Raw genomic sequence first — 50,798 nt, forward strand, 5'->3', positions numbered from 1 at the left:
TCTTCGTTTCTCAGTTGTCAGCTTATTCACCCGAATTTGGCGTGAATATACATATTTTATAGAATTAAAGATCTGTTGATGATGTTGTCAAGCTTCTAGTTTGCAATTGCAACATGATTTTTAATGATCATCTTTTTAGCACTTGATTGTCGTTCACCTGCTGTGTTAAGTCTCTGCTCAGCTGTCGGACTCATTTAAATAGATTTGTAATTAATGCAGTAACTATCCGACTCGACCTGTTCACACTCACACACACTTAGATTAAAGTATTCATATGTTATAATGATCACAGATCACACGAGAACCTCACACTTGATGCTTTTCCACGGTTTTTATTTATTTTTTTTATTATTTTATTTTCTGTTTTAGTTTAAGTTTTGAGTTTTAGGTCTTGGATCTTCTGCGGTTGCTATGAATAAATTTGTGAATATGTGAGTACAACTATGAGTGCACATATTGTTGTTGTTGCCATGTTGTATGTTAATCAACTTTGATTGCAATTTTTTTTTTATTTTATTAATAACGCAAACTTTAAATATTTTCAACTTGTTTTTGTAATTATTGTTATTATTATTTAATATTGCAGCTACACAAAAAATGTGCTGTTGTTGTTGTTAGTTGTAGTACGTTAATTGCAAAAGTCATAATTTGCATAAAAGGTTGAGTTGAGTTGAGTTGAGTTTGGCAAGCAAACTATGAGATACAAGCAGCGCACTTGCAGATACATTTGTATCTGCAGCTGTAGCTGTATCTGCTGCTGGTGTCAATACCATTTGTCTTTGTCAATATTTATGCACTTTAAACCATTGAACTATTGATCTTTTGATCAACTTTGCACACTTGAAAACCATTTTAATTTTTTGAATTTTCAATTTCTTAACTCACGCATACGCACTTGTTGTAACTAAACTCGTTGTTGTTGTAGTTAATTGTGGGTAAAATGCGAGAGTAAGTTGGCCAAAAGCACCGCACGTTTGGCTGCCAAAATAACGACTGAAACCTTTGGTTGTTGTTCGATTTGCTTGAAGACGCCAAAATAAAACTGAGCATGCGCAGCGGCGCCAACGCAAGCAGCGACGGCGACGTCGACTGCGACTGCGACAGCGTTGTTGTCTCTCTTTGATTTTTTTTTTTTTTTGTGGTATTTGTTGTTATTCTTTCTTTCTTTAACACGAAGAGACGTCTTTGTAGCTTTTTTGAGTTCAGCTCCGTCTGACTTTCGGTTTCAATTTGATTTCGTTTTCAACTTGGCTCGTTCAACTGGCCCAGACAGTGGCCGGCTTAAGTGCAACTGAATCTGGTAACGTAACTCTCCAGATTGGCTTTCAACTTTGTCTCAGTCTCTTTGTCAGTCTCTGTGTCTGTCTCTTTATCTCTCTCTTTTGTCTCTTAGCCGACTTTGCATGCGCACTTGTTGTGCTCTTAACTTGGCTTTAATTTTATCTAGCCACTTGGTTGCTGGCTCAGTGTGTTAGCCATCTCAAAGGCAACTGACTGCATTTTGTGCCCAGTTAAAGTCGCTTTTGGCCATTGTCACAAATGCCTTAATGCCGACATTTATGTTTAACTTATGATGCCATCTTTTGTGTCATGTCTTGTTGTTTGACTTATGTGTGTGTTGTGGTGTGTGTTGTTGTGAGTGTTGTTGTGTGTGCTGTGGTGTGCTTGGGATTGCCTTTTGCTGAGTGGGTCATTAAAGCATAGTTGCGACTGGTTGATGATGCTCAAAGCGTGCCTCTATCGAAGAAGAGAACATTTTGTGCCTCGCTATTTATACCCGCTACTTGTATTGTTAAAGGGGTATATTCGACTCGTTGCCATCTTTCCATAAAACAACAAAATTAATTTTATAATTTATAAGTAAATATCTTGCTTATTGAATGCATTTTTTTCAATAAATTATTATGTTTTTAAAATATAATTGTTGAAAAAAACTATAAGCAGCATAAATGGTAATGATTTAACATTCTTATGGGAAAATCTGCATTATATATTTGATTCGATTATAAAATTTGTGAATACCTGACGAACTAAGAACTTTAATTTTGTTGAACAAAAGTGTTTTAACTACAAAGACAGCCAAAATTGTTTGTATAATTTTATCAAGCTTTAGTTAGAAGGTATTTTTAGGTGGTAACAGTTTCTTTTTATTATAATCAATCATTCTACATAATTGCATCGGATTTATGATATTATTTGTAAAATGTTCAAATTTAGAATTCATAGACACAATTTATATATGTATGCATTTATAATTTAAATATTTAACGGGTATCTCTAAGTCGGTGACTATCGTTCTAACTTGTTATTTTTAATTTTCACCTAAATAAAATATATTTTTTGTTGCGAAAAATATTTCGCATGTTTTGCTATGGGAGTTGGGGTGGACAAAGATTAAATTACTTATTACGTTTTTTACCTAAAGAGAAAGGGAGAGGAAGTGAGGGAGAAAATGGAGACAGAGATGAGGAAGTTAATATAGACTTTGAAAAAGTTTAAATAAATACGAGTACATTTCATTCTTTGTCTTCTCTTTGTCGTCCTTTTTCTCTCTATTACTCTCTCTACTGCTTCTTTCCTTCCGCTCTCTCTTTCTCTCTTTAAATCTCTGTTAAAGATTAAACAATTTCAAAAGACATACAATTGGGCTGATATTTTAAATAGAGATCTCGAGTTTTTTTCTGGAACGGTATCATCATTTTGGCTCGTTTAAGGGAATAACTCGAATTCCGAAAACGAATTTAACCACAAAGTATCGACCACTAAAATTCAATTTATTAATTTAGAGTAACTTTGTAGTGTAATATTTTTTTTGTTTAAGATCAAAATTGACTTAAGTGTGGCCTTAAGTTGCTTCTTTTGAGGATAAAGTGAATTAATTAAAATGAGACATTATTCAAGTATTTATGTGCAACATTTAGAGTTTGTGCCTCAGCATTAAATCACTGCCTCCATTTAGTTTTTAGATACTCCCACCCAGGTCTGATTTCATTTTTGCGGTCGTGGTCGGCATCTTGGCCCACTCCAGGGGCATGTGGCAAGTGCACTGTAATTGGCCTGGGCACGACTTAGACTTGAATATCGATTGAAAAGACCAGAGAGAGGGGGAAAGAGAGGGAGATAGAGAGACGACGGAATCAATACGCAATATTTTTATGGTCGGGGGCACAAGGTTAGTGGATTTGTAGATTTGTAGATTTGCCCACTTTCAGCTCGTTTCTTGACTTCGCAGTGCGTTCGATTTATCGATTTTCTTGATTTTTGTCAGAATTCTTGATTTTCTTGATTTTTCCGACACCAAATTATGAATGGGTTCGTGCCTAACTGCATTCTAAATGTCAATGTTATAGCACACATACCAAAGGCGACTCACTGAGTATCTATGTAACTGTGAGATACATTTGTATCTATAATTGTTGCAGGCGGCTGACTTTTTTATGGTTGTCTGTGTGTGTGTGTGTGTGCTCATGTGGAATTTCCGCTATTCAAAACACGAACACGAGCACGACGCACCTTAAAAGCCACCGACTCCAGCGAAAGATCACCGCACCACAGCACCACCACACTTCACAGGCAGGTGGAGTGAGTCTGTGCAAAGATATTGAAAAATGCCTGTGTTGGATTTGGAATAAAATACAATTTCATGCGCTTGGAACGCCATAAATAATCCCAGTAAATGTGTATATACAGTTGGTCAACAAAGTGTTTTATCAAAATAAACAACAAAATAAAAATTCAAGTTTTTTTTTTTTAATAATTCAAATTGATGCAATTTATTTTTAGTTATCATTATTAATATTTTATTTCTTATTATTATTTTATTTATTTATGTTTATATATTTATTTTAATTTATCATTATTATTTTATTTATTTATTTTTATATATTTATTTTTTATCTATCGTTATTATTTTATTTATTTATTTTTATAAGCATACTACATTTCATAATTTTCAGTATCAGAAAAGGATTTTTAACAACTCGTTTATATAACAGACTTTTTAACTTGGGTGTTTAGAAACCGAACCCAGTTATATAACAAGCTGAAGCTCTAATTATGTAAGAGGTCGGCAATTTAGCTAGAGAGCTGCAGGATCTCAGCAATAAAATTTATTTAAATTTTTTTTATATTTATTTTAACTTGTTCTTAGACCCTCAGAAACAAAATAAAACTCCATTAAATATTTATATTTTTTTTTGGCAAAACAAATTGTGTAAATTTTTAATATTGTCAAGACATTTTTTTGAGTAACTGTATATACAGATATACATATATTGCCATTGTGCGTTGGTTGTTTACCAGTAGTTGTAGTTGTTGTTGTTGTTAAATTGTTGCTTCGTTTCTTGACTTGGCGACTGAGCTGAGAAATCAAATCAATCATTTTGCACGGAACGACACTAAAAAATGCAATTGCTTATGTTCATGTGGGTGTGTATTGGTGTGTGTGTGTGTGTGTATATGTGTGATTGTACTGTTATGACAGCGTCAACAAAGCGCAGCGAGATATTAAAGCGTTTAATTAACACAAAAGAGTTCAACAACAAGACAGAGACACAGCAAAAATCGCTCATACGCTCCGTTGAACTTGGAAGTAAAGAAACACGCACAAGGAAAATCCAAAAAATTGTATGCTATGTATGTGAAAGAGGGTGTGTATTTGTGTGTGTGTGTGTGCCAAGGTGTACCAAGCGCATGATTAATTGTGCAATTGCAATTGAATTAAAAGCGTGAAAAAAACGCGAAAAGCCAAAAAGGAAGAAATCAAGAAAACGTCACAGAGATGCTAAAAGAGGAAGAGACGGAGCTAAAAGCTGAAAGTAAAGCAGAAATGAAAAAAAAAACTATTGCAAAACACTTTAAGCGAGCGAACACGACTCTAAAAGAACCTGTATAACAAAATAAATAATTAGAAAATATTAATTTCAATATTTCATCTTTAACCTTAACAATGGTTTTTTTTTTGAATTATGAATTCAAATTGATTATAATATAATTTAATTGTACACTTGACCGTTTTTATTGAAACTCATATTATTTGTTGTTTCTCTGTCAACTGTTTTTTTCAGTCGACTTTAAATAAAAAAACACATTTTTTTAATCGGAAATACTTGCATTCAAATGTTTTTTAAAGTACATTTTGAGTTGATTGTTATATTAGTGCATAAAGTTCAAGATGTAGTTCTAAGGCTAAAAACGGTTAGTTTTTATTTTTCAATGTCGTAAATATTGAATTCAGTTTTAAAGTTAATATTATATTAAATTTATTTTAGCTGCTCAGTCAAAATTATGGCTCTTAAAAATATTTAAGTTTTAAATATTATTATACTTTTGTATAATATTTTTAAAAAGTAAATCAAAGTGTTCTTTGCCACTCCCGCAAGCCCAATATACCTTTTGCACTATTTAGTTACAGGGTCTAAAAAGAAAGAGTTTTCGGCGGACAGTTTAATTGAATTTATGGTAAATGCAAATGAGTGGGAAACTGAAATAAAAATCAACATCAACAGTGAAATTGATTGAGGCGAGCGAGAAATACTTGTGAGATACATTTATATGCAAAAAGCCAGAAAACAGCAGCAGCAACAACAACAACAGCAACAACAATTAAAGCAACAACGTTGCTCACATTGTGCACACAAGCGAGTTGCTCTGACTTCGACTTCGACTGTGGCGATTACGATTAAACACGCTTGTAAATACTGGATCATAAAAGCGGACGGGGGAATACGATAAAATGATACGTATTCGAACGAGAAAAAAGACATATGCATAATAATAAAAAGTCAACAGAAATCGAAGAAGCAGAAACTGAAGCTTTAACTCCAAAGGCAACGTGTGGCATGAGGTATGAGGCACGAGCTGTCACTGAGATCAGAGTTAAGACGACCCGGGAAGGCGCTACAGAGCATCGATCGATTAGATTTAATTAAAATAGATATGAGACGGAAGAAACTATTAGAGATTGCAAGTATAACAGAGGAAACAGGAAGAAATCATATAAAAAAGTTGATATATAATTAAAAGAAAAAGAGAGGTATCAGAGATTAAAAGAAAGTGATAAGTTTTGGGATGCACGAAGAAACTAAAGGTTAACAACTGTTATATGAAGACAACAGCTGCGCTCTAGAAAATTAATTGTAGGTTTTAGAAAATATTTTTAGACTGTTATACATTTATTTTTGTATTTTCTCATAAGGAATGGCACAATTGGATTTCTGATTATTGGGGCGTTTAAAATTGAGTGTTTTTTTTTTGGGTGTATCAATTTATTACTTTAAACTGGAATGTTTAATTCTTGAGATCTAATACATTAGACTGTTATACGTTTATTTATGTATTGAAATGAGAAGGCGACTTTCTGATTTTTGGAGCGCTTAAAATTGAATGAGTGTATCAATTTATTACTTTAAACTGAAGTGTTTAATTCTTGAGAACTAATATACCCCATACATGATATTGTAGCGCATTTCGTGCTTGCTGTGTGCGATTACAACTTAACGCTTGCCTTTTTGCGTTCAATTGAATTTGCGAGCTGCTCAGTTGAATGAGTAATGTCCACATGCTTGAGATGATTACCAGGAGTGGGAAGTGGGTTGGGGTAGGGGTAAGGGGTGAGGGAGAGGGTGGTGTCGGTGTCGGTACAACAATTACATTACAACACGACAACTGGCCGAGTTTAATGCATTGCCAAAGCCAAAGTTAATGCCAGACTCAGAAACAGAGCCAATCATGCAAGGCACACACACTACACACTCATGCACAACACACACTCCTCTCTTTATATATAGTACACTCGATAAGCCACGAAGGCAGTTGAGTGCCTTCGATTTTTTTTATATTATTTGTATCCCACTTGAAGACGGCGAATCTGAATCCATGGCGCACATATCTTTATTTATTTTTGTTTGTTTTCATTTTCATTTTCAGTTTAATTTTTTTTTTTTTTGCCCCGCATTCGCATTAAAGTTGCACGTTTTTTACATACCAATCTGTAGTTTATTTAAGTATAAATATCTCGGTCTGTTGTTGTTATTTGTATCTTTGTAACTTGTAGTTGGTGGTCAAACGAGTTTAAGTTTATTTATGATTGCTTTTGATTTCATTTAATAATAAAAACGAGACACAAAATCAGCGGGTGATTCGCGTAATTGCACGACGCCCGCAACGTAGAGTACACCCGATGAGAGGGGCGACTGAAGATTGCGGGGAATTGACCCACCTATGTGGTCCTAATACAGTTGTAAAACAAAGAAATCGTTTGGCCAGCAACTTCCGCATTTTGCCGCGATCGCCACAAAAATTCACCTCGACAGTTGCCTCAAGGGGGCAACAACAATAAAATTAAAATCCAAAACCAAATGAAAAAAAGACCACAATACAAATTGAGCATTGTGAGATGTGGGCCATCATCATGTTGGCTTGGATCTTGGCTTTCTGGCCTAATCACATGGCTTTTAGGTTGCCTCTTTCTGTGGCAAGTGATCGCACGGCATTTCTGACTTTTCGTAATGCAACTTTGTAATTGGCCGCCAATGACTGCGTCGGAGTTGGAATCGCACACGGAATTGTATCTTAAGTAAGCCTTTAAGTGATAGTCTGTCTTAGGGATGGACTTGGTAATTAAATTCATTGCGTCACTAGCGTGAGTTAGCTTTCGTATAACGTATATGCTGAGTCTCAGCTGTAGTACGTATTCTTAAACTAGGTCATTGTAATTAAATTAATTGGTTTTTTCGTCACTAGCGTGGGTTACAGCCGTCGATGAGTCATGTTTATTCCTTAAGCTGGTTTTCATTTGATTTTGATCGTCACTAGCGTAAATTGGCTAAAATATCTAAATTAAGAGAATTTAAATTAATTTGTAATACAGTTTTAGTCTGTATTCTTAGTCTTGGTCTCAGTCTGGCTCAATTTAAATAATTCCGTCACTAGCATAAAGTAAGGAATATATATAAAAGCAGACAGTTCATGATCATTAATAATTTAGATTTTTAGTCTTAGAACAAATTGCAGTCTAGCATAGAAACTGACAATTTTCGTTACAGTTCAAATTCTTCGTCACTAGCGTAAGTAATTGAATATGAATGGCGCAATTAAGCTGAAACTTGAGTATTGTCTTGAGAATCAGTAATTTAATAGACTTATTGAAATGCACAGCTACTTTCGTAACTAACGTAAATTTTACTAGCTTTATCACTAACTTTATCTTGAGTTTAGCTTTCATTATATTTATTTACTGAAGCTCGATATTTAAGTTGATTATAAGTTCCTATCTGAGTTACTGAGTTACAATCGTCACTAGCGTGAGCTTTTCTTTTGATTTATTTCGACAAATATTCGCCAGCTTTATCACTAATTCAATACTGAATTAAGCATCAATATTATTACATATAATTTGTTTTTCTAAACCTCATTTAGAGTCAAAATGTGAGGTACATTTGTAATAATATGTTACTAGCGTGTAAAATCATTCTTTATGTTTCGTATAACGACTTAAGTGTCATCTCTAGCGTTCAGTTTCACTTTCAGTCTCTGTCTGGAGTCGCTTCGCCTGCATTTTGTCAGCCAAAGTATTTGCACAATGTTCACGTAGCCCGAACTCGTACTCGTATTCGTACTCGTATCTACTATAATTTGACGGGCTATTTTTGTGTAGTTGCTGCTGCTCCACAGCATTGTGTGAATCCAACTTATGTAGTCCCTCCTCCACATTCTCCTCTTCTATCTGCAACTTCTTGAGCTCAGTCAAAGCTGTTCGCTTTGTTTGGCAATTACAAAATTTGTAATTTTTTTTCGCGATGCGCCGCGGGATTCTGTCGACGTCGCATTGTCGCTTGCGCAAAGTCACTACACCACCTCCTCCTTCTCCTACACCTCTCTCTACAACCTACTCTTAAAGTAGAAACTAGTTAGAGCTGCATATGGTAATCGGGGAATAATCAAAGTGATCTACTAAAGAATGTAGACGGCGATAATTGAAAGCCTTTTGGCGTAGAATGTCAAACAGACAGACACTTTCCCAATTTTGATGGCAACAATTTATCGTATATCGATTACCGATTCGGGTAAAACAATTTTCTGTGGGAGTGCCCCATTCAAATGTGGTAGCATATCATTTACTCGATCCGCTTGAAAACCCTTTTGTTGTTGCCTTTTTTTTTTGTAAAGACAAGTATCTATTTTTGGGATTTTAAGTTGAGCTTTGCCTCTGATCTGCATACAATGCTCATTCCAAAATGATATGAAATCCATTGTTAACTCACTTGAAATGTGTAGCATTGAGGCATAATCCGGCCTGGGGGCAAGTGGTATATTGAATGGGGTAGAGCCCTCTAGTCGAGTGCTTTAATAATACTAAACAACATGATATTGCGGTTTTCCAACCACAGCGTCATCGTCATCATAGTCAACGGCCTCTTCGGCGAATTTTAAATGGGTTTTCAATGGGTTAGATCTAAGGGAAATGTTGACAGCGAGGGCGGAGAGCGAAAAGGAAGGGGAATTAGGAGCTTTTGGGCAGGTAGACATTGAATGGCGCTTCAATCGACTCAATCGATTCAATTGCCCGATGAGTTTCGTCTTCCTATTGTTGTTGTTGTTTTTTTGGTAGCCATGAAATTTGCATAGTTTAGCAATGGAACCTATCCTAGTAATGGCTAAAAGGGGTGAGTGGAGTGGAAGGAGGGGAAGGAAGGGCAACGCGATTTGGCGGCAGTTGAAATCGGCTGCTAAAAGGTTAAACTTAAATGGCATTTGTGCAGCGCAAAATCAGCAAGCGAACAATTGAACTCAACTGAACAAACAATCAACAGGGGCCATAAAAATGCCAAAAATGATTTGACAGCCAAAAAAGCTGAGGTGAAAAAAATTAAGCAAAGGCATAGCCTACTTAAAATACACCCTGTAATGAGCTGAACTTTGTTAAATTCTCATTGAAATCGAAACAAAGCTTTAGACAAGAAATTTTTTTTTAACAAAATGCAATAAATTTGAATGCAGAACGAATTAAGAGGCCAAAACATGATTGAAATAACATTCTGCTTGAAAATCGGTTCAGTTTTGCCAGAGTTATATAGGTTAGAAGCTGGTCAGATCCTGAACTTTACTAGTCAAAATTTTTGTCCGATATGACATGATTTTTTACAAGATAATAAAAGGTCTTAGAATCAAGTTTAAAGTGTTGTTTTATACTAATTATGATATAAGGAGTTGATTAAAAGTGAAAACTTAAGATTTAAAATTTTTAATTTTCAAAATTTCAAAGGGGGGACCCTTAGCATCAATATCGAGACTTAGAGGAAAATATTTTTTTTCACGAATTCAATAAAATTTAAATGCAGAATGCATAAGAAGGCCAAACCATGATCAAAAAGACTTTCTGTTTGAAAATCGGTTCAGTTTTGACAAAGTTATGAATGTTGAAAATTGGTCAGACTTTGGTTTTACTTTACATTTTTTAAATGTGATTTTCTTATTTTCCAACTATTAGAAACACCCATTCACTTATTTGTATAGGGTATTTGAGACTATTTGAGTAACGATTCGGGTAACAATCTGTTGGCACATTTGCACATGACTGATAATCCTAATGTTGAGATTAAATTAAAACATTTTCGTTCTGCTTTGACTGCTTCGTGAGAGTTCTTATATGTCACAATGTTTTTTTTTTGAGCCTTGACTTTTGACTGAAATACAAGATTATTTTATTGTCACTTTTAATTGTATTTCCTGAAGAAAATCAAAGCGAGCAATGTTTTTCTGTCGCTGAGTCATAAGAAACCTGTGCAGAAATCTCCAGAGTGTTGTTCAAACTTAACCTTGACTGGCCCGGCTTTGGCACATGCCCTGATTAGCTCCACAATCATTTCTCAATAGCCCAAATTCACACCGAATTCCCCCTCTGTCCGATCGACAGTATCAACGCCCAGCCCAACCCGAGTTTCATGTGGGTTTTGTTGCGACTATCTTCGGGTCTCCACCTTTTTTTTCCCTCCCTCTCTCTCTGGGCCTCTAAGTAAGATTAATGAAAACATATGCCAAACAAATGCGAATGCGTAGATCGCTGCGAGTTACGATCACACAAACATATAGACACATAGTTAGAGTGGCGTAATTGAACATAACTCGTTGTCGTTGTTGTTGTCGTTGTTCCTCGCTGATTACAGCCACTTGGAGATGGACGCGTGACACGAAGAATTTCTGATAATGCAAATACTGCTTAGAATTAAGTAAATGTTCATGATAATACTAAAATGCACATCATTATTTATGGGCTGATGATAGTTAAATATTTATGCTAATGCTAATAATAATGCAAAGCAAATGATGATGTTATATATTATATATAATACTAATATGCTAATGCAAAGTATAGATCTAATGTTAATATTCATAAAAACGTTGATAAAACATATAATGTTTATGCAAGCTTAAGAACTAATGTTCATTTAATTACCTATGCCAATGTATCATTGCTATTGGTATTTTTGAATGAAAATTCAAATAACAGAACTTATTATAATGCTAATGAAATAAATTATGCCAATTTTAATGCAAACTATAGATCTAAAATTTAAAATAATACAAGTGCATTCACAATCAATTATATGTATAATGGTTATTTTAATGCTAATAATAAAGCATCTGTTAATTTTAATGCTAATGATTATAATATATGTTATGCTGATACTAATGCCAATAATGGGGAAAATGCTTGAGCTTTCGTTGTTGCTAATGAATGATGTTATGCTAATGCTTTTGATAGATAAATAAAATAAAACTTTTGCTAATGCTGAAGTCGACTCTAGTGCTTATTCTGATACTAATGAAATATCTTATGCTGAATGTATTGCTAATGAAGAGATCTAATATTATATCTACATATGATGCTTATTCGAGATCTAATGCGAATTTCAATGACAAAGCTTATAATAGATCTTTTGATAATGTTAAATATTATACCTATGATGAAGCTGTTGTTAATGATAATTTTAATGCCATTGGTATTATTTATTTTTAAGTCAATGACAATGATTATGGTGATGAAATTGATATCCAGTTGATTACTGTTGATTCAAGCAAATACAAATACCTAATCGATACTTCCGTTAACCACTATAAATCGTGCCACGCTGTCAGCTTTAGCTACAAATCAAAAGGCAAATAGCGAGGAGTGTACGAACAGTTGTTGGCCCCCGGGATTTGCTCTTAAATTAGCATAAATTCAACGACTTGTAATTGCCAATATATTTGTGTGTGTGTGTATGTGCGAGTGTGTGTGTCAGCTAGACGCCGGCAATGCGACTAATGAATACATTCGTCTGGGCATGACGGTTACAAGGTGCCTCCAGTGTAGATTTGTTGTCTTTGTTGTTGTTGTTGTTGATTATTTAGTGGGGTTGCGGAGGGATCGCTGGCTTCATGGGCTTGTCAATTGGTATGCAGATTATAGCTGTAACTATGTGTGTTCATAAATATATGTGTGTGTGAGACAGCTGATCATTGCAAGACAGTGAAAACGAGAGAGAGAGAGAGAGAGAGAGAGAGAGAGCAAGAAGGGAGCATATAAAAAATGTAAAGAAAAACAAGCGAGTCAGTGTTGGCAGAATTTCAAAGACTAAAATAGCTAAGTTGATAAAATAAGTAGCTAAAAATAGCTAAGAAAAGCGTCATTTTCTTGTAAGCTTTGTATAAATGCACAAATATTCTAACAAAGTTTTGATATCTGTGTTTTTAATATGCTATGGAATAAACGATTTTAAAAAAATAAAGAACAAAATTTTCTAAATTCATCAAGAACTGCAGCTAGTAAAAAATAAAAATATAACTAGAACATTAGAATATCGTCGACAGAATCTTTATATATGTGGGATTCGGAACGTGTTTTATAAATTTTTTAGCAATTTGTAGTTGCTCTTACAAATGGTTCTTTACAAAATTATGAATCCATAAAATAAAAGGAAAGCATTTATGTATAGTGCTTGCATACGTGTATAATAATTTTATATGTATTTCCTAGTTAACAAAACAGATTTCGACATTACACATTATTTATTCTTCACTATATATATTATATTAAAATATTCCGATGCTGCACTATTTTTTGTTTGCACTTAACATATTTTTTATAAAGAATATCTGATTTTCTTCAGTATTTTGAAGGTATCTGATAGACAAGCATTTTTAAAAATATCTGCTTTTCTATTTAAATTTTCTAGCTTATGCAGTTAATGAAAAAACTGATTAGGCTATAAAATAGCTAAGATAGCAACACTGCTGCAGTGCTGAGGCGCTACCAAAAGCTGTGACAGAGTTGCCAAAGTGCCTGCAATAAAAATGCACTTATGCATGCGTATATTGTCGTCGTTGTTGTTGTTGTTATTGTTGTTGTCTCGCTTGCACAATTAGCTCTAATTGTTTTGTAGTCGCATTTGTAATGCTCCCATTGATGTTGTTTTGATTGTTATTGTTGTTGTTGCTGTTGCTGCTGAGTCACGCAAAATGCATTCAAAGCAATTGCAATTATTTTGTCTCTTTTTTTTTCGAAATAAACGCAACATTTTTATAGTTTTCTTCCTTTTTTCGGTGTTTTTCGTAGCATGTTGATAACTTCTTCCGTATCATTATCTCAAGAGAGTGCTGGAGTGTTGAAGAGAGAGAGAGAGAGAGCGGGTAAGGGAGGGAAAGGAGTTGAGCTGCAAGAGCATCCTTCGTTTGCCATTAAGCTGACAAATTGTTATCGTGGTCGCCAGAGTCGTAAATTAAGACAGAGACACAAAAAAAAGAAAAGAAAACAGACAGAGTTGATTTGGTGGTGCAAGCAACGTGAAGCCTTTCACCCACTTTGTGCCACTGGGGCAATGCATCATGCAGTTGTCAAAAAAAAAGTAGATAGCACACGGACAGAGAGAGAGAGAGAGAGAAAGACAGGGAGGGAGAATGAAGAGGGGGCAAAAGAAAGCAGCAACAACAAAGATTGCTCCACTTTCAGCTGCGTTACGCAATGCAAACCCGATGTCTGCAACGTTGTTACCACTTGCCCCTTTGCCACTTGGCCACTTGCCACGGCAGACAAAAAAGAGCTGAGAAAGACACAAGACTGTAGACTGAAGTCTGCAGACAGTGGCAGTTGCTGGCCAACACGTTGATTGGAGTTTCATTACCAGAGACCCAAAAACCAAAGCAGACAACTTTGAGAAATGCGTTACCAGCCTCCCCCATGCCGCTTCCTCTCTCACTCTCTCTCTTTCTCTCTCTCTCCCACTTCTCGTCCCTTCTTGAGCAGCAGTGATATAAATCAAATGTCTTGAAACAATACATCAACTGAAAGCGCTTGCGTTGACGTTGCAACGTTGCACAGTGGAATAACATGCTAAAAACTTTTGAAAAAATTTTAACAATGCAATTTTTATTTATAAGTGATTTAATTATTTTTGACAGTCTATTCTAAGCAGATTGATAGTTAGAAATTATCTCATACCAGTTTTTAAATTTTTACAAATATATTTCTAAAAATTTTTTTTAATTTTATGAAATTTTTAAAATTTTTATATGTTAATATGTTTATATGTTTAAATAAAGAATCTGAAAATTACGGAAAAGTGTCGAAAGAGTGACTGAGAGAAGAGGACGTAGTTAAAATGAGAACGAAATAAAAAAGTACATTGGTCTTATTAACATTTTTAAGATATATACATGTTAGAATATAAATTAAAATATCTTACAAGACATTAAATTGGTTTGTTGAACAACATAGAAATCATATCGTAAATAAATAAATAAATAAAGTTCAGTTAGGCTTAGTGTTCATTTCTTTGGCCGTATCATCATCATGGCCTTTTTCAAAGAGTACCTCGGACCTCGAAAAGCATCCCAATTGACGCCAATGCCAAAGCTATTGTCATTATATTTGCCGGCCAAGTGGCTGTAAAAAATTCATGTTAATAAACGAAGCTTTAAAAAACAATTAATATTCCATTATACCTGTTGTGACACTTTTGGTACCACCAGGCACCAGTGAACTTCTTGGCGCAGCTTTCATCATGAATATCATTGTCCTGATCATATGTGGAAAATTTTTGGCCCTCTTGTCTTCTGAGGGAATCACCTGCAGTTCCACTGGCTTTTCCTAGAGTGTGTAATTTATATTTTTGATCCTCGTTGCCAATTGCAAAATCATCATATCTCTCAAATGCTTCAATTCCCTTGAAATCCTCGACAACAACAAGTAGCTCCTGTTCCCTCTCATTAGTAAGTGCGTGTATTTTTTCTAATCCTAAAAAGAACTCTCCACCCAGATCTCCGAATCCATTTTTGTACTCAGTCCAGTTTCTATAAAAGTTCTCACTTCCATCCATCCGTCTCAGTATAATAGTCCATCCTCCTCCTTGAGTTTCCGCATCGCAGGCAACTTTAAAAGGTTCATCACTAAAGTTGGAGATGACTATATCGTAGATCCCACTCGAATTGGCATCGGTACAATGGGGCTTATCCAATCCTTTAAGAACTCCATCTAATGTCTCTCCCAAATGCTCCATCACCGTTTGTAAAACATTATATACCGCTCCTTTATCAATTCTTTCTGTTGAATTTCTCTGAACTAAATTCACGGGTGGTTCGATATTTATTAAAACATCTACATTGATCTGATCAAATTGAGAATGTGGTATTCCATCAGAGAACGAATTAAATGTATTTATTATAAAGAATATATAAATTATTTGCAACAACATTTTGTGACCGAACTTTACTGAGTGCCCGAGAAGACTGACTGAGTAAAAATTTGATTTGAGAGAAGATATGAATTCGAAATCAAATATTATAACCACATACATAATTCTAGTACATAATAATATAATTTTATATACATTTTATATTCACTCATTTTTAGCATTTGGCATAGTGCCCATAGCATTTAGCCACTGTTCCCCGAACTTTTCCAAGAATTGATGTATTAACACATTCTATATACTTAGCATAAACTACACAGTGATTAATTTCGAAATATTTTTTTCATGCGAGATAAAGAATTTTAGGGAATTTGAATTGAATGGAAATAAAATATAAATGTTTATCGCATCAAAAATATTATAATTTAATTTTTTTTTCAATACATTTTTTTTTAGATTTTATTTATTTTTTCTTTAAAATAAGTCTGGAAATCCCACTGTGCAGCATCGTCATCTGTTGTTAGTGCATCTGATTCGCTAATGGCCTTTGGGTCTGTACTGTTGTTATTGTTATGGGCATTGTTGTTGTCGATGTTGCTGTTGTTGTTGTTGCTTACATTTTAGGAGTACTGAAACAAATGTCAATGGTATTGACATTTTCGTTACGTTTTCTCAACCGATTCCAAATCTCAAATTGACATGAGAAACTTTGAAATCATGTTACATTTGGGATTCCAGATTCAGTTGCGGTTACCTCCATTTAACTCTTCCTCTTCTCTTTCACTTCTTTTCTTTATTTTCTTAAGTTTTTTCACTGTGCCATTTATGGAGAAGGGCACACTTTTTTCTTTTGTTTTTGTATTTTTTCAAAGCTTTTATTTGACATTTGTAAAGACTTCCGCATGCTCTCTTTATTTTTTTACATGCTTATATTTATATCTGTTGTCGTTGTTGTTTTCTTTGAAGTAATTGATGGTTTCGTTTTGCGATTGCAGCTCTGATTTGTGTGCGTGTTTTTGGTCGCATTTAATGAGAGCTATTAGCGGTTTAGTTTCTGTCATTTCCCCAATCGTAATTTGTTGTCTGAGCCAATTAAACATCTGCCTCACCAGATTATCTCAGACAACATCTGTGTTTATTTTGATATTTGAACAATAATTTGATTATTATATAACTAATTTTAAAGTTCATTCTGTTTTAATGATTCAACAGCGATTTAAATACATTTGTAATATTAACATATACTTATTGTGTACATTTTTGTCAAACAGGCAAATTATTTTCATTACAGATACTTTTGAGTCTCACAGATACTTATCAATCCAATTTATAAATTTTTGTGCTTCGTTTAAGAAAAACTTATCAGTCTAAAATGTTATTTATGTATAGATACATTTATGTTTTATAGATACTTTAGTAGCTCACTGATTCTATTGTATTTATTTAAGTATTTGACAAACCATAACTGCAGATTCTTTATATTTATTTTAGCTATAATATATATTTCTTATACAATTCACAGTGCAATATTTATATATTCTTAAGATATATACATAAATTGCTTAATAAATAAATAAATAAATTTGTCTCTTTTCCATCGTTTTTAAAGTTTGAGTCCATTCACTTGATTTACATGACGACAAGATTCAGTTGAGTGAGTATTATCCACTCCATTTAAGCAACAACCTAGGACAACGGTAATTACATTAATCCTCTGGCACGCATCATTCACCTCTCAATTCTCCTGACTCTCCCTAACTGTCTATCTTCCTCTCTCTTTATTCCTCCACTCCGGCTGTGCTATGAATATCAAATAACCAATCAACGCATAAAAATTCGCACTAATCCAAATGCAAAAAGAGGCAAATCAATCAATAGGCCAAACCGAGGACAAGAAACGCAGGGTATCAAAATAAGGAAGCGACAACCCAAATCAATCAAACTTTTTGTATGCTCAGCGAAAATATTTTAAACTTTTTTAGCTGCTGTTGACTTAAGCCACGTGTAAGTTGCGTTGTTTGTCGTGACACACAATGAAGCACGCACCCAAAAAAAAAAAAAAAAAAAATAGCAAGCAGATTAGTAGAGCGAACTCGACAGTGTGCTACCCTGTGCCAATGATTTGATGCCTTTGCAGAGCGCTATCACCAAACATAACAACAATTTTTATACTAATCTATAATTGTCCATCAGTTCTTCCTATGACAGCTATATAATAGTGAGCCCATCTGAACGGAATTTGTTAGGGATGTATAAAGCAAACTTAAATGCATATTTTATCAGTTTAGTTAAGATATCTAAAAAAGAAATTTTTTGGCTCACTAAAACTTGGTTTGCAATCCATTTTTTCCTATGGCAGCTTTATGTTTTAGTGATCTGGTTCAAAAATAAAAATGTGTTTGATATATGTATGCATCCAGGAACCTATACACCAAATTTCAAGTCTCTAGCTCTTATAATCGCTGAGATTGACGCTGTCAAGTAGACGGCCTGAAAAAAAGTGATTTATCAACTCGCCTAATGACACTGATCAATAATATATATAGCTGATAAGGATGGACTGCCTTTTTCTGCCTGTTGTATAAATTCCAACAAAACGAATATACCTTTTTGGCAATTTTTACTGAGCACAGGGTACAAAAATAGGTGACAACAACATCAACAATGGAAGCATATTTATAAATCTGTATAAAATGTACTCAACACACCCTTCACTCCTCTGCGGCGTATTCGCAAATTCTGCCTGACAGTTGCTCGCTCTTTCTCTCTGTCTGTCTTTCCCTCTCTCCCTCTTTCTCTCTTTTTGTCTGCTTGATAATATTTCATAAAATGTATGCAAATGTGTTGGGAGGCTGCTCAGCTTTCTTATCAGCAAATTAGCAACAGTCGGCAGTCAACGATTGATTATCCCAAATGCAAATTGAAACTGAAATCTAAAATCTGAAATTTTGTTAGCGTATCATTTGTCAACTTGCAACATTTGCAGAGTCCAAAAAATTATGATTATTTTGCACATGATTTAAGCTGGAAACAGCAGGATTAGAGTTTGATTCCACTGTCCACTGTCCCCTGTCCCCTGTCCATTGTCCAGTTGCCCACTGTGCATTGGCTAGTGTCTGTTTGCATAAATGTTTAAGTTGTTGAGTCAACATAGAGGAGGGAAAGCGTTAAAGTAAGAGAGAGAGAGAGGGATGAAAGTAGTGAAAGTGAGGGAGAATGGGACAGAGATTGGGTTGGCAGACAGCACGACATAATAATTGATGATGATATGAAGGTACAAGCAGAGCTTTGACACATTAGCATGATAAATGGACAGTCAACCAGTTGACCAGTTGACCAATTGAACAACTGACCAGGTGACCAACTACTACTAATCTATTTACTTACTCGGGTGTTTTATAACGTGCAACATTAACCTTCGACAGCTTCAAAAAAAAAGTCGAGATTTCGGTTTCAGAAATAAAATAAAGAACATAAAAAAAAGAATACGTAGCTAAAATATATAATGAATAGGTATACCATAAATAATTTCATTTTTATTTAAATAAAAAATTTTTGAGTTAATGATGTAGAAATATATTTAATGTCCAGTTCTATATTGTTTTCATTTGGGTTATGATAGTCTTGAAGTAATAGAACTATACGTTATTCTCGAATCTTGTGAATGATGCATTTATATATTCATTTATTTATTCCTATATTTAACGTGGACTTAAATCAGCCGTCATAATTTCCCAAAAATCGAAACTGTTCGCATTTTTGACATAATCTGTAATCACACACAGAGTGTGTGGCGCGTGTTGTGCGTGTGTATTGGTGAGTTCAAGTTACTGATATGACGTGTTCCTTGCCTTGACCATCACTGAACTAGATGTGAAAAAAAAACAAACAAAAATACACCGTATCCGTAAATTTTATTCTATCCCGCTAGCAACCAATAAAAAACATGAAATCTTGTGGGTCAACCACAAAAACAGCGACACTGATAAGTATACATGTACATGGATTGCATAATCGCAAATAGCTTTAGAATTGTTTTCTTCTACCCAAGTCAAATTTGGACTCAGTCAGTCTTTAAATTTATTCTGTATTGATCAGTCTGAAAATGTTGTCAAAAATACTTTGTGTAATCCTTGTGATGAATCCATTCTTATCGTTCTCTAACGCAACTCTAATTCCCAAACGTAATGAAACAAACTTACTTCAATCAACAATAAATAATCAACTGTCCGAATTGAGGTAAGTTCCGAAATAAAGTAAATTTCTCAAACTAACCGATTTGTTAGAGCGAACCTAGAACGACAAATAAAAGATGCACTTGATATGAAGCCGGACATTGGATTTCTAAAAACGGATACTCAATTTCTAAAAGGGGACATTGAATCTCTACGAGCTGAACTGGAGAAGCAGAAGATTGATGGAGCTAATAAGGAATCTGCTAGTCAACAACTTAGAGCCGATTTTCAGTCTCTAAGTGCCGAACTAGAGAAGCAGAAGGCTGATGGAGTTAATAAGGAATCTGTTATTCAACAACTTAGAGCCGATTTTCAGTCTCTAAGTGCCGAACTGGAGAAGCAGAAACCGGAGTTAGTTCAATTGAAACAAGACGGCACTAACAGGCAGGTGGAAATTCAACTTCTAAAGGCGATGATGGAACAACAGCAGAAATTCGAAGTGGACAACCAATCTCTCCGCGCGGAAATCGAACGGCAAAGAGAGATATTGGATAAACACAATACGTGGCTTATTATATCCACTTGCTCCGAGGCTAAATTTAGTGGGATCTACGAAACAAAAGTATCCGAATTTAGTAGTCAACCCTTTAAAGTAGCCTGCGATGCCTTAACTCATGGAGGAGGATGGACTGTTATCCTTAAAAGGATGGATGGCAGTGTCAACTTTTATCGAAATTGGACTGAGTACAAAACTGGATTTGGGGATCTGGATGGAGAATTCTTCTTAGGTTTGGATAAAATACACGCACTAACTGTAGCGAGAAAACAGGAGCTTCTTGTAGTGCTTGAGGATTTCGAGGGAGTTGAAGCATTCGAGTCGTATGATGCCTTCGCAATTGGCAACGAGGATCAACAATATGTATTACACACCCTGGGAAAAGCCAATGGAACTGCAGGAGATGCACTCGATGTTCATCGTGGCATGAAGTTTTCAACATTTGATCGGAAAAATGACAAGGCTAAGGCGACAGGCTGCGCTGTATTTTACGCTGGTGCCTGGTGGTACGAAAGTTGTCACAACAGGTATGATGAATGTTGATTTTTAAAGCCTCAATTATAACCTTGAATTCTTGCAGCAATTTGGCCGGGAAATATAAGGATAACACCCGTGGAAAGGGCGTCATTTGGCAGCAATTTCGGGGTAACCAGTACTCCCTGAAAAAAGCAGTGATGTTAATACGACCAGCAAAGTGAATACTCAGCCTCTACTCTATCAAGACCGATCCAGCCAACTCGTTGTCTCGTAAAAATGCATATTTGTAATTATGTTAATATTGTATGTGCTTAAATATCTTTGTTAATTAGTGCAAATAATTTTGTATGTGCTTAAATATCTTTTTTTATTAGTGCAAATAGTTTTGTTAAAATGTATTTCCATTTTTGTTTATTAGTGCAAGTTTAAAAATACAAATAATAAAGATATTATTATTATAACTTTAGCAAAACCAATTTAATAAGAATTTTAATGTTTAAAGTTTTTCAATGTCTCTTGTTTCTCGAAATCAATTTAAATCTAATATTCAAATGTTACTTTAAACTAGTGTCATTGTCAGCTTTAAACAAATATTTTTAGCTAAGGTTTCAAGGTCACTCACTGTCAACTTGACCCAATTGTTATGAAGAGGACAGGAAGAGGGGTAAGAAAGAAAGGGAAGAACATTTGTTGCATTATTGAGCAGTTGATTAAGGTTCCCACTGTGCTTTCGCACCTTAATGTGGTCGCATTTATGTTGATGGCATTCACTACACAAGCACTCAAACACTGAAACACTCACACACTCAAACACTCACTCATGCCACATTAAGATGCGACTCACGTGTCTCGCTGATCGCGACGTCATTTATTGAATTACGAAGAAACTTGTGCCCAGAACTTTTTAGAGTCCAGTCAAGTTTTTGAAATGCTGCCACATTGAAAAGTGACTGATAGCATACATTGAAGACACACGAAGGGACAGACAGACAGAGAAACAGATTGAGAGATAGACAGAGAGGAGCAGAGAAATAGAGACAGATATAGAGATACTCAACTTATAAGCTCTGCTGCAAATTGGCAACAATTCTCTAGGTACCAATTTTGAGGTTCTTCACATTTTATGACTTTTTATTGATAGGTTCACTTAGTGCACAGGTTTCTGGCTAGAGATGGGACCGTGTGCGGCACGATAATCACGATACTCATAACGACTTTAAATTTGAATATATTTTCAATTTCCATATTTTGTTCGTCTAAATACTGTAATTGATTTTAGTTAAGCTTAAATATACAATAAAAATTTTTAGACCCCGTACTTAAAAAAAGTAAAGGGGTCTATTGGGATTGCTTTACCGAATACGTGCGTAACAGGCAGAAGGAGGCGTAGCAGACCCCATAAAGTATATATATTCTTGATCAGCATCAATAGCCGAGTCGATAAATAGCGAAGATATTCAAATAATAAATTTTGCTGTTTAATTCGTTGATGGCGCGTTGGCAGTAATTAAAACTTAAGCAAATAACTTAATAAAATAAAAAATTGTATTAAAATATTATATCACAAATTGGTGACCAATCGGTCGTGGGCTTACGTGGCGCAGTGTTCTGAGTCGTGGAGTCGGACGGTGCTCGTGGGTTCGAGTCCTGCCGTGGGCGAAAGATTATTAATTTATTTATGTTCGAATTCAATTTCATTTAATATTAAAACAAACTCAGTGCTTATTTAAAATGTAATATTAACATTAAATGTTAAAATATAATTTATTTCTTTTACTTTGTAATTGAGCACTAAAACAAGCAATATGGCCATTTGGGAGGATGAACGCATAAGTGCGAGAGTGGCTCAACACGTTGAGCCTCTGTCAGTTAAAATTTTTTGCAACTTTGTTGCGGGTTCGATTCCCGGCGGGAACAACTCTTTTTTCCAGTTGATATTAAGCTTTTTTTTTAATTTTACAGTTTATTGAAATTATTATTTATGAATGTTATATTGACATTAAATATTGAATACATGTTTAATCATTTCATTGTATCATACAGCGCCCATAGGAACAATCGGTCAAAAATCAAGTTTTAGTATGAACAACTTTTTTGTTTTATGAGATATCTAAAGCAAACTGATACAATATACGACATACCACTTGGTTTTATATATCCTGTTTAAAGTTGGTTCAAATCGGACCACTATATCATATAGCAGTCATAGGACCGATCGGGCGAAAATCAAGTCTTAGTATGAACAAGGCTCCGCCCTGGCACGCTCGACAGTAGATACCCTGAGCCCATGTACTCTTTTATAAAGTTGATTGTTGCTCATTTTCAATGGGCTCAGGGTATCAAAAATTACACACGCGAAACTATGAACAACTTTCGGTTTTCTGAAGTCACTGTGCTTATCACTGCAGACTACGTTATTAATGCCTCACTGAACTAATACATCACTCGATTACGATTACGACTTGCGATTACAATTTACTAATTTATGAATTTCTAATAAATTTTAAATAAGTTTAATATAATAAACTTTAATATAATAAACTTATTTAAAATTAATTAGAAATTGATAAATTGGTAAACGCAAGTCGTAATCGTAATTGCTTGCAATCGATGTAGCGTGTGTCAAGAGTAGCCACAAACTACAACTTTGCTCAGCCAGCAATCTGGCAGCACCCATTTTCCTCTCTCACTCTCTCCCTCTTACGCAACAAATTCAAGCCTGCCAAAGGCTGCTGCAGTGCGCGCGAAATTTGAAATAAAAGGCAATGTCTAATTTTATGAGATTCTTAAAGCGGAAAATGCTAAGTTTTTTTTTACAACGATAGTAAGCAGATACTTATTATATATATGTGTAAGGAATCGAAAATATTAATAATTAAAATTATTATTTTGCAGCTTTCAGTGCTCGGCAAAGATGCAAGAGTAGTGCTGCAAAATGATCGCTATTTCTCTCATGCAATTTCATACATAGCTATCAGCATCTGCTGATTTTTGCAAAAAAAATACATATTTATATATTAACACAATTATATTTTAATCAAATTGTATATTTGTATATACATAAATTATACATTAACATTTTCATTACATGATATCGATAATATTTTTGCTTATCGCTTAATTCTTATTTGGTACCAAAAAAAAATGGGTACTAATTCGTTCTGTCTTTGTGCTCGCCTTGCATACAAACGTGAACATGCTGTCTCGCTCGCACGTTTGATTTGCCATCCAAATGTTATTATTCAACTAAATCTAAATTCCGAAATAACTTCTTTATTTATGAGTCAATCGCTTTGAAATTTTCAGGGTCGTTTAATACGCATACTTCTCAACTGATTGTTCAGTTAGGGAGTGCTATGTCAAAAATTGCGCCTGTAAATCGTTTTTTTTCAATTTGTGGGCGAAGGGGGTGTGGCATCAAAAATTGGAAACAAACTTGACCTGCGTATGGTATTCACAAACCTGCATTCCAAATTTGAAGTCTCTAGCACTTACAGTCTCTGAGATCGACGCGTTCAAACAGACGGACAGACAGACGGACAGACAGACGGACAGACAGACGGACAGACAGACGGACATAGCTCAATCGACTCGGCTGTTGATCCTGATCAAGAATATATATACTTAGGGGTCTACCATGCTCCCTTCTGCCTGTTACATACATTCTGCCAAACACATTATACCCTTTTTTGCCCATTTTCAATGGGCTCAGGGTATAAAAACTGTTTAGTTTTATGAGATATCGTAACCAAACTTATAGAATATTCAATTAAGTTAGTCTTATACATCCTTACCGAAGTTGGTTCAAGTCATATAGCTTGCGTAGGACCGATCGGGTGAAAATAAAGTCTTAGTATGAAAAAATTGTTTGTTTTATGAGATATTGTAACCAAACTGATAGAATATAAATAAAACTTGGTTTTATATAACCTGTCCAAAGTTGATCAAATCGGAGCACTATATCATGTAGCTGTCATAGGGCCGATCAAGCGAAAATCAAGTCTTAGTATGAAAAACTTTTTTTTGAAAGAGATATCGTTACCAAACTGATTAAATATGCATAACAACTGGTTTTATATATCCTGTCCACTATATCATATAGCTGTCATAGGACCCATCGGGCGAAAATCAAGTCTTAGTATAAAAATCTTTTATGTTTTATGAGACATTGTTACTAATATGATAGAACGTGCATTTAAGTTAACTAAATATTTTATAATTTTTTCCATTATTAGTTTTTGCCATAGTAAGTACGGGGTCTCCGACAGTCGAGTATGCTCGACTGTAGCACCGACCGACTAGTTATATATATGTTAGATGTCACAATTATAAAATAAATTAGTTGAAATATGTTTTAATTTAAAAATTAAATTTCTATATTTATATTTGTATCGGTCGATTGATATGTTGTATATTTATTAGTGTTACAAATAAAATTTTTGATTATAATAAATAATTGCTCTACTAATTTCCATCGTTTTACCTTTGTAAAGTTATTTAGTTTTTCCCACAGTATTAAGTTATTTAATCGTGCATTCTCTATAGATGATGTCTGCCCATTTCTAAGAACAAGCTACCAGCTCACCCACACCTGTTGAGCACTTGGCCTAGGACCTGTATCCTGTTCATGTCCTCCCCTTGATAAAAGAAGGCTCAAATTGGATTGCTGTTTGAGCTTATGTTTGAGTTTTCAGTTTGAGTAATTGCCACGTACGGCGTACGCGGCGTATGCTTAACTTTTAATTGAATTGAATATAATAGTGAACCGATCTGAACGGAATTTGTTAGGGATGTATAAAGCAAACTTAAATGCATATTTTATCAGTTTAGTTAAGATATCTAAAAAAGAAATTTTTTGGCTCACTAAAACTTGATGTGCAATCCAATTTGGGAATTTTTACTGAGCACAAGGTACAAAAATAGGTGACAACAACAGCAACAATGGAAGCATATTTATAAATCTGTATAAAATGTACTCAACACACCCTTCACTCCTCTGCGGCGTATTCGCAAATTCTGCCTGACAGTTGCTCGCTCTTTCTCATTGTCTGTGTACCCCTCTCTCCCTCTTTCTCTCTTTTTGTCTGCTTGATAATATTTCATAAAATGTATGCAAATGTGTTGGGAGGCTGCTCAGCTTTCTTATCAGCAAATTAGCAACAGCCGGCAGTCAACGATTGATTATCCCAAATGCAAATTGAAACTGAAATATAAAATCTGAAATTTTGTTAGCGTATCATTTGTCAACTTGCAACATTTGCAGAGTCCAAAAAATGATGATTATTTTGCACATGATTTAAGCTGGAAACAGCAGGATTAGAGTTTGATTCCACTGTCCCCTGTTCATTGTCCAGTTGCCCACTGCGCATTGGCTAGTGTCTGTTTGCATAAATGTTTAAGTTGTTGAGTCAACATAGAGGAGGGAAAAGCGTTAAAGTAAGAGAGAGAGAGGGATGAAAAGTAGTGAAAATGAGGGAGAATGGGACAGAGATTGGGTTGGCAGACAGCACGACATAATAATTGATGATGATTTGTAGGTACAAGCAGAGCTTTGACACATTAGCATGATAAATAGACAGTCAACCAGTTGACCAATTGAACAACTGACCAGGTGACCAACTACTACTAATCTATTTACTTACTCGGGTGTTTTATAACGTGCAACATTAACCTTCGACAGTTTCAAAAAAAAGCCGAGAGTTCGGTTTCAGAAATAAAATGAAGAACATAAAAAAAAGAATACGTTGATTAAAAATATAATGAATAGGTATACCATAAATTATTTCATTTTTATTGAAATAAACAATTCTTGAGTTAATGATGTAGAAATATATTTAATGTCCAGTTCTAAATTGTTTTCATTTGGGTTATGATAGTCTTTAAGTAATAGAACAATACGTTTTTCTCGAATCTTGTGAACGATGCATTTATATATTCATTTATTTATTCCTATATTTAACGTGGACTTAAATCAGCCGTCATAATTTCCCAAAAAACGAAACTGTTCGCATTTTTGACATAATCTGTTATCACTCTGTGTGTGTGGCGCGTGTTGTGCGTGTGTATTGGTGAGTTCAAGTTACTGATATGACGTGTTCCTTGCCTTGACCATCACTGAACTAAATGTGAAAAAAACAAGCAAAAATAGACCGTATCCGTAAATTTTATTCTATCCCGCTAGCAACCAATAAAAAACATGAAATCTTGTGGGTCAACCACAAAAACAGCGACACTGATAAGTATACATGTACATGGATTGCATAATCGCAAATAGCTTTAGAATTGTTTTCTTCAACCCAAGTTAAATTTTGACTCAGACAGTCTTCAAATTTATTCTGTATTGATCAGTCTGAAAATGTTGTCAAAAATACTTTGTGTAATCCTTGTGATGAATCAATTCTTATCGTTCTCTAACGCAATTGAAATTTCCGAACGTAATGAAACAAACTTACTTCAATCAACAATAAATAATCAACTGTCCGAATTGAGGTAAGTTCCGAAATAAAGTAAATTTCTCAAACTAACCGATTTCTTAGAGCGAACCTAGAACGACAAATAAAAGATGCACTTGATATGAAGCCGGACATTGGATTTCTAAAAACGGTTACTCAATTTCTAACAGGGAACATTGAATCTCTACGAGCTCAACTGGAGAAGCAGAAGATTGATGGAGCTAATAAGGAATCTGTTATTCAACAACTTAGAGCCGATTTTCAGTCTCTAAGTGCCGAACTAGAGAAGCAGAAGAATGATGGAGTTAATAAGGAATCTGTTATTCAACAACTTAGAGCCGATTTTCAGTCTCTAAGTGCCGAACTGGAGAAGCAGAAACCGGAGTTAGTTCAATTGAAACAAGACGGCACTAACAGGCAGGTGGAAATTCAACTTCTAAAGGCGATGATGGAACAACAGCAGAAATTCGAAGTGGACAACCAATCTCTCCGCGCGGAAATCGAACGGCAAAGAGAGATATTGGATAAATACAATACGTGGCTTAATATATCCACTTGCTCCGAGGCTAAATTTAGTGGGATCTACGAAACACAAGTATCCAACTTTAGTAGTCAACCCTTTAAAGTAGCCTGCGATGCCTTAACTCATGGAGGAGGATGGACTGTTATCCTTAAAAGGATGGATGGCAGTGTCAACTTTTATCGAAATTGGACTGAGTACAAAACTGGATTTGGGGATCTGGATGGAGAATTCTTCTTAGGTTTGGATAAAATACACGCACTAACTGAAGCGAGAAAACAGGAGCTTCTTGTAGTGCTTGAGGATTTCGAGGGAGTTGAAGCATTCGAGTCGTATGATGCCTTCGCAATTGGCAACGAGGATCAACAATATGTATTACACACCCTGGGAAAAGCCAATGGAACTGCAGGAGATGCACTCAATAATCAACGTGGCATGAAGTTTTCAACATTTGATCGGAAAAATGACGAGTCTGATTCGACAGGCTGCGCTATAGTCTTCACTGGTGCCTGGTGGTACAAAAATTGTCACGACAGGTATGATAGAATGTTGTTTTTTAAAGCCTCAATTATAACCTTGAATTCTTGCAGCAATTTGGCCGGGAAATATAAGGATAACACCCGTGGAAAGGGCGTCGTTTGGTCCCAATTTCGGGGTGCCAACTCCCTGAAAAAAGCAGTGATGTTAATACGACCAGCAAAGTGAATACTCAGCCTCTACTCTATCAAGACCGATCCAGCCAACTCGTTGTCTCGTAAAAATGCATATTTGTAATTATGTTAATATTGTATGTGCTTAAATATCTTTGTTAATTAGTGCAAATAATTTTGTATGTGCTTAAATATCTTTTTTTATTAGTGCAAATAGTTTTGTTAAAATGTATTTCCATTTTTGTTTATTAGTGCAAGTTTAAAAATACAAATAATAAAGATATTATTATTATAACTTTAGCAAAACCAATTTAATAAGAATTTTAATGTTTAAAGTTTTTCAATGTCTCTTGTTTCTCGAAATCAATTTAAATCTAATATTCAAATGTTACTTTAAACTAGTGTCATTGTCAGCTTTAAACAAATATTTTTAGCTAAGGTTTCAAGGTCACTCACTGTCAACTTGACCCAATTGTTATGAAGAGGACAGGAAGAGGGGTAAGAAAGAAAGGGAAGAACATTTGTTGCATTATTGAGCAGTTGATTAAGGTTCCCACTGTGCTTTCGCACCTTAATGTGGTCGCATTTATGTTGATGGCATTCACTACACAAGCACTCAAACACTGAAACACTCACACACTCAAACACTCACTCATGCCACATTAAGATGCGACTCACGTGTCTCGCTGATCGCGACGTCATTTATTGAATTACGAAGAAACTTGTGCCCAGAACTTTTTAGAGTCCAGTCAAGTTTTTGAAATGCTGCCACATTGAAAAGTGACTGATAGCATACATTGAAGACACACGAAGGGACAGACAGACAGAGAAACAGATTGAGAGATAGACAGAGAGGAGCAGAGAAATAGAGACAGATATAGAGATACTCAACTTATAAGCTCTGCTGCAAATTGGCAACAATTCTCTAGGTACCAATTTTGAGGTTTTTCACATTTTCTGGCATTTTATTGATAAGTTCACTTAGTGCACAGGTTTCTGGCTAGAGATGGGACCGTGTGCGGCACGATAATCACGATACTCATAACGACTTTAAATTTGAATATATTTTCAATTTCCATATTTTGTTCGTCTAAATACTGTAATTGATTTTAGTTAAGCTTAAATATACAATAAAAATTTTTAGACCCCGTACTTAAAAAAAGTAAAGGGGTCTATTGGGATTGCTTTACCGAATACGTGCGTAACAGGCAGAAGGAGGCGTAGCAGACCCCATAAAGTATATATATTCTTGATCAGCATCAATAGCCGAGTCGATAAATAGCGAAGATATTCAAATAATAAATTTTGATGTTTAATTCGTTGATGGCGCGTTGGCAGTAATTAAAACTTAAGCAAATAACTTGATAAAATAAAAAATTGTATTAAAATATTATATCACAAATTGGTGACCAATCGGTCGTGGGCTTACGTGGCGCAGTGTTCTGAGTCGCGGAGTCGGACGGTGCTCGTGGGTTCGGGTCCTGCCGTGGGCGAAAGATTATTAATTTATTTATGTTCGAATTCAATTTCATTTAATATTAAAACAAACTCAGTGCTTATTTAAAATGTAATATTAACATTAAATGTTAAAATATAATGTATTTCTTTTACTTTGTAATTGAGCACTAAAACAAGCAATATGGCCATTTGGGAGGATGAACGCATAAGTGCGAGAGCCTCTGTCAGTTAAAATTTTTAGCAACTTTGTTGCGGGTTCGATTCCCGGCGGGAACAACTTTTTTTCCAGTTGATATTAAGCTTTTTTTTTAATTTTTACAGTTTATTGAAATTATTATTTATGAATGTTATATTGACATTAAATATTGAATACATGTTTAATCATTTCATTGTATCATACAGCGCCCATAGGAACAATCGGTCAAAAATCAAGTTTTAGTATGAACAACTTTTTTGTTTTATGAGATATCTAAAGCAAACTGATACAATATACGACGTACCACTTGGTTTTATATATCCTGTTTAAAGTTGGTTCAAATCGGACCACTATATCATATAGCAGTCATAGGACCGATCGGGCGAAAATCAAGTCTTAGTATGAACAAGGGGGCTCCGCCCCCTGCTCGCTTCGCTCGCCTACCCCCGGCTCGCTTCGCTCGCGGTGAGGTGCGGCTACAGTCGAGCACGCTCGACAGTAGGATACCCTGAGCCCATGTACTCTTTTATAAAAGTTGATTGTTGCCCATTTTCAATAGGCTCAGGGTATCAAAAATTACACACGCGAAACTATGAACAACTTTCGGTTTTCTGAAGTCACTGTGCTTATCACTGCAGACTACGTTATTAATGCCTCACTGAAATAATACATCACTCGATTACGATTACGACTTGCGATTACAATTTACTAATTTATGAATTTCTAATAAATTTTAAATAAGTTTAATATAATAAACTTTAATATAATAAACTTATTTAAAATTAATTAGAAATTGATAAATTGGTAAACGCAAGTCGTAATCGTAATTGCTTGCAATCGATGTAGCGTGTGTCAAGAGTAGCCACAAACTACAACTTTGCTCAGCCAGCAATCTGGCAGCACCCATTTTCCTCTCTCACTCTCTCCCTCTTACGCAACAAATTCAAGCCTGCCAAAGGCTGCTGCAGTGCGCGCGAAATTTGAAATAAAAGGCAATGTCTAATTTTATGAGATTCTTAAAGCGGAAAATGCTAAGTTTTTTTTTACAACGATAGTAAGCAGATACTTATTATATATATGTGTAAGGAATCGAAAATATTAATAATTAAAATTATTATTTTGCAGCTTTCAGTGCTCGGCAAAGATGCAAGAGTAGTGCTGCAAAATGATCGCTATTTCTCTCATGCAATTTCATACATAGCTATCAGCATCTGCTGATTTTTGCCATGCAAAAATACATATTTATATATTAACACAATTATATTTTAATCAAATTGTATATTTGTATATACATAAATTATACATTAACATCACTGCGGACGGCAGTTCGCGTTAGTGACGAAAGCAGCACGAAGGGTGCGAAAGGCGACTAACTATATATACAGCTAAGTTGGAAAATTTGCTACGACTGTCCGATCAGATCGAGTTATATACCGATCGACAGGTTTAGTTCTAACTTACAAAATGGCGTACTAAAACTTTTTCTAACCAACCTGGGTCATGAGATACGGGGGTGTAAGTGGGAGGGGAAAAATTTTGATAATTGCCTTAATTGCCTTACTTAAAAATACGCGTCGATTGATACCTCAATCACCCAAATCCGATAACTGGTTCAAAAGATAATTAAATTTGAAAATTTTAGTGGACTTCTCAAAATGAAATGAAAAGTCAGTTTGTTTGTCTGTTTGTCTGTTTGTCTGTTTGTCTGTTTGCATCAAAGCGCTAAAGAAGCTTAAATGTAATGATGGGGATTGATTCCTCTTCAAAAATCTAGAAATGTTTGTTCTACGACTTTTTCAATTTCCCGCTAGTTTAGCGGGAAAACGCTAAATCCCGCCAAAATTGAAACCTCAACAGTTTCCAAACCATGGAAGCTACAGATATGTTCTATATATCATTAGAAAGGTGTGTTTGAGGGCTTTTAGGCGTACCTTTTTTCTAAAGTACTCAGGTAACATTTTACAGGTGAAATCAAGCTTTTTTAGCTTACATTTTGGCGATTTCTGACAAAACGGCTCTAACGATTTTTGTTAAATTTTAATATGTTGTAATACGTACAATTTCGCGTTTTTTGGTATATGAAACATAAATTTTGGTTGAGGGGTTCGGAAGATATTACCTGTTAAGTGAATAAATACATTTATCTATCGGTCGAAAATCACGTTTTAGTACGAAAAACTTTTTGGTTTTATGAGATATCTCAACCAAAATGATACAATATGCATTTAACTTGGTTTTATATATTCTGACCAAAGTTGGTTAAAATCGGACCACTAGATCATATAGCTGTCATAGGACCGATCGGGTAAAAATTAGGTTTTAGTATGAAAAACTTTTTTGTTTAATGAGAAATCTTAACCAAACTAATACAATATGCATTTAACTTGGTTTTATATATCCTGACCAAAGTTGGTTTAAATCGGACCACTATATCATATAGCTGTCATAGGACCGATCGGTCCAATATTAAGTCTTAGTATGAAAAATTTTACTAGATATCGTAACTAAACTAATAGAATATGCATTTATTTAAGACTTATATATCCTGAACAAAGTTGGTTCTAATCGGAACCACTATATCATATAGTTGTCATAGGACCGATCGGGTGAAATCCAAGTCTTAGTATGAAAAACTTTTTTTTTCATAGTAAGTACGAGGTCTCCGACAGTATAGTATGCTCAGCTGTAGCAACGCGAGCAAAACGAGCAGGGGGCGGGGCCCCCTAGTTTTTTTTTATAATTAAAGAAAAAAAATTTTTTAAATATGAAATACGTTCAACAACTAAATTTTTATATTTTACTATTTGCCTGCATTAATGATAAAGTTACAATGTCAAAAGCGAAAGCAATTGCAAAATTTCTGATATCCAAAAAAACCTCTAAACGAGGTAAAGTCTAGTGATTTAAGCAATTTTAGACAAAATTTCTGATATCAATTTTGTGACGAACAAAATTCAGTTTAATCTAAAATTTTAAATAAAAATCGAAAATTGGCATTGGCACTGCGCAAAAGTTATTTTATGTACAAAGAAGATCACCCTTTATACTCACAGTGCCGAATGCCAATTTTCGTTTTTTATATTAATTTATATTTTTATTTAAAATTTTTAGATTAAACTGAATTTTGTTCGTCACAAAATTGGATATCAGAAATTTTGGGTCTAGAAATTGCTTTCGTCACTAGACTTTTACCTCGTTTAGAGGTTTTTTTTGTGGGATTTTCATTACATGATATCGATAATATTTTTGCTTATCGCTTAATTCTTATTTGGTACCAAAAAAAAATGGGTACTAATTCGTTCTGTCTTTGTGCTCGCCTTGCATACAAACGTGAACATGCTGTCTCGCTCGCACGTTTGATTTGCCATCCAAATGAAATTATTCAACTAAATCTAAATTCCGAAATAACTTCTTTATTTATGAGTCAATCGCTTTGAAATTTTCAGGGTCGTTTAATACGCATACTTCTCAACTGATTGTTCAGTTAGGGAGTGCTATGTCAAAAATTGCGCCTGTAAATCGTTTTTTCAACTTGTGAAGGGTGTGGCATCAAAAATTGGAAACAAACTTGACCTGCGTATGGTATTCACAAACCTGCATTCCAAATTTGAAGTCTCTAGCACTTACAGTCTCTGAGATCGACGCGTTCAAACAGACGGACAGACAGACGGACAGACAGACGGACATAGCTCAATCGACTCGGCTGTTGATCCTGATCAAGAATATATATACTTAGGGGGGTCTACCATGCTCCCTTCTGCCTGTTACATACATTCTGCCAAACACATTATACCCTTTTTTGCCCATTTTCAATGGGCTCAGGGTATAAAAACTGTTTAGTTTTATGAGATATCGTAACCAAACTTATAGAATATTCAATTAAGTTAGTCTTATACATCCTTACCGAAGTTGGTTCAAGTCGGTTCACTATATCATATAGCTGTCATAGGACCGATCGGGTGAAAATTAAGTCTTAGTATGAAAAAATTGTTTGTTTTATGAGATATTGTAACCAAACTGATAGAATATAAATAAAACTTGGTTTTATATAACCTGTCCAAAGTTGGATCAAATCGGAGCACTATATCATGTAGCTGTCATAGGGCCGATCGGGCGAAAATCAAGTCTTAGTATGAAAAACTTTTTTTTGAAAGAGATATCGTAACCAAACTGATTAAATATGCATAACAACTGGTTTTATATATCCTGTCCACTATATCATATAGCTGTCATAGGACCCATCGGGCGAAAATCAAGTCTTAGTATAAAAATCTTTTATGTTTTATGAGACATTGTTACTAATATGATAGAATATGCATTTAAGTTAACTAAATATTTTTTAATTTTTTCCATTATTAGTTTTTGCCATAGTAAGTACGGGGTCTCCGACAGTCGAGTAAGCTCGACTGTAGCACCGACCGACTAGTTATATATATGTTAGATGTCACAATTATAAAATAAATTAGTTGAAATATGTTTTAATTTAAAAATTAAATTTCTATATTTATATTTGTATCGGTCGATTGATATATTGAATATTTATTAGTGTTACAAATAAAATTTTTGATTATAATAAATAATTGCTCTACTAATTTCCATCGTTTTACCTTTATAAAGTTATTTAGTTTTTCCCACAGCATTAAGTTATTTAATCGTGCATTCTCTATAGATGATGTCTGCCCATCTCTAAGAACAAGCTACCAGCTCACCCACACCTGTTGAGCACTTGGCCTAGGACCTGTATCCTGTTCATGTCCTCCCCGTGATAAAAGAAGGCTCAAGTTGGATTACTGTTTGAGTTTATGTTTGAGTTTTCAGTTTGAGTAATTGCCACGTACGGCGTATGCTTAACTTTTAATTAGAGATGTATAAAGCAAACTTAAATACATATTTTATCAGTTTAGTTAAGATATCTCATAAAGAAATTTTTTGGCTCACTAAAACTTGATGTGCAATCCATTTTTTCCTATGGCAGCTTTATGTTTTAGTGATCTGGTTCAAAAATAAAAATGTGTTTGATATATGTACTGCATCCAGGAACCTATATACCAAATTTCAAGTCTCTAGCTCTGCCTTTTTCTGCCTGTTGTATACATTCCAACAAAACCAATATACCTTTTTGGCAATTTTTACTGAGCACAGGGTACAAAAATAGGTGACAACAACAGCAACAATGGAAGCATATTTATAAATCTGTATAAAATGTACTCAACACACCCTCCACTCCTCTGCGGCGTATTCGCAAATTCTGCCTGACAGTTGCTCGCTCTTTCTCATTGTCTGTGTCTACCCCTCTCTCTCTTTCTCTTTTTGTCTGCTTGATAATATTTCATAAAAAGTATGCAAATGTGTTGGGAGGCTGCTCAGCTTTCTTATCAGCAAATTAGCAACAGTCGGCAGTCAACGATTGATTATCCCAAATGCAAATTGAAACTGAAATCTAAAATCTGAAATTTTGTTAGCGTATCATTTGTCAACTTGCAACATTTGCAGAGTCCAAAAAATGATGATTAATTTGCACATGATTTAAGCTGGAAACACCAGGATTAGAGTTTGATTCCACTGTCCCCTGTCCATTGTCCAGTTGCCCACTGTGCATTGGCTAGTGTCTGTTTGCATAAATGTTTAAGTTGTTAAGTCAACATAGAGGAGGGAAAGCGTTAAAGTAAGAGAGAGTGTGAGAGAGAGAGAGGGATGAAAAGTAGTGAAAATGAGGGAGAATGGGACAAAGATTGGGTTGGCAGACAGCACGACATAATAATTGATGATGATATGAAGGTACAAGGAGAGCTTTGACACATTAGCATGATATATAGACAGTCAACCAGTTGACCAGTTGACCAATTGAACAACTGACCAGGTAACCAACTACTACTAATCTATTTAATTACTCGGGTGTTTTATAACGTGCAACATTAACCTTCGACAGCTTCAAAAAAAAAGTCGAGAGTTCGGTTTCAGAAATAAAATAAAGAACATAAAAAAAAGAATACGTAGATTAAATATATAATGAATAGGTATACCATAAATAATTTCTATTTTATTTATTTATATAAATAAATAATTTTTGAGTTAATTATTGGTTATTTGGTGGTGGTTTGATGGTTTTCATTTAGGTTATGACAGTCTTGAAGTAATAGAACTATACGTTTATACCTATATATAACGTGGACTTAAATCAGCCGTCAGAATTTTCAAAAAAACCCAACTGTTCGCATTTCTGCCATCATCTGTTATCACTCTGTGTGTGTGGCCCGTGTTGTGCGTGTGCATTGGTGAGTTCAATTTACTGATACAAAGTATTCATAGCCTTTCATGTGACAAAAAAAAACAAAGATACTCTGTATGGGTACTTATTATTCTTATTCAATAGCAACCAATAAAAAAAACAAATCTTGTGGCACAACCACAAAAGCAACGATGCTGATAAGTATATATAAAGTATAAATGTATTTCATAATGGTGTTTTCTTCAACTCAAGTCCAATTTTGACTCAGTCAGTCTTCAAATTTATTCTGTATTGATCAGTCTGAAAATGTTGTCAAAAATACTTTGTGTAATCCTTGTGATGAATCCATTCTTATCGTTCTGTAACGCAATTGAAATTTCCGAACGTAATGAAACAAACTTACTTCAATCCACAATAAATAATCAACTGTCCGAATTGAGGTAAGTTCCGAAATTAAGTAAATTTCTCAAACTAACTGATTTCTTAGAGCGAACCTAGAACGACAAATAAAAGATGCACTTGATATGAAGCCGGACATTGGATTTCTAAAACGGTTACTCAATTTCTAACAGGGGACATTGAATCTCTACGAGCTCAACTGGAGAAGCAGAAGATTGATGGAGTTAATAAGGAATCTGTTATTCAACAACTTAGAGCCGATTTTCAGTCTCTAAGTGCCGAACTAGAGAAGCAGAAGGCTGATGGAGTTAATAAGGAATCTGTTATTCAACAACTTAGAGCCGATTTTCAGTCTCTAAGTGGTGAACTGGAGAAGCAGAAACCGGAGTTAGTTCAATTGAAACAAGACGGCACTAAGAGGCAGGTGGAAATTCAACTTCTAAAGGCGATGATGGAACAACAGCAGAAATTCGAAGTGGACAACCAATCTCTCCGCAAGGAACTCGAACGGCAAAGAGAGATATTGGATAAACACAATACGTGGCTTATTATATCCACTTGCTCCGAGGCTAAATTTAGTGGGATCTACGAAACAAAAGTATCCGAATTTAGTAGTCAACCCTTTAAAGTAGCCTGCGATGCCTTAACTCATGGAGGAGGATGGACTGTTATCCTTAAAAGGATGGATGGCAGTGTCAACTTTTATCGAAATTGGACTGAGTACAAAACTGGATTTGGGGATCTGGATGGAGAATTCTTCTTAGGTTTGGATAAAATACACGCACTAACTGTAGCGAGAAAACAGGAGCTTCTTGTAGTGCTTGAGGATTTCGAGGAGTTGAAGCATTCGAGTCGTATGATGCCTTCGCAATTGGCAACGAGGATCAACAATATGTATTACACACCCTGGGAAAAGCCAATGGAACTGCAGGAGATGCACTCGATGTTCATCGTGGCATGAAGTTTTCAACATTTGATCGGCAAAATGACAAGTCTAATAGGACAGCCTGCGCTATATCATACACTGGTGCCTGGTGGTACCAAAATTGTCACGACAGGTATGATAGAATGTTGTTTTTTAAAGCCTCAATTATAACCTTGAACTCTTGCAGCAATTTGGCCGGGAAATATAAGGATAACACCTATGGAAAGGGCGTCATTTGGCAGCAATTTCGGGGTAACCAGTACTCCCTGAAAAAAGCCGTGATGTTAATACGGCCAGCAAAGTGAATACTCAGCCTCTACTCTATCAAGACCGATCCAGCCAACTCGTTGTCTCGTAAAAATGCATATTTGTAATTATGTTAATATTGTATGTGCTTAAATATCTTTGTTAATAAGTGCAAATAATTTTGTATGTTCTTAATTATATTTTTTTATTAGTGCAAATAGTTTTGTTAAAATGTATTTCCATTTTTGTTTATTAGTGCAAGTTTAAAAATACAAATAATAAAGATATTATTATTATAACTTTAGCAAAACCAATTTAATAAGAATTTTAATGTTTAAAGTTTTTCAATGTCTCTTGTTTCTCGAAATCAATTTAAATCTAATATTCAAATGTTACTTTAAACTAGTGTCATTGTCAGCTTAAAACAAATATTTTTAGCTAAGGCTTCAAGGTCACTCACTGTCAACTTGACCCAATTGTTATAAGAGGACAGGGAGAGGGGTAAGAAAGAGAGGGAAGAACATTTGTTGCATTATTGAGCAGTTGATTAAAGTTCCCACTGTGCTTTCGCACCTTAATGTGGTCGCATTTATGTTGATGGCACTCAAACACTCACTCATGCCACATTAAGATTCGACTATCGTGTCTCGCTGATCGCGACGTCATTTATTGTATTCCGTAGAAACTTGTGCCCAGAACTTTTTAGAGTCCAGTCAAGTTTTTGAAATGCTGCCACATTGAAAAGTGGCTGACAGGATACATTGAAGACACACGAAGGGACAGACAGACAGAGAAACAGATTGAGAGATAGACAAAGAGAGGGGAGGAGAAATAGAGATAGATATAGAGATACTCAACTTATAAGCTCTGCTGCAAATTGGCAACAATTCTCTAGGTACCAATTTTGAGGTTCTTCACATTTTCTGGCTTTTTATTGATGGGTTCACTTAGTGCACAGGTTTCTGGCTAGAGATGGGACCGTGTGCGGCACGATAATCACGACACTCATTTCGACTTAAATTTGAATATATTTTCAATTTCCATATTTTGTTCGTCTAAAAACTGTAATTGATTTTAGTTAAGCTTAAATATACAATAAAAATTTTTAGACCACATACTTAAAAAAAGTAAAGGGGTCTATTGGGTTTGCTTTACCGAATATGTGCTTAACAGGCAGAAGGAGGCGTAGCAGACCCCATAAAGTATATATATTCTTGATCAGCATCAATAGCCGAGTCGATAAATAGCGAAGATATTCAAATAATAAATTTTGCTGTTTAATTCGTTGATGGCGCGTTGGCAGTAATTAAAACTTAAGCAAATAACTTGATAAAATTAAAAATTGTATTAAAATATTATATCACAAATTGGTGACCAATCGGTCGTGGGCTTACGTGGCGCAGTGTTCTGAGTCGCACAGTGTTCGCCGTGGGCGAAAGATTATTAATTTATTTATGTTCGAATTCAATTTCATTTAATATTAAAACAAACTCAGTGCTTATTTAAAATGTAATATTAACATTAAATGTTAAAATATAATTTATTTCTTTTACTTTGTAATTGAGCACTAAAACAAGCAATATGGCCATTTGGGAGGATGAACGCATAAGTGAGAGTGGCTCAACACGTTGAGCCTCTGTCAGTTAAAATTTTTGCAACTTTGTTGCGGGTCTGATTCCTGGAACAACTCTTTTTTCCAGTTGATATTAAGCTTTTTTTTTAATTTTTACAGTTTATTGAAATTATTATTTATGAATGTTATATTGACATTAAATATTGAATACATGTTTAATCATTTCATTGTATCATACAGCGCCCATAGGAACAATCGGTCAAAAATCAAGTTTTAGTATGAACAACTTTTTTGTTTTATGAGATATCTAAAGCAAACTGATACAATATACGACATACCACTTGGTTTTATATATCCTGTTTAAAGTTGGTTCAAATCGGACCACTATATCATATAGCAGTCATAGGACCGATCGGGCGAAAATCAAGTCTTAGTATAAAAATCTTTTATGTTTTATGAGACATTGTTACTAATATGATAGAACGTGCATTTAAGTTAACTAAATATTTTATAATTTTTTCCATTATTAGTTTTTGCCATAGTAAGTACGGGGTCTCCGACAGTCGAGTATGCTCGACTGTAGCACCGACCGACTAGTTATATATATGTTAGATGTCACAATTATAAAATAAATTAGTTGAAATATGTTTTAATTTAAAAATTAAATTTCTATATTTATATTTGTATCGGTCGATTGATATGTTGTATATTTATTAGTGTTACAAATAATATATTTGATAATAATAAATAACTGCTCTACTAATTTCCATCGTTTTACCTTTGTAAAGTTATTTAGTTTTTCCCACAGCATTAAGTTATTTAATCGTGCATTCTCTATAGATGATGTCTGCCCATCTCTAAGAACAAGCTACCAGCTCACCCACACCTGTTGAGCACTTGGCCTAGGACCTGTATCCTGTTCATGTCCTCCCCGTGATAAAAGAAGGCTCAAGTTGGATTACTGTTTGAGTTTATGTTTGAGTTTTCAGTTTGAGTAATTGCCACGTACGGCGTATGCTTAACTTTTAATTAGGGATGTATAAAGCAAACTTAAATGCATATTTTATCAGTTTAGTTAAGATATCTTAAATAAAAATTTTTTGGCTCACTAAAACTTGATGTGCAATCCATTTTTTCCTATGGCAGCTATATGTTTTAGTGATCTGATTCAAAAATAAAAATATGTTTGATATATGTACTGCATCCAGGAACCTATGTACCAAATTTCAAGTCTCTAGCTCTTATAATCGCTGAGATTGACGCTGTCAAGTAGACGGCCTGAAAAAAAGTGATTTATCAACTCGCCTAATGACACTGATCAAGAATATATATAGCTAATAAGGCTGGACTGCCTTTTTCTGCCTGTTGTATAAATTCCAACAAAACGAATATACCTTTTTGGCAATTTTTACTGAGCACAGGGTACAAAAATAGGTGACAACAACATCAACAATGGAAGCATATTTATAAATCTGTATAAAATGTACTCAACACACCCTTCACTCCTCTGCGGCGTATTCGCAAATTCTGCCTGACAGTTGCTCGCTCTTTCTCATTGTCTGTGTCTACCCCTCTCTCCCTCTTTCTCTCTTTTTGTCTGCTTGATAATATTTCATAAAAAGTATGCAAATGTGTTGGGAGGCTGCTCAGCTTTCTTATCAGCAAATTAGCAACAGTCGGCAGTCAACGATTGATTATCCCAAATGCAAATTGAAACTGAAATCTAAAATCTGAAATTTTGTTAGCGTATCATTTGTCAACTTGCAACATTTGCAGAGTCCAAAAAATGATGATTAATTTGCACATGATTTAAGCTGGAAACACCAGGATTAGAGTTTGATTCCACTGTCCCCTGTCCATTGTCCAGTTGCCCACTGTGCATTGGCTAGTGTCTGTTTGCATAAATGTTGAATCAACATAGAGGAGGGAAAAAGCGTTAAAGTAAGAGAGAGTGTGAGAGAGAGAGAGGGATGAAAAGTAGTGAAAATGAGGGAGAATGGGACAGAGATTGGGTTGGCAGACAGCACGACATAATAATTGATGATGATATGTAGGTACAAGCAGAGCTTTGACACATTAGCATGATAAATGGACAGTCAACCAGTTGACCAGTTGACCAATTGAACAACTGACCAGGTGACCAGGTACAACTAATCTATTTACTTACTCGGGTGTTTTATAACGTGCAACATTAACCTTCGACAGCTTCAAAAAAAAAGTCGAGAGTTCGGTTTCAGAAATAAAATAAAGAACATAAAAAAAAGAATACGTAGATTAAATATATAATGAATAGGTATACCATAAATAATTTCTATTTTATTTATTTATATAAATAAATAATTTTGAGTTAATTATTGGTTATTTGGTGTGGTTTGATGGTTTTCATTTAGGTTATGACAGTCTTGAAGTAATAGAACTATACGTTTATACCTATATATAACGTGGACTTAAATCAGCCGTCAGAATTTTCAAAAAAACCCAACTGTTCGCATTTCTGCCATCATCTGTTATCACTCTGTGTGTGTGGCCCGTGTTGTGCGTGTGCATTGGTGAGTTCAATTTACTGATACAAAGTATTCATAGCCTTTCATGTGACAAAAAAAAACAAAGATACTCTGTATGGGTACTTATTATTCTTATTCAATAGCAACCAATAAAAAAAACAAATCTTGTGGCACAACCACAAAAGCAACGATGCTGATAAGTATATAAAAGTATAAATGTATTTCATAATGGTGTTTTCTTCAACTCAAGTCTTTTGACTCAGTCAAAATTTATTCCTTGAAAATGTTGTCAAAATGTGTAATCCTTGTGATGAATCCATTCTTATCGTTCTGTAACGCAATTGAAATTTCCGAACGTAATGAAACAAACTTACTTCAATCCACAATAAATAATCAACTGTCCGAATTGAGGTAAGTTCCGAAATTAAGTAAATTTCTCAAACTAACCGATTTCTTAGAGCGAACCTAGAACGACAAATAAAAGATGCACTTGATATGAAGCCGGACATTGGATTTCTAAAAACGGTTACTCAATTTCTAACAGGGGACATTGAATCTCTACGAGCTCAACTGGAGAAGCAGAAGATTGATGGAGTTAATAAGGAATCTGTTATTCAACAACTTAGAGCCGATTTTCAGTCTCTAAGTGGCGAACTGGAGAAGCAGAAAATGGAGTTAGTTGAATTGAAACAAGACGGCACTAAGAGGCAGGTGGAAATTCAACTTCTAAAGGCGATGATGGAACAACAGCAGAAATTCGAAGTGGACAACCAATCTCTCCGCGAGGAAATCGAACGGCAAAGAGAGATATTGGATAAACACAATACGTGGCTTATTATATCCACTTGCTCCGAGGCTAAATTTAGTGGGATCTACGAAACAAAAGTATCCGAATTTAGTAGTCAACCCTTTAAACTAGCCTGCGATGCCTTAACTTATGGAGGAGGATGGACTGTTATCCTTAAAAGGATGGATGGCAGTGTCAACTTTTATCGAAATTGGACTGAGTACAAAACTGGATTTGGGGATCTGGATGGAGAATTCTTCTTAGGTTTGGATAAAATACACGCACTAACTGAAGCGAGAAAACAGGAGCTTCTTGTAGTGCTTGAGGATTTCGAGGGAGTTGAAGCATTCGAGTCGTATGATGCCTTCGCAATTGGCAACGAGGATCAACAATATGTATTACACACCCTGGGAAAAGCCAATGGAACTGCAGGAGATGCACTCGATGTTCATCGTGGCATGAAGTTTTCAACATTTGATCGGAAAAATGACAAGTCTAATACGACAGCCTGCGCTATAACATACACTGGTGCCTGGTGGTACGAAAGTTGTCACGACAGGTATGATAGAATGTTGTTTTTTAAAGCCTCAATTATAACCTTGAATTCTTGCAGCAATTTGGCCGGGAAATATAAGGATAACACCTTTGGAAAGGGCGTCATTTGGCTCAAATTCCGGGGTGGCAACAACTCCCTGAAAAAAGCAGTGATGTTAATACGGCCAGCAAAGTGAATACTCAGCCTCTACTCTATCAAGACCGATCCAGCCAACTCGTTGTATCGTAAAATGCATATTTGTAATATTGTTAAAATGTATTTCCATTTTGTATGTGCTTAAATATCTATGTTTATTAGTGCAAATAAGTGTAAGGAGCACTTACGACAGTTTAAAAATACATATAATAAAAATATTATTATTATAATTTTAGCAAAACCAATTTAATAAGAATTTTAATGTTTAAAGTTTTTCAATGTCTCTTGTTTCTCGAAATCAATTTAAATTTAATATTCAAATGTTACTTTACACTAGTGTCATTGTCAGCTTAAAACAAATATTTTTAGCTAAGGTTTCAAGGTCACTCACTGTCAACTTGACCCAATTGTTATGAAGAGGACAGGAAGAGGGGTAAGAAGGAGAGGGAAGAACGTTTGTTGCATTATTGAGCAGTTGATTAAAGTTCCCATTGTGCTTTCGCACCTTAATGTGGTCGCATTTATGTTGATGGCATTCACTACACAAGCACTCAAACACTCATGCCACATTAAGATGCGACTCACGTGTCTCGCTGACGGCGACGTCATTTATTGAATTACGAAGAAACTTGTGCCCAGAACTTTTTAGAGTCCAGTCAAGTTTTTAAAATGCTGCCACATTGAAAAGTGACTGATAGGATACATTGAAGACACACGAATGGACAGACAGACAGAGAAACAGATTGAGAGATAGGCAGAGAGAGGAGCAGAGAAATCGAGACAGATATAGAGATACTCAACTTTTAAGCTCTGCTGCAAATTGGCAACAATTCTCTAGGGACCAATTTTGAGGTTCTTCACATTTTATGGCTTTTTATTGATAAGTTCACTTAGTGCACAGGTTTCTGGCTAGAGATGGGACCGTGTGCGGCACGATAATCACGATACTCATAACGACTTTAAATTTGAATATATTTTTAATTTCCATTTTTGATTTGTCTAAAAACTGTAATTGATTTTAATTAAGTTTAAATATACAATAAACATTTTTATATATATGTTGGATGTCACATTTATAAAATAAATTAGTTGAAATATGTTTTAATTTAAAAATTAAATTTCTATATTTATATTTGAATCGGTCGATTGATATGTTGTATATTTATTAGTGTTACAAATAATATATTTGATAATAATAAATAATTGCTCTACTAATTTCCATCGTTTCACCTTTGTAAAGTTATTTAGTTTTTCCCACAGCTTTAAGTTATTTAATCGTGCATTCTCTATAGATGATGTCTGCCCATCTCTAAGAACAAGCTACCAGCTCACCCACACCTGTTGAGCACTTGGCCTAGGACCTGTATCCTGTTCATGTCCTCCCCGTGATAAAAGAAGGCTCAAGTTGGATTGCTGTTTGAGTTTATGTTTGAGTTTTCAGTTTGAGTAATTGCCACGTACGGCGTACGCGGCGTATGCTTAACTTTTAATTGAATTTGATCGAATGCATGTGATAAAATTAATTGAAGAGCCACAGCAGTGGAGGAAGTAGGTAAAATAGAGAGATGGAGAGAGAGAGAAAGAGAGAACTCTTGACCAAAAGTTTTTAATTGACTGTCGAGCATAAAATTTAGTGCGTCACAAAAACTGCAAAGCGGGTAAAATAGGGTGGCAGCTCTTGGTGGGGCAGAGTTGCCACTTGTTTGCATATGTCAACTATTGAGAAAGAAAGAAAAGGAAAACAGTTAATAAATAATTGCTGTCAATGTTGTCATTTAAGCTACTTTGTAGCTAGACCTAGCTATTTTGAAATTACAAAAGCTTAAAAAAATTAAAAAATGCTATTAGCTAGAAATCTGGCTACTTAAAAATTGACTCAACTACTCTTTTAAATCGAAAAACGGTTCAGTTTTGACAAAGTTATGAATGTTGAAAGTTGGTCAGACTTTGGATATATCAACTTTACAAGTCAAAATTTTTGTCCGATTTGACATGATTTTTTACCAGAAAATGAAAGGTCTCAGAATCAAGTTTAAAATGTTGTTTTATACTAATTATGATATAAGAAGTTGATTAAAAGCGAAAACGTGAGATTTAAAATTTTCAATTTTTAATATTTCAAAGGGGGGACCCTTAGCATCGAAATCGAGGTCTAGAGGAAAATAATTTTTTTCACGAACTTAATAAAATTTGAATGCAGAACGAATCTAGAGGCCAACCCATGATCAAAATGATATTCCGTTTGAAAATCGGTTGAGTTTTAATAAAGTTATGATTGTTTGAATTTGGGCAAACCTTTGCTCTTGATAATGAGTTTTCGTACTGGTTTCGGTATTATTCCCTGGTTTCTAGCTACCATTTTTTGTAAATTCTAGCTAAAATCTGGCAGCACTTTGGCCCGAAACAAAAACTTAGTGGTTTGTAGTTTTGTGGCATTTCATTAGCGGTTCGATGTTTGCCAAGTGTTGCGCTTCAAAGCCAACATGTTTTGGGCGTAGAAGCCGCAACACGCAGCTTGCCACATTTTAGGGGCAGCATCAAGTTTTAAGCAGCGTCAAATGTGATTTATGCAGTCAAGCGAAATGCCTCTTCGGGTCGCAACTTTATCTGCCATAATCTGCCACAATTTGTGATAAATTGCGGCAACAACAGTGTAACAAAGTAACGTGGCAAACAACGACAACAACAACAATCCATAAACTCGTAGCCACCGTTTTCAACCTCAAGCTCAGTTTCAGCCGCAAAGTATGCTACGAAAATGGCTTTGACGATTTAGAAAGAAGTATTTTCTTGTGAGCCAAATTTGTAACAGGTGGAAAGAGCAGGAGAGAGCTCATGTTAGAGTGAGAGAGCAGGGGCATATCTTAAGAGCTGCCAACCGGATGTGGCCAATTTTGGCATTTTCATAATTTCCGTTCGCCTTTTTGCCTTTTACTTGCGGTTAAAGACGTTGCCCAAATTCAGGAGTTTCCAAATTGCCGAGTTCAGAGTTGCCAGAGTTGCCGAGCTGCTTCCTTTTCCTGTTCCGCTGCAACATCTGAAGTAAACCCGCTTATTTATGGCTTAATAAGCTCTCATTCCACCCCTTTATTTCCTTCCCTTCTTAAATGAAACCTTTTTGCGAATAAAACATAAATATGAGCTCATGAAAATAACAATAAGCCGCCATTTGCCACTCCCCCCTTGGGGCTACTTCTCCTCCCATTTTTTATGCTCCCTTAAGCCAATTGTTGATGTTATGAGTAAAGCATAAAAATATGAGAGATAAACATCATTATAATAAATTTAAAGCGTCCTTAGCCCGGATTCGGCTTCTTTTATTTTTGGACCAACGATAATTCCATCCAGGCAGCGCAAACATCAAAGACGACAAGGTAAATATGTGATGAGCGACTGGCAGATACTCTGTAGTCAATAAAATTGATATAAGATCATCACGTTAAGTAACGTAAACTAAAAAAATAGTATTAAAGAAAAGTTATTGAAATTCAAACACCTCAAGTATTTATTTTCTTTGTCTCAAATCCGATTAATAAAAGTTGCATGAAACAATAGTTGCATATTTCGCAGAGTTCAATAGTCCAATTGAATTGCTAATAAAAACATCTTTTTAAAACAATTATATTTTTCATGTTTCATGTCTCATTTGAATGTACTAGTAGTGTGTAGTGTGAAGCAGTAGGCGGCGGTTCGAATCCCACTAGTAACAAATTAATATAACATTTATAAAATTACTAAAACAGAATAAAATGTAAATAAATAAAAATTACAAAAAAAAAAAATTCTAAATAAAAAAAATAAATTTTATTCTTTTATTTTTAATTTTTATTTTTAAGAACATTTATTTTTAAAATAAGAACTTGGTATTATTTAAAATGTTCTTAAATGAATTTAAGAATTTTATGTTCTCGACGCATTTTTTAGACCAAAAATCTTAGTTCTGAGACCAAAATCTAAATTTTAGAACATTTTGCTTATCAGTGTACCTATCTCTCTCTCTTATGAATGTTTGAATGAATGATTGTGATCGATTTTTTTTTTGATTGCCTGCTTTGTTTACGACTTTTAATAATCGAGCTTGAATGCTTCCAAGAATTGTAAGTCGTAATTACAAAAAATATATATAGCAAGCTGTTTTATATATATTGATGAGTGTATATAAACAAGTTAAACATTGTGTCCGTTAGTCTTCTCAGACATTCAGTCAAGTTCAGTTCAAAATGATGATAATACCAATAGTTGGCCTAATTATAGTAATAGCTCCTCTTATAATACCTACATCCATCATAATGAGTAATGTGACTTCTTGAGGTAAAAACTGGATAAAGTGGTAATTTTTTTTAAGCTTAATTTGTTAACTTAAATTCTTACAGCAATTTGGCCGGGAAATATAATGACAACAACGAAGGAAACGGAGTTATTTGGACGTGTTTTTGGGATCACAATCAGTCCCTGACAGAAGACGTGATGGTGGTAAACCTACAAACTGAATTCGAAACATCCATTATATATGAAAGCAGCTCAAATCCTTTCAATATAATTTAAAGTCATGATAGATTCATTAATCTTAATTTGATTATGCAAAATTGAACAGATTTATAATGAAAACTTTTTTTCTTCGTGTCCCTCTCTCTCTCGCTAACTCTTTCTCTCTTTCGCACTCTTAACTAACCTTGCTTTTAGAAATTTTGAATTATATTAAAGAAAGACTATATAGTACGTACTTTGAGCATTTACAATTGTTTATCAATAATGTTTTTCTGTGAATATTTATCGTTTCGACTATTTTTTTGCACAGATTTTAAAAAAAGTTTGAAAAACTATTGGTACTTTATATAAATTTTAATATATGGGTGTAAATTGTTTTGAATTCCTTTTGTATTTTGCACAGATATTTCAAAAAAATTTATAGCTCTTGGGATGACAATAAAAGACATTTTTTAACAATAGTTTTTATTTTAACTTAAAGTCATTTTGCATAACAATCTATATGTATTCATTTATGATTATGTGAATTAAAAATGTTTCAATTTCTTTTTTTTTAGTTTAATTTTATTAAATTTTGTTTAATTTTTAATTTATTTACTTTTTCACTTGCTTTATTTTAAATATTTGCTTCTTTTATATGAATAAATAAATGAATAAATTTATAAATTAATTTGCTTTTTTTATATGAATAAATAAATGAATAAATTTAGAAATATATTCTCTGTTATTAACATTCCACATGTATATGTGTTGATTTTCAATCAATTGATCAGTCAATCAATCTGTCAGTCAGTCAATCTGTTGATTTAATGATCTTTAGAGATATGATCGGAAATTTCTAGCATTGCTCATTTGCTGCATGTACAGGGTATATCCAGAGTAGGTAGATAAATGCTGGTAAGGGGAGAGTTGAGTAGGTTGCAAGGTAGATAGATAGGTAGAAGAAGATATGGAAACTGCTCTGATATTATTGTATGCAAATGCGATGCCGTTGAGTTCACATTGATTATGTTGTATGTTGTGTATTAAAATAAAATCCTCTTTTTGTTGGAGTAACTTTACACTGTGCCCAGCAGAATTTGCATAGCTCAGAATTCAAATTGAAAATCCAATTTAAAATCGAAAGGGATTGGCATCTAAATTTACCTTTCTCTGAGAGTTGGCAAATGATTTCAGCGTTGATTAATTATTAATTCGTACATTTGATGAGTTGTCATTTGATGCCAAATGAAATGATTAATCATTTTAATTTAAGCAAAACTCGAAGGCATCTCGAATTACAAAACTAGAACAGCTGGATAACAAAAAGTGGGTGCAGTTCAATGCAATTCAATACTTATTCAACTGACCAGCCACAAGTTGTCCAGAAACCGCAACTAGTCAAAACTTGTTTTCTTTTTTACTTTAACCCTTTACAAAAAATATAGGCGTGTGGACAAACTCCTCTTTCTCCCCCCGTTTCCCCTGCTCTTTTTAAATGAGCATGACAACCTGGCAAAAATGTTTAAATGAGTAAAAAATTGCGCGCAGGCGCAGAAAATTTAATTAAAACGAGTAGAACGCAGTCGCAACGAAACAACAGAAAGCAACCCTTAAAAAAAGAGTTGCAAGAGAAACGCATTGACAGACTGAGTGACGGACTGACACAAGTTCATCAATCCACGCAATTAGTCACACACGGCGCATTAGCATGCAAAAACAACACAAAAGAAATAAAGGATGTGTTATTTCAATTCTTTCATAAACATTTTGAAAATACTCTGTTGGAGACAGCGGGAGAAGAGAGCAGCTCTAATTATCACTGAGATTGAATCCAAAAAAATTCATCTATTATAAAAATTGACAGATTTTCCTTTTAAACTTTTATCTGATTTTATTTCATACAAGAACCAAGAAATAGCTAAGGAAATGAATTTTACGAACTGTAGAAGAAAGACGTAGATAATAGATAAAAAACGAGAAGTGTTTTCAGAGAGACGACTAACCCCAAGCAGATTGAATTTTTCATGACATTCAATCAATCAATAAAATTCCAAGAAACTAGCTTTAACATAAAAATAGGATTAAGAATTTCGTACTTTAATTCCTTTTAAAAAAATGCATACTCTCCACGAGAATTATAGAAAGAGAGAGACACAAAGACAAAGATAAGGAACTTCCACCCAATCAAGCTAAATCAAAGATGACAGAAAAACTTTGCTCTTAACCTCTTATCTGGTTTCAAAATAAATTCAAATTTCGATATGAAAATCAAGTAAGAAAAAAGCAAGTCGATTTCAAACCAAGATAGTGTCAATGTGATTCATAAACCGTAACCTTAAACGTAACCTTAACCGTAACCATAATCATAATCGCATCCCATATTGAAACTCCGTTTCGGGGTCAAGGAATGAAAAAAAGGAAAATTCGTTGCACTGTTGACAACTCAAACGGAATGAAGTGTTTCCACTCGACTGCAAACGAAATCAAAGACAACAACAACAACAGCAGCTGAAGCTGAGAAAAACTCAAGAAAATTATATAAATAGGTCAGTAATTTGTTGGCCCTTTTTCGAGTCCCTGAGACAGACACTGACAGCAAATGCAAATGTCTGACAAACTGAGATTTTCCACAACTTTTCCTTCATTGTATTTATGCGTGTCAAAATTAAATCAAGTGAAAATAAAACGCATAAATAAATAAGCATTAAAAAAGAAACCACTTTGAATTTGAAGCTGTCTGTGGGTTTTCTTAATTGTCCTTCAAGAAGAAAAGAAAAAACTTGTTTATTTCCTATTTCATATGCATTTGAAATACAAAAATT

At 34.6% G+C, this 50,798-nt stretch overlaps 2 protein-coding genes and 1 long non-coding RNA gene across 5 annotated transcripts; 2 read left to right on the plus strand and 1 right to left on the minus strand.

The window, feature by feature from the left end:
• Positions 1-14,792: 14,792 nt before the first annotated feature.
• Positions 14,793-15,551, minus strand: LOC117781546 (ryncolin-4-like). The gene is made up of 2 exons (XM_034618320.1): positions 14,983-15,551; positions 14,793-14,923 (listed from the first exon to the last, which is right to left on the minus strand). Exons 1-2 carry the CDS (start codon positions 15,534-15,536, stop codon positions 14,806-14,808), a joined length of 672 nt encoding a protein of 223 aa, XP_034474211.1. The 5' UTR covers positions 15,537-15,551; the 3' UTR covers positions 14,793-14,805.
• Positions 15,552-19,660: 4,109 nt separating this feature from the next.
• On the plus strand, positions 19,661-43,751 carry LOC117781105 (fibrinogen C domain-containing protein 1-like). Of its 3 annotated transcripts, none has more exons than XM_034617821.1 (4): positions 19,661-19,907; positions 27,413-28,384; positions 37,893-37,988; positions 43,525-43,751. In XM_034617821.1, exons 1-4 carry the CDS (start codon positions 19,774-19,776, stop codon positions 43,544-43,546), a joined length of 1,224 nt encoding a protein of 407 aa, XP_034473712.1. In that variant the 5' UTR covers positions 19,661-19,773; the 3' UTR covers positions 43,547-43,751. The 3 variants fall into 3 exon arrangements, with proteins under 3 accessions (XP_034473712.1, XP_034473713.1, XP_034473711.1); XM_034617820.1 differs by lacking the exons at positions 27,413-28,384; positions 37,893-37,988; positions 43,525-43,751 and adding exons at positions 19,955-20,926; positions 20,980-21,075; positions 28,532-28,690 and having other exon boundaries at positions 19,669-19,907; XM_034617822.1 differs by lacking the exons at positions 37,893-37,988; positions 43,525-43,751 and adding an exon at positions 28,439-28,690 and having other exon boundaries at positions 19,663-19,907.
• Positions 43,752-47,673: 3,922 nt separating this feature from the next.
• On the plus strand, positions 47,674-48,109 carry LOC117781392. Its single transcript, XR_004617160.1, has 2 exons — positions 47,674-47,817; positions 47,880-48,109. It is a non-coding gene; the product is annotated as an uncharacterized LOC117781392 (long non-coding RNA).
• The last annotated feature ends 2,689 nt before the right edge of the window (positions 48,110-50,798 follow it).

The sequence above is a fragment of the Drosophila innubila genome (genome assembly GCF_004354385.1).
Source record: "Drosophila innubila isolate TH190305 chromosome 2L unlocalized genomic scaffold, UK_Dinn_1.0 4_B_2L, whole genome shotgun sequence".
Taxonomy (NCBI): Eukaryota; Metazoa; Arthropoda; class Insecta; order Diptera; family Drosophilidae; genus Drosophila; species Drosophila innubila.

What these genes read in the sequence shown, in the direction of transcription:
- LOC117781546 (XM_034618320.1), bottom strand. Translation starts at nt 15,536, where the DNA reads ATGGAGCATTTGGGAGAGACATTAGATGGAGTTCTTAAAGGATTGGAT. An exon ending in TACCAAAAGTGTCACAACAG is followed by an intron (nt 14,924 to 14,982) that starts GTATAATGGAAT and finishes AATTTTTTACAG; the next exon opens with CCACTTGGCCGGCAAATATA.
- LOC117781105 (XM_034617821.1), top strand. Translation starts at nt 19,774, where the DNA reads ATGTTGTCAAAAATACTTTGTGTAATCCTTGTGATGAATCCATTCTTA. An exon ending in AATCAACTGTCCGAATTGAG is followed by an intron (nt 19,908 to 27,412) that starts GTAAGTTCCGAA and finishes CCGATTTCTTAG; the next exon opens with AGCGAACCTAGAACGACAAA. An exon ending in TACAAAAATTGTCACGACAG is followed by an intron (nt 28,385 to 37,892) that starts GTATGATAGAAT and finishes GAACTCTTGCAG; the next exon opens with CAATTTGGCCGGGAAATATA.